Source organism: Anabrus simplex, chromosome 1 (assembly GCF_040414725.1).
Source record: "Anabrus simplex isolate iqAnaSimp1 chromosome 1, ASM4041472v1, whole genome shotgun sequence".
NCBI classification, from domain to species: domain Eukaryota; kingdom Metazoa; phylum Arthropoda; class Insecta; order Orthoptera; family Tettigoniidae; genus Anabrus; species Anabrus simplex.
The window spans coordinates 448,752,834-448,824,922 of NC_090265.1; positions in this window are offsets into that span (position 1 = coordinate 448,752,834).

Consider the following 72,089-nt stretch of genomic DNA (forward strand, 5'->3'; position numbering starts at 1 on the left):
TCTGCTAAGGAAAAAGAAGGTTCACGACGGGCGTGAAAATAAAGACTCCCAAGGCTCTCGGAGATACGAACAGCCTCTGAACTGAGGACCAAACATACGTGCATAACTGTTTATACAACTGAATGGTGGCTTTCACAAAAGGTAGTTCGCAGCCACAGAGTTGAACACGGAAGAGAGCAGGTGCTGTACCTCTCTTGATATGTCTGTTTTATGCGAAGGAGTGCACTAGTCTTAACAGAAGGAACCAACAGAAAAAACTACACCTATATTTATGGCACTTAGAAAGAGAGAGAGCTTAAAGGTAAGACAGAAAGAAAGACTAAAAAGAAGAGAATGTGGAACTTGAATAAGAGTCAGGGTTACCGTGAAATTGATCTTCATCTGTCCTGACAGCTCTGTGCACGTCATCAGGGTTGATTGTGGAGTCCCTGCCTTCTGTTCGCTCCAGGGATGGCCAGAATAGAGCTTCGTTAATCTTCTCCCACCATTACCAAGACTAGATGAGCAGAAAAGTAGGTGGACAATCAAAATTTTCTGGCTTAGCTTTGTGCATTTAATGCCAGTTTCTCTTCTAGTTGTGGAGATCTATCCTTCCTACGACTTAACCATCTGTTGCTATTTCTTTATGGATACAGTATTCTTTTATCTGTCTCTTGATACAGACCACTGAAAAATGTACCTTCCATTTATGTTCCTATCTGATTAGTGGCCGTGAAAATACGGATGTTGCTGAGGTAAGGATATTTGGAGCAAATCTAAAGCATCTGAGACGGTAAATCGCTTTGCAACAGCAATTTCTGGCCCAGTTATGAAAGCAAAGGCTAACTACATCACTCTTCACCATGCCTAGTAGGTCTCATTTTGGCACCGCAGTCACTTTCTAGCAGCTTCCCTATAACCACATAACCTTTGGAGTGCTATTTGATGACCGAACCAGCCTCTGTATTGAACCTTCCCGTAACGAAGTAAAAACAGAAATTAACGTACAGTGTCTGTCCAGACAAAAAGGATTTCCCTGCGGGTCCAGAAAACTCTCCAAATAACAAATAGAAAATTACAACATGATGATAGCATACTAGGTCTTTAACCCTGGAACCGGCAAGCAGTTCACCTTCACGCGGCAAGCATTTAGGCGAGTTTTGCAAGCAACTTTTAAAAAATTCATAAAAATGTTGTTTTTCAATTTATTTTTAAGTACAACATGTCATTTTATTCAGAAAAGGACGAAGAATACTATAGTAGGAAATTAAACTTACCAATTTTGTATCCTGAAGCAGTATGGACGAAGTATCCAACACACACTAAATATTCCAAAATAATCCGAAAGTTATGGGCAACGTGTACGTAAAAAGTAATATTATGTGATAATTTTACTATATACAAAATTTGCACAATTTTATGCTGATTAAAAATATGTGCAAAAGGTTTCACTACATTGAAGTATTGTAAAGTAAAATAGAACTGAAGTAACACAGGCACATCGCACCAAGACGTGAGTCTACTTAGATTCATCCTCGCTACCTTCGAAGTGGCTCATCTTTCTTCCTGCTTTCATAGGCCTCCAAAAATGTTCTAATTTATGGTAGTACTGTTGATGGACATTACAATTACATCCTGGGCACAAGAAGTGGGTGCTTGACTGTTTTTCTGCAGTCGAACAGACAGGGCACAACCGCAGTTTCTTTCCTGGGAGGCGTACCAGCTGATGTCCCTTTTCTCCTGAAGGTCCAGGTGGAAGGTTTTGAAGAGTTTCTTCATCTACAAGACCTTCGACAATACTAACCATAAATTCCTCCTGTTCAAGGGGTTTGTCGGTGTTCGAACTATAGAGTTTATAGGCATCAAAAATTACCATTACCAACAGGTTATAGAATATTTCTTTCCAGTCGAAACGTTTTAGTGACATGACGTTAGAAAAAAATAGAAATAAGTTATTTGCGATTTTGAAGTGTACCACTGTTTTTCAATGTTGTTATTAGGGTTCAGACCCATATTTATAACTAGAGAAATGATTTCTTTTTTCATTTCTTATACTGTAACGTCAATCCATCTTTGCAGACGTGAATACGGACCCTATTTCCGGAATTCGTTTCATTTCGTATAATTTCCTGTGCGTATGCATTTATTAGTTTCAGTCACTAAAAGATTCCGGATAGCATTGAAGAAAACAAATAGAAATATGTTAGAGGAGGACTGCTCCTGGGAGGGCAATTTCATATACCTGCGTTTCTAACCTTGAACTTCTCTTCCACTTTTATTTCTGGCTCTGGAGGATAAACTCTTGTCCACTTCGGTTCTGTTTTGTCAACTGCATTACCGTCATTATCATTATTATCATCAGTGGCTGGTTCATTGTGTTCCACATCATCGTCAATAACAGTGTCGAAATCACTTAGCCCAGGCTCATATAACTTGCCACTACCTGACGAATTATTGTCAACATCATCCTCAATTCCTTCTAAATGTACGTCACTATCACCTTCGCCGTCCAGATCAAACAAACAATTACGAATTTCACTACTTCCCTGAAAATTCATTCATTTTGCGCCACGAAAGCTAATGCACATCGGACAATCACAGCAAGCACAACAGAATGACCGTCTGCAAAGCGTTCTCGTTTTTCCACGTGTATACCGCACACTCTGTCACACTAAACTACTTTAGAGTGTGGTGTATTTATAGAGTAGAGTTTCCTCTTCAATATTATGCAAGATATGTCATAAAGATGTTGAGTTTCAAGGCGCTATCTCAAAATTAGTCAGTGCTGGCGTAATGCATCTCGATAGCGACTCTGCCGGTTGAGTAACAGGGAAATGAGTCGCGATCGCGACGATTGCCGGTTCCAGGGTTAAACAGCCCTCTTGGTTTCAGATGTCAACATCTACATCTGAATATTTAATAGACTAAGAGGATTAAAATATGTCTTTATACAGTTCAATTGTACATATGTGATATCAGAACCAAGATGTACATGGAATTTTCAACCTAAGGGACGGGTCTTTTCATTTTGAAAATTCATGCATTATTCAAGATTCCAACCAGCCGCTGATTTAGTTAGAAGCTAGTGACGATGTCATCCATGTAACATACCCCAGCCCAGGTGTGGATACTATCACAACATTCGACTGGATCTGAAATTGGTAGAGCCCTCACCATAGACTCGCAGTAAATACTTTATTTGCGTCCGGCTGGTCCTCTTTCGGTTGTCAGCTCCATAACAGAGAATTCAAATCCTAGTGTTAGGGTTGGAGCAAGGTGCAATGAGTGTAGCGATGACAGATGAGAAGTTGTTCTGAAACACACAGCTGACCATTCCAGAGATGGATTATCGTGATTTAACAATTCATCCCCAAGGGATGCCGAGAAGGTACGTAACACGGGCTCCAGGCCACTTCCTTTCCAATGATAAAGAGTCAACATCATCTCTGAACTGGCACAGGGGCCGTTGGTGGAGTAGAAGGTAAAGGCTATGCGTGACATCGGTAGTAAGTGGGGTAGAATGGTAGCTCTATTGCCAACCTGCCTTTGCCTTTAGAAATAAATCCGGTACTTTTTCTTTTGAAGGCTGAGCAAAGCTCATGGCTGCATGCCTTTCTGGTGTGGAATTCATATTTCTAAACTTCTCACCGTTATAATAGAAAATGGAGCGCAATTTTTTAACATTCTTACCGTCTCTATTAGTCAGTCTCCTAATTGTTGGTATGTCATTGCAGCGGTGGTGGAGGAAGTACACAAGGACAACGATCCTTTCTTAACGCTGGAGGAAGTCTCAACATCTGCAGAATAGCGATATCGGCAAAAGAAAGAGAAGGAACACGAAGGGCATGTAAATTACAGACTCAGTGGGCCCCCGGAACTTAATATTGGGAGCTTCGGAAGAGGACAAGAATTTACCAAGGAAGGGCGGATAGGAACGATGGTGAGGAGTTTAGCACAAGTAGAAACAATGCTAGGGGACTCATGGTCGTCAGAATGGAATAAAGAATTTGAAAAATGTCTGCAAAGAACAAAGTGTAGTGAAATTAATTTTTTTTTCTCGAGAACCAAGTGATTTGAGCTGCCCTACATTTTAAATTAATAAATGATTTCTTTATCAAATACTAATTTCCCAAGCAATATTAGGTCTGTTATTTAGATCACTCAATTTGTTCCAGTTTTGTAAAGCGATAGTAATAGGCTAATTTTATTTTTGCAGAAAGACGATCAGTTTTTAAACACCCAAAATTTAGATCCAGATTTATGTCATATTAATCTATATTAAGAAGTCCGTCTACTGCCATTTCTTGATGTATGCAGTATTTTTGTATCTGCCTTTGGCACAGATCAGAGCAGACCGAATCCCAGTGTTATCCATGGCTGTGACAGTAAAGCTACTGGGGTATGGGTGGTGCTGAGAGATGACACTCGGAGTATGACCAGTGCGTCTGTTTGTTACGAAAGATATTGCTCATAGGGTCAGTCGTGTTGCAATAGCACGTTATGGCCCTGTGATGGAAGCAATGGGAAACTACCTCACTCGTCGCCTTGTCTAGTAAGCCTCATTTTGGCGCCCCCATCGACTTTTGCGTTTTCCCTATGACCACATAACCTTTGGTAGTGCTATTTGAGGATCCAACCAGCCTCTGGGCTGATGGGCAGACATTATGAAGAATTAAGTGAAAGAGCATGTTACGAGTGAATACAGTTTTGGTTACTGATTCTGTCAAGGTACCTAAAACTTCCAGCAGTGGCATTTACTTTTACGCGAATTACGCTACACCGAAGAAGAAAGCAGTAACAGAATCTCTGTGACTTATTCATTGTTGTTGGTGTTGTCGTCGCTTCTCATTCTGCGGGCGTTGGTTCACCATATTCACTTATCCTCGACTGGCTACTTAGTGTTGTTGGATTGGCGCTCACCAAGTATGTCCGAGACTGAGAGATGAATCGGTTGACATTTTTGTTCAAGAGACCAAAGACTGGGTCCTGCATCTCTGGTACAATACTAATGTAAAAAAGAAGGAGAAGAGTAAGAAGACGAATATTGTAGTCTTCCGTGGTTTACGACGGCAAGATGGTAAACTTGCTGGATATTTCCGAGCCAATTTTTAAATAATATAAATGAATATGAATAAATAAATAGCCTTCTAAATCCCCTAAGGTCTACGGACTCCTGCAATGCAGGGACAATGCTCAGTTTAACCCATCAGGTGATAGATCCTGAGGAGCATTATTATATAGGTTATTTCCAAGTTTGTTTCGTGAGAACCTATTACTGCACGTTGTATACTTTTGTAGTCTCACCTCCGAGTGATAATATTAGAACAGCTCATTTTTTTATACCATTAGTCCGGAAATGTGAGCCGGTTCCTGCAACTAGTTGGTTTTCTAATCAAGGTCGAAGAGTGAAAACCAGATCTCTGATCCCAGGTAACGAACGTCTGGAGAGGAGGAGAAGAAGAATAAGAAGAAAATGAAACTGACACTAATATCATTAATTATAGTGGTTCATTACAGACACTCTTTCCAGGGCAAAAATTTATTATTATTATTATTATTATTATTATTATTATTATTATTATTATTATTATTATTATCATCATCATCATCATCATCATCTGCTTTCCCTCCAGGGTCGGTTTTTCCCTCGCACTGAGCGAGGGATCCCACCTCTACCGCATCAAGGGCAGTGTCCTGGAGCTTCAGACTCTTGGTCGGGGGATACAACTGGGGAGTATGACCAGTACCTCGCCCAGGCGGCCTCACCTGCTATGCTGAACAGGGGCCTTGTGAAGGGATGGGAAGATTGGAAGGGATAGGCAAGGAAGAGGGAAGGAAGCGGCCGTGGCCTTAAGTTAGGTACCATCCCGGCATTCGCCTGGAGGAGAAGTGGGCAACCACGGAAAACCACTTCCAGGATGGCTGAGGTGGGAATCGAACCCACCTCTACTCAGTTGACCTCCCGAGGCTGAGTGGACCCTGTTCCAGCCCTCGTACCACTTTTCAAATTTTCGTGGCAGAGCCGGGAATCGAACCCGGGCCTTCGGGGGTGGCAGCTAATCACGCTAACCACTACACCACAGAGGCGGACTATTATTATTATTATTATTATTATTATTATTATTATTATTATTATTATTATTATTATTATTATTATTATTATTATTATTATTATTATTATTATTATTATTATTATTATTGTGTGAAGGGTTCCCTCTTCCTTGAATATCTCTTCCAAACTTCCCATTTCCCTACAAGGCCAATATTCAGCATAGCACGTGAGGCCGTCTGGGCGAGGTAGAGGTCCTCCTTCCAAGTTGTATTTCCCCGACCCAAAGTCTCAAGCTCCAGGATACTGCCCTTGAGGCGGTAGAGGTGGGATCCCTCACTGAGTCGGAGGGAAAAAGCAACCCTGGATGGTAACCGGATTGAGAAAGAAAGAAAAATTATTTTGTGAAGGGTATGATTATTTAAATGTACTTCAAAGCTATAAGAAACCATCCCATTTCCCATTTTGCCCGTAACTTATTCTGTGTATACTTCTTGGTTAATGCCTTCGTAAAAACAAAAAACAAAAAAACAAAAAACAAAAAACGCGGCACTATAGCTGTCATGAGCTCATTACCCCACTGACTGATAGCTATCTTACATGGGACCAAGCTGGATGTCGTGTGGTCAGCACGGTGGATTTTACCACATACAGTGGTGGTTAGGCTAGCTAGGTCTCGCAGACCTAATACCGGGTGGGTCGGAAGGAAACAAGAGCTGACTAAGGCAGCTAGGATAGAGAAGATAAAAGCGAAGAGCCTGGAACAAGACTTAGCTAGGGGACCCGTGGTCACTAAGCTACACTCCCGAGTTGATAATCTCTGGAAGGCATCTCTTTCAGTCATCTCTTACGACAGCCAGGGGATAAGGTGGATATATTCTACCGCCCTGAGTACCTTTCCAGATTGTTATTAATTTTATGTTACACTTTAGCGAGGATCGAGGATCCAACCTAAGACTTCTGGACAGCAACTAGTGCACAGAGTTAGACTCGCACTCACTCCTTGTTCACCCCTGTGCTGAGCGAAGGAGAAGCAGAAGACGTGTACAGCTGTTCCAATATTAAGGTCATGAGGGCGCGGTGCAGACTGGTCACCTGTTCCAGTGTCAACAAGAAACAATAACAGTAACAAATGACAAGATTATCATCAGTGATTAACATTCCTTATTAATAACTGCGCTCCGTCCCCCGCCTCTTCCTGGGGCGTGTAATGACCATTGCTTCGTTCCGGCCACTCTTCATATCTAGATGAAGAACTTTCTGCAGGTGCGAGTCTCAGTTGATGCCACCTCACCATGACCCACCTGCCATTCTTTCTACTTCCTGTATCGCTCCATACCCCCAGCGAAAAGATTATTTGTAAAAATTACATCATTCTGGTAGACGCGAACCCCATCTGCTTTCAAGGCGTTCACAATCACTAAGGTACGCACGCCAGTATATTTTTAAACAATTGTTCTACGTAACACCTACACACACAGGTCTTATGGCAGAGATGGGATAGGAAAGGGCTAGAATTGAGAAGAAAGGGACCATGGCTTTATTTAAGGTACAGCCCCAACATTTTCCTAGTGTCAAAATAGGAAATTACAGAAATCCATATTGAGGCCTTTCGATTGTGGGGTTAGAACCCACCATCTCCCGAATGCAAACTTACAGCAACTTTACCCTAACTCTCTAGGCACTCGCTCGATTACCAGTGTTCAACCATTATCTCAGTATCTACGACTGTTTGACATCTAGCGCATATAAAAGTCGTGACGTGCATCAATACTCATATCTAATACCTGCGTTTCTTCAGCCAGAAGACTGGTTGGATCCTCAAGTAGATTCCAGTACGATGAAACCGCAAAAACCGGTGGAGGTGCCATAATGCGGAGCATAACGAGGAATGTATAGCTTGCCATTCCTTTCCTCCCTGGACTAGTAAGTGTTATTGCAGCACAACCTACCCTTTGAAAAGCACCTTCCATAAAATTCAGGCTCACTAGCTTTTCTCCAAATGCCATTATTCAGTGCTACCCTTACCTCAGCAGGGTCTATGTCACTTCGGTGGAAGCTCCATTTGGCCTAAGAGCCGACGTTACCGTCTAGGAGGCCCGCCGTCCCCTTCAAGGACGGAATGATAACTTGTATAGTAGTAGTACACTCAGTAAGCACATGAGGCTACCGATCACCATGACCTCGACTGTCAAATAAAATAATGAGATACAATTAACGTAAATAAATAAATTAATACTGGATTAAAGCCGCCATATTTATTTAATGAAGCCGAGCTTTCAGCCAAATTGCATTGACCTTCATCAGGGCATGTTAAGTTCTGCTTCCGACGGTGAGGAAAGTAATTGGTCTACGGGAGCGGAACCTGGGTGGACTCAGGAGTTATCATTGGTAGGTGGTGGTAGTGGTGGTGGGGGTGATGGTCGTGTGTATTGTTTTAAGAGGAAGTTCAATTGGGCAACCATCATCTCTTAACATTAATCAGAAACGAAAATGGAAGAGGCGTGAGCCTTCAAAGAATGAAGGTATCGGCAGAGGAAAGGGGCGGGCTACGAAGAGCTTGCAAATGAAAGACTTTACACCTCACACACCCAGTACCGTCGGGATTGGAAAGGAACAAGAGTTATAAAAGATGAAAGAGAGGAGCTTGGCACAATTAGGTCACCAATCCACACTCCCAAGCTGAAAGCCCCTTGGGCTAACATTTTAGTCGCCTTTTATGATAGGCAGGGGATAATGTTGTACCAAACCCACCCACAGGGATAAATTATGATAGATTACATGTGACAGACATGCAAGTAGTGGTACAAATAAAAGGAAACAACGCCGGGAAGGAAAGAACAAACCGAGTGGGTTGGCCGTGCGGTTAGGGTCGCGTATCGGGAGATAGTGGGTTCGAATCCGACCGTCGGCAGCCGGGAATATGGTTTTCCGTGGTTTCCCCATTTTCACACCGGGCTGTACCTTAATTAAGGCCACGGCCGCTTCCTTCACAATCCTAGTCCTTTTATGTCCTTGCGTCGCTGAAATCTTGAAAGCGTTAGTGCGACGTTAAACCACTAGAAAAAGGATAAGCATAACATAGATATGTGGACTAAGATGGTACCGTAATTAGCTCATAAAATGAAGTCTGCGACTTCAGAAGTAGGGTAATGTTAGGTGAATGTCTCTAATAGATTCAGCATGGAAATCAATAGAAGCCTTTCGATATTTGCTAGAATGTGATTAGATAGTAATTTTAAATGTTATCAACGTAAGAGATGAAGAATCAGATTAGGTGGCATTACTACTCATAAAGTCCGGCTCCATGGCTAAATTTTTAGCGTGCTGGCCTTTGGTCACAGGGGTCCCGGGTTCGATTCCCGGCAGGGTAAGGAATTTTAACTATTCATGGTTAATTTTGCTGGCACGGAGGCTGGTTGTGTGTGTGTGTTGTCTTCATCATCATTTCATCCTCATCACAACCTGCAGGTCGCCTACGGGAGTCAAATCGAAAGACCTGCATCTGGCGAGCCAAACATGCCCTCGGAAATCCCGGCACTAAAAGCCATACACCATTTCATCATCATCATCATCATCATCATCATCTGTTTACCCTCCAGGGTCGGCTTTTCCCTCTGACAAAGCGAGGGATCCCACCTCTACCGCCTCAAGGGCAGTGTCCTGGAGCTTCAGACTCTTGGTCGGGGATACAACTGGGGAGAATGACCAGTACCTCGCCCAGGCGGTCTCACCTGCTATGCTGAACAGGGGCCTTGTGGAGGGATAGGAAGATTGGAAGGGATAGGCAAGGAAGAGGGAAGGAAGCGGCCGTGGCCTTATGTTAGGTACCATCCCGGCATTCGCCTGGAGGAGAAGTGGGAAACCACGGAAAACCACTTCAGGATGGATGAGGTGGGAATCGAACCCACCTCTACTCAGTTGACCTCCTGAGGCTGAGTGGACCCCGTTCCAGCCCTCATACCACTTTTCAAATTTCGTGGCAGAGCCGGGAATCGAACCCGGGCCTCCGGGGGTGGCAGCTAATCACGCTAACCACTACACCACAGAGGCGGACTACACCATTTCATACTACTCACAAACTGAAAAATATGGAGGCACGTAGTTCACTCACAGAGGCCCGTAAACTAAACGCTAATAGGCGTAACAGTTCGCATGACAACATGAGTATGTTACTGTATTTCCTCGACAAATTGTTCGTGTTGAAACAATTAGTGAATCACCTGGAACTGATCTAGGGATTGCTAGGTTTTAGTTGGAACCATTGAGGAAATGAAAGCAAGCTAGTCATGTTTCAAAGAGTCGGACCGAGTCTCCAGCTGAATGGTGAACAGTATTAGCTCTCAGTTTTCAAGTGGTGCTGATGGTGATGGTGTTGAAGATTATTCGTTTAAGAAGCAGATGACGCATGGATTCTGGTTTTGAACACTCGGAGAATGAAGGCATCGGTTGAGAAAATGTCTCTTTGTTTCTGCTAGTAATTTAACTTCGTACTAAAAAATTGAAGAATTTTGGCAACGCTAGAATGGGAAAGGACGTCCGACTCCTTGGTAGGATGCTCAGCTTTGAGGCCTTCGGTTCAGAGAGTTTCGGGTCGGGGTTTATAATCGAGTCTGATTAATTCTTCTGTCCGACTCGTTGGATGAACGGTCAGCGTACTGGCCTTCGGTTCAGAGGGTCCCGGGTTCGATTCCCGGCCGGGTCGGGGATTTTAACCTTAATTGGTTAATTTCAATGGCACGGGGGCTGGGTGTATGTTGTTGTCTTCATCATCATTTCATCCTCATCACAACGTGCAGGTCGCCTACGGGCCTCAAATCGTAAGACCTGCACCTGGCGAGGCGAACCCGTCCTGGGATATCCCCGCACTAAAAGCCATACGACATTTCATTTCAATTCTTCTGACTCGCGGACTGAGTATTTGTGCTTGTCCTAAAACTCTCTTCTTCGTATTCAGACAACACGCTACACAACCAACCACCACAGAAACACACAATAGTGATTAAATCACTCCACGTAGTGTTGGGGTCATGAAGGGCTTCTGGCCGTAAAACAGGGTCATATTACACAGAAAAGTTGTAAAAAAGATTCAAGTTTTTGTGTTTTCTGAGATTGTTCATTTAACTTCTAAAGGTGATATGTGAAATTTGAGTTAATGTTCTTACCAGAAAAGTGCGAATAAATAGACATTTGTTTCATAAAACAGAACAGCTGACTTGTATGCATATTCCAGCTGTACGAACGAAACTGTTACTGACTGTGTGTGAAAGTGTGAAAACAAACAACACGTAGTTTTCACATTTTAAACACCTCTAAAACCACCTTCCAAACCAGGACCAAATCCACAATCTTGGGAACGGAAGGGCAACGAGCACCCGACTACGCCAATGGGATCGGCACTTCCACAGTAAATAAATGGAATCAAGCTATGGAGACTCCAATCCAAGTGTCCTATTGCCGGGAAATCCATCCTAGACGCCCCATCTTAATGTGAAAACTTCAGCCCGACGTCTGGTTCAATCTTCAATGGAACCACCATCAGCAGCTATAGATAGCCTAGGTCACTGAGAAACATCTCAGGGGGAAATAACAAGTGAGGTAGTTTCCCGCTGCTTTCCTCGCCGAGCCATAAGGTTCTCTTATACATTAGCCTGCCAAGCTCACTGAAATGTATACACCAACCAACACTATGAGCAACATTTTCACACCATTTATCACAGGGACTGACTGTATTGTGAATCGTATTACTAACATGGTTCATACTTCAGTCACTCCCATATTTTCTAAAGCAAGGTAAATGAAATGGCGTATGGCTTTTAGTGCCGGGAGTGTCCGAGGACATGTTCGGCTCGCCAGGTGAAGGTGTTCTGATTTGACTCCCGTAGGCGACCTGCGTGTCGTGACGAGGATGAAATGATGATGAAGACGACACATACACCCAGTCCCCATGCCCGAGAAATTAACCAATGATGGTTAAAATTCCCGACCCTGCCAGGAATCGAACCCGGGACCCCTGTGACCAAAGGCCAGTACGCTAACCATATAGCCAGAGAGCCGGACGAAAGCAAGGTGAGACCTAGATGTAAAACTGGAAGTAACATGCCCATGCCAGAAGACGTAGTTGCATTGTGAACACAGTACTGTATCTGACCAAAGGTGGGATTTGGGCAGACTGTCTCAGTGGGCATTGTAAATTCTGCAAATGGTTTGATCAGAGACTGGGATCGTACCTGCCTTGACTAAGCATCTTTGGAGCTAACAACTCCCGGTCCAGCGTGCCTTCTTACCTGTCCCCTACACGTCGCTCAAGGGCCTGAGCAGGCAACAAACGATGTGAAGTCGTGGCCCTTTTAACTAAAACCAACGCACAACCTAAAAACTCCATTCCACTGAGTTAAATGTTTAGAAGGTAGAGGCTGGGGGCACCCTTCTGAGATGGGAGCCATTCTTCAGCGACTCCCCTTCTTACCTGGCCACCTAACCTCCTCCTCCGAGCGGCGTTGCCACTTTTAATATGTTCTTTTTTCTTTCTCTAAAACCTGGCTAAGGAATTCATACCCACACAAAAACACGTGTTTTCTAGTGTCTTATGGAAGCCGCATAATATACAGAGGCCTATTAAAGTTGCAAATAAGCACGTGCTGTGGCTCTTGCGTCAGTAAGGTAACAGGGGGATGTGTTTGAAGGTTGATTAAAAAATTTACGGCGATTCTAGATTGCGAGAGTTAAGACACGATATGTCTATATTACTTACCTCGGTTAATGTAAATGGAATTTTTCAGTTTTATACGAATGATAATGTTGTGATAACAGCCTATCAAATTGATAACCAAACACGAAATCAAAACGACAGAGATTCGATTACACATTTCGAACGCTTTACATGAATTGACCGAGATATTAACCGCAGACGACTAGAAGGGAACGAAGGTGTGCTAACTACGGTAATAATGTGCTATCATGCTTTTTAATTTGAGAAAATTAAATTCGCATATGGAAGCTATTTGTGACTACCTGTTATTCCATACTGAATACCTCGGGATTTTCCTTTGCAGAGCATTAACTTTCAACAACTTCAACGTTCTTCCTTCGTTGCTAGCGGTATTCAGTGATAATGTGATGAGAAGAGTGCATGGACTGGAATGGTAGTGGTCAGGTTATTAATAAAATTGCAGCCCTGTTATTTGCTTGGTGTATAATGGAAAACGACGGTAAACAGCCTACAAACAGAGCTGCTGAAGATGCGGTTCGAACCAATGATCTTCCGCACGCAATATTACAGCTACGCGACCCGTAGCGTATAGCCAAGTCACTAATTAGAGTTTAATAAGGAACGCTACTTTAATCTTCTTGTAATCGCACACCACTGATAAGCATTCTTAGTTTGGTGAATCGGATTCTCGACAGCGAAGCAGTATAATAATAATAATAATAATAATAATAATAATAATAATAATAATAATAATAATAATAATAATAATAATAATAATAATAATCAGTAGCAGCTTCGTCATCATACATACATACTTGCATACATCTTCACTATAGACTTATGCCTTTCAGCGTTCAGTCTGGAAGCCTCTGTGAACTTACTAAATGCCCCCTCCCCCCAATCCTCTACTTGTAACTAGCTCTGTGGCATCGTTTAGCTCAATACCTCATTAGAACAGTCTAAACATCGTCGTATTTCTCTTGCACTCCACGACCGAGTCCAATACTCGCCTAAATAACATATCCTTCTCCTTTCGCCTCACATGATCCGATCATCGAAGCCGGTTAATGCATACAGCTTCATCAAACAAGTTCATTCCTTAATCTTTATTTTCTCATTCGGAGAACCCTCCTACCATACTTCCCACCTGTTTTACCAGCGATCACACTAGCTATTACTTCTAACTTGTGAATAAGATAATCTGAGTCCACCCAGATTTCCTTCACGTAGAGCAAAATTGGTCTGACAACAGACCAATGTAAAGATAGTTTCGTTCAGGTGTTGACTTATTTCTTCCAGAATGCTGTACTGTCGGTCGCAACTGCGATCTCAGTACATTAGCTATGCCGCACTTTGATTCAGTCTCGCTTATTATACTACCATCCTAAGAGAATACACATCCTAAGTACTTGAAATGATCTACCTGTTTCAGTTTTGTATTCCCAACATGGCATTCATTTCTCTTAGGTAGCAGACCAACAGCCATCACTTTAGTCCTGGAAAGATTAATTTTCATATCATAGTCATCGCACTATTTTCAAGTTCTAATATATTAGACTGCAGGTTTTCAGAACAGTCTGCTATTAAGACCAAGTCGTCGGAATAATAATAATAATAATAATAATAATAATAATAATAATAATAATAATAATAATAATAATAATAATTTTGTGTGGCTATTTCTAGCCGAGTTCAGCCCTTGTAAGGCAGACCCTCTGATGAGGGTGGGCGGCATCTGTCATGTGCAGAACATTGCGTGTTATTGTGGTGGAGGATAGTGTTATGTGTGGTGTGTGAGTTGCAGCGATGTTGGGGACAACACAAACACCCAGCCCCCGGGCCATTGAAATTAACCAATGAAGGTTAAAATCCCCGACCCGGCCGGGAATCGAACCCGGGTCCCTCTGAACCTACGGCCAGTACGCTGACCATTCAGCCAACGAGTCGGAAATAATAATAATAATAATAATAATAATAATAATAATAATAATAATAATAATAATAATAATAATAATAATAATAATAATGTTATTAGTTTTTTTGTCCAACTAACTGCCTTTTCAGTTTTCATAGACGCCACAGTACCAAAATTTTAGTCTCAAGGGAGTTCTTTACGTTGCGGTAAATTTACCGACACGAGGCTGGCGAATATGAACACCTTCGAATTACACCGAACTGAGCTAGGGTCGAACTAGGGCTCAGAAGGCTAGCGCTTTCACTCTGGGCTACTCAGCCCGGCAGTTCACTCGTAGAAGTTATTTGAGACTATTTGTTAATCAGTGTTGTGCATTATTATTCCTGTTACTACCGAGCTCGATAGCTGCAGTCGCTTAAGTGCGGCCAGTATCCAGTAATCGGGAGATAGTGGGTTCGAGTCCCACTGGCGGCAGCCCTGAAGATGGTTTTCCGTGGTTTCCCATTTTCACACCAGGCAAATGCTGGGGCTGTACCTTAATTAAGGCCACGGTCCCTTCCTTCCAATTCCTAGGCCTTTCCTCTACCATCGTCGCCGTAAGACATATCTGTGTCGTGCGATGTAAAGCAAATAGCAATATTCCGGTACTTTCCTCTGTAGAAAGCATAATCTCTTAACTGTTTTATTTATTTATTTAAAATGTTCTGTTGTCTTGCCTTTCCTAGCAGAGTAACGTCACACTAACACTTACATGGTGGAATAAGAAAGTGCTAGTACTGGGAAGGTAGCACACGTCTCCTAAATGAGAGTTCCGCTCCAAAATGTTTCTCTTCTGATAATGGGAAACCATGGATAGTTATCCTCAGGGCTGCTGATGCTGAGCCCACCATCCCCCTAAAATAATCTTACAGCTATATGAGCCAAGTTGCTACGAAACGTTTCGTAAAATGCCGTACTTTCATGTCTATCGTCTTCTAATCACTCGACACTGGCAAGCGTTCTAATGCACCCACTCGAGAATGAGGTTGGACGTCCAGGTCGGAAAACGGATTTAGGTCACTGACACAAACAAAAAGGACTTAACGTGACTGTTGAAATCGTAATCACAGCCGTGGGACTTCCAGTTTAACGTGGAATCTCAAAGCACAGGGACAAAACTTTTGATTTCAAAACTCCCACTTGCATCATTGGTCGGGGTTCGAACCGCGGCTGCCTTGTGGAGCCAGTGATGAATTCACCCGGTTATTGTTCTGGGCAGGTGATCAAATTAACCTAAATAAATAACGTATAAATAAAAGCAAGGAAAAAGAGATTAATGAATGTGATATGCATTACAAGTATGTGTAAGACTTACCTCTATCATGGAAAACAACACAGACGAGTACACACGATATGGAAAATACTGTTGATGACCCTTACTTATCCATATTTCACCTTAGTAAACACAGATTACAATTCCAATGTCTCAGTGGCTATCTGATTAACGTCTTGACCCTCGGACTTCGGAGTCCTGTGGTCGGTTTTCGACCATGGATTGGGATTCAATTGTAGATGGCTTATTTCCTAGTCTCAGAGACTGGGTGTCTGTGCTATCCTCAACATAACTTTAACTCACATACCACCTTGCCCTCCAGCACACTAACATAGTTCAGGCGTTCACGGCAGACATCAACCTCCCTAATCGAACGATCTGCGTTACAAGGATTGTGCCAGGCTAGTATTAGCCACACGAAATTGTTTCTATTACAATTTCAAAACATACATATCAACATTTTCTAAGTATTTTATTTTGTGTATAATATTAAGAAACAAGGTGATAAAGGCGTGCTTGGTTCATCCGGAAAGATGAGGACTCCATTTCCCGTCCGGACTTCGAAACATTCCTGGAGAAGCACATGAACTTGAGGTCCAATCAGCCTGTACCTAACACGAGTAGCACGTTAAATCCTGGGAGCCTAGAGCTAACTACTCTTGGGATAGTGGGTTCGAATCCTACTGTCGGCAGCCCTCAAGATGGTTTCTCGTGGTTTCCCCATTTTCACACCAGGCAAATGCTGGGGTTGTACCTTAATTATGGCCACGGCCGCTTCCTTCCAACTCCTAGGTCTTTCCTATCCCATCGTTGCCATGAGACTTATCTGTGTCGGTGCGACGTAAAGCAATTAGCAGAAAAAGAAAAACTCTTCGGATAGCGCAAGCCTGGAGTATTGCTTGGCTACGTGACCACGCCATAGCTTTCCTTTTCGAACACCGCCTTAATTTATTAGCAGCAGTTATAGATTCAGCAGATGCGTAAGGTCATGGGTTCAGTATGCTGTCATCAATTAATTCCACTTCATGATATATACGGAGATGGCTTTGTTTTCTTTCTTTCTTTCTTTCTTTCTTTCTTTCTTTCTTTCTTTTCTTTTCTTTTAGTATATCTCGTCCTGAATGAGAGTTACCGAGATATTAGGGTTGAGTAAAACACACAACATCGTGGCCTCTGTTTGTTGAATGCAGGAACAACATAGATTTTCACTTTCTATACGCTTCTAAAATATTCAGATTCGTTAAGATAAACCTACGCTCCTTGTTAAAAATATATTTTAAAATATCACTCACAACCATGAGTACTGGGTCCGGAAGAGATTAGTTGATGCGTTGCATACCGAAATAAATCTATATAAATAAAATCGTAACGACCGTGTACCTCTACACTGACTATTTTGGCGAAATATTCATGCAGCTAACCGTTTAAGGGGTAATTATTACCATATGCATATTTTTTGGTTTAGTTTCCTGAAAGTACTAATTTTTACCTTCCTCTCCCAAAACCCAGATTGCGGCATAACCTGCCAGGCGAACAAGAAAATTGAAATTTGGCAGAATTATACGTTTTAGCCTGTAACCGACGGAAAACTTCCAGGATATTTAAATTTTTAACTTTTTATCCGCGAAGAATATCTAAATATCGAGACAATTCTAATGACGGTGCAGACCTTTCTTCCGAGATACTTCGTGGCTAAAAGTTAAGTCATATCACAAAACGGATGGCACAATCTCCGTTCAAATTGGAGTGATCTACAACTTTGATCCTGTGACATTTTTTCGTATCTCTATCCCTTATAAGTTAGACTTGTCTCTATTTCTCAATTGTAAGTACATTTTGCACTTTTTACGCACATAATTCATACTTTGAATTACTTATAGAAAAGGTAAAATCATCAAATTCTACAGGATCATTGGCCCACACAGTAGCCATATGTGAGCCAAATGCTATGTTTGTAGCTGTCACATAATTATCCGTAAAGTAATACACTGTGAGACAATCTTACCCAAATTTCAACCTATTCACCGTATCTTACTCAGTCTGACCCATGAATAGATGAGATACTAGAAAATATCATGGGGCCAGCCATTTAGACCACTAAATACGGTGTCTTATGGTACAATCCATTTGTCGATATGACGCACCGTTTAGCAGCAGTTAATCTGTAAATGATGGTCTGCAATATTTTCAACATGCATATACTTTTGTATGTCGATATATATATATATATTTATGTCGATTTGTGGCGATCAAGAAAGGGTGTGTCTGCTATTGTAATCAGTACTTCCCACATCGTCTTTGACTGGCAGTAGGAATGGAGTCCTTTTCCAACTCCTGTGTAAGTGGCATTGGTAAGGAGGGCCCACAATTATAAAGATCAATTCCCTTCTGCAGAGGGCAAGGGAGCGTGCAATTTTGTTCAAAACTCCTCTACCCGATTGTGTTTGGCTGTGTGCGAAGGTACCTGCCATTATGAACGAATGTACCCATCTAAAATGTGGCTGGTATTAGGCAAAGTAGCTTGTTATTTTAATGAAAACTCACCAACTCGGTGTGACTGGCAGGAAGGTGGCTGGCATTAGGAACAGGGGCCTGTCATTATAATGATAACAGCACAACTCAATTTTGACTGGCAGTAGGGAAGTTGTCCGTCATTAAAAACTCCTCAACTGTAATCTGTCTAGAAGTAGGAAAGGGGACCCGCGATTGTAACGAAAACTTTCCAAACCGATTGTGACCCCGCATTAGGCAATGGGGCCTGCCATTATAATGCAAACTTCCCAACTCCATCGTGAATGGCAGTAGACAAGTGAGCCTGCCGTTATCATCACAAATCCGCAATTCACACTTTACATTGGAAACAATCTATGGGAACCTCCCCATGCTGTTTCTCGGAAACGCTAAAAGACATTCAATTTTAAAAATATCTTATTTACTGCATGTGCAGTAATTTACTTCGATATCTGTATACAATGTAGAATACCGTTGCGAAGCACGGGTACATTTGCTGGTAAAGAAAGAAAGAAAGAAAGAAAGAAAGAAAGAAAGAAAGAAAGAAAGAAAGAAAGAAATCAATAAAGTAGTAGGCCTTTATGTGAGATAGTAATATTACATTTGCCATGTATGCGGCGTATTGAAAAGGAAACGTGAAAATCTCTCCTTATTCTGGGGCATTACAAAACGCCTCTTTTGTTGAATATTGTGATGTACTTCCTCCAAGTGACTTCACTACTCGTCATCGGTGCCCATTGCATTAAAGTAGCTCATAGTAAGGAATGCCTTGGAACGCGCATTAGACACGCAAGTGTTTTGTAAATCACGTCGAAATTGTTAGTTCCAGGATTTTATTTTACTGGTAGTGAAGTTGATAGTGAGCCAGCTCTGTGCTGTACGGACAGTAGGCCTGCTTCTTGCCCAGAGGTCTCCGATTCGAACTCTTGGCCATTCCAAAGATATTTATTCTGGGCTGAGGATTGTAACGGGGTTCATTCAGTCTCGTGAGAACAACGCAGTCCGTGTGCCACTTTTGACTGAATAGGCCCTCCGATAAAACATATTATTAGATAAAAAGCAAGTTTATATTTATTTCAGAATATAATTAAACTAAGCTAACTATAACTTAATTGTACAAATAGTAATAGGCTATGTCATACAACCTGTGTCTGAAGAGTTCGGTGAATGGTCGTCTAATTTGTACACCGTGCTAGTTCGGACGATGCGCTCGTGACATGACGCCAAGTGCCCCCTATCGGTCAAGTCAACACAGTTATAAACGGAACTGAACGCTGCAACACATCGCAAGGAGTCATTGTGAGGACTCGTGTCATTGCACAATGGAGTGCAACACGGGGCAACACGTTAACATTAAGTTTTGCTTCCACCTAGGTAAAACTGCAACGGAAACGCACGCAGTGTTCGTGCAAGTTTACCACGCTCAAGCAGTGCGTTTTTGACTGGTTTAAACGCTTTCGAGATTGAAAAGAAAGTGTTGATGACGGGGCTCGTTCGGGCCGACCAACCACAAGCACATCTCCAGACAGCATCGAACGAGTGCGACAGATGCTTGCAAATGATCGGCGACTGTCCTTACGAATGGTAGACCTGAAAAGCCACCGGTTCGACAGTGTAGCTGGTATCCAACAACAGGTGACAAGGGTTCTCCGGGAGATTCCAAAAGAAGCGTTTGCTACCAGCTTCTAGCAGCTTTACAATCGATGTCAAAAGTGTGTTGTAGCTAACGGAGATTACTTTGAAGGCCAGTAAAGGAATTTTGTGTGTAACTTACGTTGTCTTTATTTCATGAGATCATTCACCGAACTTTACAGACACAGGTTGTATATTCACCAATTTCTGCTAGTGCAATTCTTAAAACTTGATCAAATATGTGTTATTTTTGGGTAACTTGTTTATATATTGATTGCTTAGGACTAATAAGGAAAATGTAATTCAAAGACATTTTTGAACCCTCTTACGGTATACCGTACTGTATATGATACCATCCCATCTCTGGCAAATTGATGAAAGTGCAAATTGTCAGTTTATGAGGAGAAGTGAAACAAGTGGTGATTTTTAATATGTATTCCATTCTAATATTATTCTGGTTGTTTTTATGCGTTAGCCACACAGAACGAGCTTTGCAAGAGGGTAAATCTTATGGTCTATAAATATACAAATATTAAAACCTAGATCTTAACTACATATTCAATAGTTTGCCACTTTCGCTAGTTTGCCAGAGGGGGGCGATACATGCAGCTCATATTTTAATTTTTACGATTCAGTTATTTAATTTAAACAATAGGTCATTAGTCCCTCCGTAACGGATCTTTTCTCTTTATGGCCCAGATAAAAGAAATGCTTAAGGAACTATTGTGTTATAGAAATGCATAGTTACGATTAAAGCTGTGGGGGCAGGTAGCCGTGTTTGTTTGCGGCTCGCTTACGCCTGCCAGCAGGCTCAATGAACGAGTGTCTCTGTTGTTATTGTGGAGCTGGAAGCTCGAGATAATTGCCTCTTAAGGAGGGTTCATTTGCCACGTGAGACGTCTCGAATGACCCCTTTAATCGGGCAGGCCCGCCTCTCTTGACAGCGATTGAATTCCTTCCTCAACTCAGTTGTATTGATGGCGTATTACTATTGTTCCTTACAAGGGCTCCTCGTTCATTGATAGAGTGGAGTTTCCCTAAAAGATGTCCGTCCCTTCTCTAATAAATGGTCTATAATCATAGTGTGTAATTTTTAACTGTCAGTCAGGTCTTCATGTAATACATAACTTGTTTGACTCCTTAACCCTCGAACGTCTCGCGATCTTCTTCACCGGCGAGGCAGAGCCATTCCTCCAACGTGCAATAAGGCATGAAGGCAAATGTGTTACATCCATTATGAGCATTCTGATATTATCATCGCTGTTTATTTCTTGGTATTCCTTTCCAACTCTTGCTATGACTAGAGCAATATTGCGTTTTTCATCGTCATTATGCCCCTTATCGAGTGATCCAAGTTTCTAGGACTGGGAAGTTCTTTTCTGCTACGTATTTACCGTCGTTCTAACCCAGATAGGTTTTCGGCGACGACAGGAATAGTAAAGACTAATCATAATGAAGGCACATCCCCGGATTTTACCCGGTGTGAAACTAGGAGACGACTAATATCCATCTTCAGATCTGCCGGCAGTCGAGTTCGAAAACGCCATTTCCAGAAATGAAATGAAATGAAATGAAATGAAATGAAATGGTGTATGGCTTTTAGTGCCGGGAGTGTCCGAGGACAAGTTCGGCTCGCCAGGTGCAGGTCTTTTGATTTGACACCAGTAGACGACCTGCATGTCGTGATGAAGATGAAATGATGATGAAGACGAAACATACACCCAGCCCTTGTGTCAGCGAAATTAACCAATTGTGGTTAAAATTCCCGACCCTAGCGGGAATCGACCCCGGGACTCCTGTGGCCAAAGGCCAGCACGCTAACCATTTAGCCATGGAGCCGGACTGCCATTTCCAGAATAGAATGGGTATTCTGGAGATGTGGTAAAGGCTTGCTCGGGCAACAGCTCTTTATGTTGAACCAGTTCGATTTAATGAAACGTGGTGGGGTGATCAATTAAATAAAATCAATAGTAATTCTAGCATAAAATAATATTTAGGTACTTAAACATAGATTCTTTTTCTTTATGCAATTTGAACATTAAACGTGGTATCGAAGGTACCGCAATGAAACTTGGTATGGTGATCGATTATCAGAGTATCGGTGCTCACCCACCTTTGTTAGGCCCGCCTGGTGGGCATCATGATCTTTAAGGTATCTGGTGTTTATGGTCTGACACCATGGTTAGTCCGTTCGAGTCCGGCTGGTAGAAAATATTTTCACCATTAAAATGCTGGCGGAGGAGTAGGAGAGGTGGTGGTATATCATTTCTAATCACTAGATTGCGTGCCAAAATCCTGAATTTAATTTCAAAGCCCTCCTCATTGTTCACATGGAGTGAGTAAGGATGACGCCGTATATGGTGATTTATCCATCAAATGGAGACGTAAAGCACTAATACCATTCCAATTTTCACACCAGACAAATTCTGGGGCTATACCTTAGTTAAGACCACGGCCGCTTTCTTCCCGCTCCTAGCCCTTTCGTATCCCACCGTCTCCATAAGACCTATGTGTGTCGGTGCGACGTGAGGAAAATAAGAAAAGCGTAGCCAACTTGGGCGGTTCAAATAAGTGACTCCAAACAGAGCAGAGTAGTTTCAGCTAACAGAGGCCAAGGCTTTACTGTGGCTTCACATGTTCGCATTCGGGAGGCGGTGGGTTGGTCCTGCGAATCGTTTTCCATTCTTCTCACTAAGGCGAATGCTGGGGCAGTTCCACGACCGCTCTCTTCTCACCTTCTCTTCGCCTCAATCACCGCACTACGTCTCCTGCACTGAGCAACGAGGCCTGCCGTATCCCATCAAGCTACGAAATGAAAACATTTTAGCAAGAAGTTACGCCAACGTCTGAGAGAAGAAGTTTTAGCTAACAGTGGCCATGGCTTTACCGTGCTTCTGCAGCTGAATATTCGGGAGATGGAGAGCTGATCCCACCGTCGGTTGTCCGTGGTGTTTCATTCTCCTTGCCTTCTAAGCAACTCAAATCACTGCAACCAATTTCCTGGCCTGAGAGAGAGCGTCACTCTAGGACACCCGCCGTACCCCATCAGGGTACGGAATTGAAACATTTTAGAAGTTGTAGGCCTAGTAGTGACTTCAAAAATGACATTAATGCGTATAATAAATTATTCCAGCAATTGTTTACCGACCAATCAGAGTACCGAACACAAACATAATCCAACTTATAAATCTGAAGTTCCAAATTGAAATATTTCAAATATTTTAACTTTCAAATGGGTGCAAATAGTTCGCTGTTCTGTGCCACCACTGTCTGGATGGTACGCATAACTATCACTTGTGTCCGTCTCCATGGCTAAATGGTAAACATGTTGGCCCTTGGTTCAAGGGGTCCTGGGTTCATTCCCGGTTGATTCGGGGATTTTACTTTCATTAGTTCCTACGGCTCGGGGATTTGAAATTTGTGTCGTCTTCAGCATTAGATTTCATCTTAGGTAGGACACCATTCTCACAGACGTGCAGGTCGTCTATATGGCGTCAACTCGGAGGACCTACATTAGGCCTCTCCGGAGGCCACACGCCCTTTTTATTACTATCACTTATAATCCTGTGGGGACGGAGGTAGAAATACTGCTCCACTGCCGGTGTCAGAGAGATTAACTCTACTGGAAGATGTCCACCATGTGCATTGGGTCTGGTAACCTATTCCTCCCTTCAGAGGCGTAGCGTAGAACAAAGGTTTTCGGCAACAATGGGATAGGAAAGGGCTTGTAAGGAAGTGACCGTGGCCTTAACTAAGGTACATACTCAGATTTACCTGGTGTGGAAATGGGAAACCACGGCAAACGATATTCAGGACTGCTCAATAAATTCATCTTCTCACGAATGCATGCTAATAGCTACAACTGATAATCTACAGTAAGACATCATATATTTCGAAAACCGATCTGACCAGTGGTAGTGGTGTTTTTAAGTGGTAAAACAACGTGATTAACAGCCCTTCAGGCCTGAGTTAATCATAGGTTTGTATTACAAAATGATAATACTGTACCTCCCTGTCTGTTTCCTTGCAGAACCTGGACGAAGAACTGTTTGCCAGCAGCGAGCAGTCTCCATTGCGGTTACTGTGAGTAATGGATGATACAATTCAAAACACTGCCATTGTTTTATAAAAGCCTGACGTTACTAGGTGCCGCTAATATATTCACGTTGAAATGTCGAAAAGTCCATAGCCAATTTAGCCCTAATTTGAATAGTGTAATAAAACTGGTTTTTGGTAATGTGTAATATTTCATCAACACTATCAACTGTATCATTATGAAAGGTTTGTTTCCGAATTGCAGAACACCGTGATGAATGACACTATTAATCTGGGGAAGGATAGCCAATTGTTTTTATACGAGTGACAAAAGTTGAAAATATTGCCAATACTGGGCCTGATAATAAATCAATTTGACTTCCATTTAAAAACCACTGCCAATAAATCACATGATTCTGCGTCGAGCATACGGCTTCATTTTAATTATAAGATAAACAATTTATTGCAATAATTTTAAAATATCGTTTTCAGCATATTTTTCTACCTGAAAATTTGTATTTTAGAGCAGATACGAGTCAAACAGAGCTTAAATAAGTAAATATGGGATTTATTTCTTTTTCATTGATTTAACATGTTTGAACAGGTGAATATTTATAAATCTCACTATGCCTATCTACCGTACATGGGTACAAAAATGGAGATATCCTCGATGTGTGCTATGTTGTTGGGATTTTGTCGAGTTTTGGCTGTTGTTAACACAGTAGGAGCGAATTTAGGAAAGGGGATTATTTCTTAACAGATGATGCATAATGACATCAAGTCCTCTAGGAGGAGCTTTGCAGTGGTGTATAGTATAAATTGTTCGAAAATAATATATAGCCTTTAAAATTCACAGACATTTGGAAAGGAACCCGCAGAATATATTTCTTGAACATAAAGCAAATTAAAACATATTTAGTTAGTGATCCCTAAGCACTGCTCAGTAAATATATATACCTAACTCTGGGGAATTCTTTTCATCGGTCACCACTGATCTGCATCTAGCACTGTCTACAATGTGGCAGATTCCCTCTGTCTTGTTCATCTACTCTTCTCTTAAATTATTTCAAAGAAATGAAAACATTCGCTTGGTATATTATTCCAGTCCCAAATTCCTCATCCTATAAATGAACATTTGCCATAACGCGTGTTGCTGAATTCGAACTTTACCTTTATATTATCGTGCTGCTTTCCTTCTAGGTACACTAGGAACCAGTTATTTCTCCAAAAATAATTTTAGAAATAAGAAATACATTTTTCAAAATGAAACATATAATTTTCTGTATATTCAATATTCATGTAATATCACAATTTCAAACAAACCTTACGATGCGATATACGGATTATTGATCAGAGCAATATAAACGATTTTAATTGTATTTGTATTAAGGAAAATGAGTTTGTCTAGCTGAGAGACTGAGATGTGAAATATGGAATGATAATCGTGCAGTTGCAATCGGGTTAGCTGTTCGATTCCAACCGTGTAGTTGTGAGTTAATATTCGAGAGATAGTGAGCTAGAACCCCAATATCGGTATCCCTGAAGTTGTATTGCCGTGGTTTCCTGCTTATATACGAGGGAAATGACGAGTTTGTACCTTCATTAAAGTCTCAGCGGAACCTTCCCAGGACTAGCACTTCCCCTGCCACTCTGAGGCACTAGAAAAATAAAGTGACGTATTTAGGTGTTCGAATGCATGTTGGCATTTATTATTTACATTTATCATATGCCTTAAAGTACCGGGAGTGTAGAAGATGTTCTGCACGCCTGGTGCCCAGAGGCGATCTGTGTGTCTGGGTGTACGATGATGATCCCGACGATTATAATGAGCTAGTAAGAAGGTGAAACCCAGTGTTGGCACAGAGTCTCCCTCTGTCGAATAGCACTTAACGTTACCAGCCGACGGACGAATCAACATCGGCGTCATATGCCCTAACTCCAGCCTATTGACACGCAGTCTAGCGATTAGAAATTGTATACCACCACCTCCCCTATACTGACAAGCAACACTCTGATGGTGAACATTTTTCCACCCACGGGACTCGAGCCAACTAAGCACGGTGCCAGTCCGGCCCCGCAGTGTAGGCGGCAACGCGTCCGCCTGTCACCCGGCGGCCCCGGGTTCGATTCCCGGTTGGGTCAGGGGTTTTTAATTGTAATTGGGGACTGGGTGTTTGGTGTCGTCCTTAACGTTCCTTTCCTCACATTCAACACTCTACACTTCCTCAATTCCAATCACACGCAGGTTCACATCAGATGTGCAAGTAGGGGCAAAAGATCTTTATAGGTCGACGCCCCGAACAAATCGAATTTTATTTTTTGAAAAACCACGATGCCAAACCGTAATGACTTGACACCTTGACGATTATGACCACCAAGTGGGTTAGTTGGACATTAGATGACAGAAAAAGAAGGAAAACTGAATCGGTTCAAATGCATGGCTCACGGCGTAGTATAAGAACTGCCACCCCCCCCCCCCCCCACGAATCCACTTAGCAACGAGTTGGTAAGAGCAGAGATGGATGTTAAGGAACGTACTGACCAAGAAAACTGATACTCCAGCACCAAGTTAGTATGGATATATTAGACGGGTAGAGGAATAATGCGCTGATAGTACATGCTTAACCCCTGAGTGCCAGCCAAACTTGCGCATTTCCCTTCAAAAATACTGTCAACTTACTTTGCCTGAAACTGTATACAATTATTTAATATCTCGTGAAATGTTTGATGTGTCTGCCTATTTATTTTCTTACAAAATTTTAGGTTTACATTAAAAAGAAATGTACTCTTTCGAACATTTTAAATGTTGTGAGCCATCTGAAATCACACGTAAATATTTTAAAAATTGAAGTTAATTTTTAGTTTTTTCAGCACAAGAATGTATTATGTATATTTTCGTTAGATTCAGTATTTCTTCCTCACTTTGCTTATTAGCGGATGATATTACCGGTTTACATTCGTCATTCAGAAAATATTCATTTGTCCAATATCATGGTCTAAAAACACTCATACAGCCAAAAAACGTGCTTGAACTTGCTAGTTGGTCATGACACAGTTACCACGTCGTCTGAATTGTAACAAGAGAGCAATATTAAAGAAACAAATAATAGAGTAGGATGAATTAAGTTCTTGTGGCTAAGATGTCACCACATGGAGAATATATAAAGGGAGATCTACATCAGCCTCGAGAAGTGCCATTCATAACGCCATAGAAACACGTGGTACCGGTGAGATAAAAACGGTGGAATCTGAAAATATGCTACAAACTGACGAGTGAGGCGTTGTCAAAAGTAAAGTAAGTATTTAGAAATAGCCTGTTAAGTTCAGTCGTTATTCAGAATTACATGGGAAACAGTAGTTTGCTAGTTTGAATGAATGAGTAATTAATTGGTTATCCGATGGGGGTCTTTCTGGTCATTAAGATTTGTCTTACCAGTTTCTGAACGAAGAAGAATACAGTGATTTGGCTGCACGGTTTGGGTTACGGAGCTCTGAGCTTGAATTCAGAAGATAGTGATTTCGAACTCAACAGTCGGCAGTCCTGAAAATAGTTTTCCATGGCTTCCTATTTTCACAACAGACAAATGCTGGGTTTGTAAAGACCACGGTCGCTTCCTTCCCAGGCCTTTTCTGGTCCTGGGGATGGACCCTATTCTATTCCCTTGTTGTTCAATGATCTGCCTGAGCCAGTGTGACGAAAATCCAACAAGAAAAGAAGAGGAGGGCACATGTTTTTAACCAACTCTCTTAACCAGATGTTAGCCAAGAAATAAAATACATTAACAGCTCTGAACATACGAAAAGTCCAGTTAGGAAAGTGTTGGTTAATGAGGGATGCGAAATTAAGGAGAAGTTAATATGAAACCAGTGATGAGATTACGCTTATCTATGTCACGGTCGATTTCATTTACTTAAGCTACTCAGGTCAGGAGCGTAAACCTTAATACGTATCTTACTGTCCGCCTCTGTGGTGTAGTGGTTAGTGCGATTAGCTGCAACCCCCGGAGGCCCGGGTTCGATTCCGGCTCTGCCACGAAATTTGAAAAGTGGTACGAGGGCTGGAACGGGGTCCACTCAGCCTCGGGAGGTCAAATGAGTAGAGGTGGGTTCGATTCCCACCTCAGCAAACCTCGAAGAGGTTTTCCGTGGTTTCCCACTTCTCCTCCAGGCAAATGCCGGGATGGTACCTAACTGAAGGCCACAGCCGCTTCCTTCCCTCTTCCTTGTCTATCCCTTCCAAACTTCCCATCTCCCAACAAGGCCACTGTTCAGCATAGCAGGTGAGGCCACCTGGGCGAGGTACTGGTCATTCTCTCCAGTTGTATCCCCCGACCCAATGTCTCACGCTCCAGGACACTGCCCTTGAGACGGTAGAGGTGGGATTCCTCGCTGAGTCCGAGGGAAAAACCAACCCTGGAGGGTAAACAGATTAATAATAATAAGAAGAAGACATATCTTACTGCACTCGTGAGAGGTTTGTTGCTCTTTGTAGGTACCCAAACAAGAAAAGCCTGTATACGAAATTCCAAACAGCTATTTCAAAACGCTCGTGTGTGTGTGTATGTGTATGTGTATGTGTATGTGTGTGTGCGTGTGTGTGTATGTGTGTGTGTGTGTGTGTGTGTGTGTGTGTGTGATTTTCCCTTAGGCGTCTTAAGCGACACTGGAGTTTTATGCACGATAATATCCCCAAGCCCAGAGAAGGAAGTCACTCCATTGATCCGTGTACCAAGCTATTGCGATTTATCCCAGTTTAATTAAAGTTTAGCTTAGTTCGATTACTCACATTTATTTTTATCTGCCTTCTTCAATTCAAAGTTCAAGTCCTGATTAAAAGAAGTTAAAAAAGACAAAAGAAATGGAGGAAAGTCGTAAGAAGGGTGGAGTGGCTCGAGGAGGGGTCAAAATCGCTTCTCCTTATGCTCCAGGGTGATCACCATCATTCGACTGCCTTGGGAGTGTTTATATAAATCACGCACGGCTTTGAGACTGGTGCTCCTATAAGCATGCATGTGAAGCTAAGCAGGGTGGTGGATGTTAAGGGGTGAGATTATTGCGTATGGCCGTAGGGGATGGTGTGGGTGGAGGGACGCAGATTCGAAAGGAGATAAGATATAAATCTTGTTGGAATGTGCATTGTTCGCAGGTGAGTCAACGGGAACCATTGTTCCTTCGGGAGGCGGTGAAATTCGATATCGCTGGTACGCTTCCAAAATGAAGGGGGAGAACTAAGTAGTTAATACAGTAGATATCGTGAGTTTCTCATACAATAAAACTCTTGTGAAATAACTTAAGAAAGACTAACATTCGTAAAGCAGTTCTCTTCTCGGCACAGCAATCGTCGGTTAGTAGGCAGAGAGAGCATGATGTACTGTAGGCCTATGTGGTGACAGTCTTCTCCTTCTTCTTCTTTATTATTATTATTATTATTATTGCCTAGCTGGGTAGCTCAGATGACAAAGCGGGTTAGATCTCGACTCAGTCCAGTGGTATTTGACGAAGCTCAGATACGCTAGTCTCCTGCTGGTACATTTCCCAGCACGTAAAATAAATCGTAGGGACAACATTTCGACACCATAACGACTCTGAAAACCGTAAATGTAGTTAGTCGCACGTAAACTGACAAAATTCTATTTGCTGTTGGTTTTATGTCACACTGATCAAACATGTCTTGTGGAAACGATGGGATAGGATATGTCTAGGAACTGGAAGGAAAGCAACAACCGCGCTATCTGCGCGGTGTTAAATAGGAAAACATGGAAACCACCCTCAGGGCTGCAGATAGTGAGATTCGAACCCATCGTCTTCCGGATTCAAGCTTGCAGCTACGCGGCCCATACCAAGTAGCTAGTCCGCACGGTATTATTCTTATTCTTATTCTTATTCTTATTCTTATTCTTATTCTTATTCTTATTCTTATTCTTATTCTTATTCTTATTCTTATTCTTATTCTTATTCTTATTCTTATTCTTATTCTTATTCTTATATCTTTTCAGTAATTCACATGGTTAGATAGACGTCGATCATGCACTGCTGCATCCAGGGATGACATATCGGTCGATGCATGAGAATTTTATCCTAGACAACGTGGAAATGGGACGGGTCTTTGGAATCTTAGGCTTTATATGTCTAACACATTCCAGCAACATTCCATAATAATTTATCATCGCACGGGAGATGTGCGACTGAGTTTCGTAACCGACACACTTCTTTAGGTTTACATAAGTTTACGTCATACATTCATTCCTCATTATAGACTGTTCGTACATATCAGCATTCAGTCTGCAAGCCTCTGGGACCCCTTTTAGTCGCTTCTTACGACAGGCATGTGATATCGTTGATGTTATTCTACTGCTCCCACCCACAGGGGAGGGGGGCACGATGCGTACGAAGACCACGGGAGAGCAAGGGAAATACGAAATGAGGATGGAACAAGTCACTAGGCAAAATTCTTGCCAGGAAGAACAAGAAAATAAAATAATTCAAAATTATAATATTTCAAATCAAATTTACTTCCTATTAAATACAAGCTTTTACCAGCAAACTCTACTATTGACTCAAAAGCTAATCAACTGGAAACTGCGAAGTCCCCGAGCACAACGAAGACCGTATGAAAGGAGAACTCCAGAATGTATCTCGAGAGAGTCTCGTGATCGAGTAGTGGTATTGACTATTTATCAAATTATTACAAAATAAAACAAGTCATGAAAATAAAAGTGAAAAATATAACACAAATCAAATGCATAGGTATTTAAAACCCATTCAGAAAACAAAATTATGCAATGAAATAAACTGTTTTATTTTTCTATTGAAGCTCATTGAGCCGCAGTCTGGCAACTTGTTCGCTTTCGGCTTCATCGTAATAACAGTGTTACGTCCTGTTGATTGAACGCTCTGTGGTAAAATGTAGCCTATCTTATAAGGGTATTTCACTGCGCTATTCCGATAAATTACACCCACCGGGCGAGTTGGCCGTGCGCATGGAGGCGCGCGGCTGTGAGCTTGCATCCGGGGGATAGTAGGTTCGAATCCCACTATCGGCAGCCCTGAAGATGGTTTTCCGTGGTTTCCCATTTTCACACCAGGCAAAGGTTGGGGCTGTACCTTAATTAAGGCCACGGCCGCTTCCTTCCAACTCCTAGACCTTTCCTATCCCATCGTCGCCATAAGACTTATCTGTGTCGGTGCGACTAAAGCCCCTAGCAAAAGAAATTACACCCACGCGGAAATGCACGTGGTTGCGATAAAATAAAAATAATGAAAAGAAACATATACAATTATGGCAATAGGCAGCTGTGATTGGTTGATATTCCCGATATGTTTACACCTGATTGGTCACTGATACATGATAAAAATGCTGTCATAGAGATTTCTCGGCTAGTTAATACACAGTAGTTTATCTACGCTTTTCCATTTTTTGAAAGTAAGAACATAGTTTTATGTTTGATATGATCATAGCCATGCAACCTCCAGTTTTACGTCGAATCAAACCAAAAAGAATATGAACTTTTATTACAAAAATGTCCTGTGTATAGAAGGGAATTCAGACATGAGTCACTTTGGTGAGAAGCCACTCGCAATGTCACTTCTGGTTTGCCAATACAAGGGTGCACTTTATGTTTTTAGGACGAGTTTAAACGTTAACATTCCCTAGAAACTGACCTAAAAGCTGCTTTGCACTTTCCGACCAAAACAGCATCACAAAAACTATTGGCAATTAAGTATTGCACAAATGGATATTAAAGAATACGACAAGAAATAATTATGAAATTCCTTTCTCTGTATGATATAAACTAAGAAAACTGATACATGAGATTTTAGCAAGAAGAGGTAATTACTACGTAGGTCGTTAAATAATAGTTTGAGGAAGGGGATTTGTAAATTGTTACGTCCGGAGTGTGCAGATTCTTCGAATGAATATTTAAAAACGCTTGAAGCAGTAGAGATATCGGTATGGAGGAGAATGTCAACAGTGAAAAGGGAAGACAGGTTAAAGAATGTATGTGAAGAGTTGAGGAAAAATGGCACATAATTATCAGAAAGAGAAAAATTAATTGATTCGACACCGTTTGAGAAGGGGATGTTCGCTGGAGGATGGAATAGAAAACATGATAAATGGTATCAACTGCTGGACAACACCAGGCAAAAATTCTGCACTGAAATGAAAACCACTGCGATCGATTGACAACAATGGAGAAGGAAGCTTGTTCCATGGCTAGATCTGCCTTCGGGCAGGAAAGTCTGGATGATGATGATGATGATAGTGATTAACACGAACGAGATATATGCTTATTCCACGCAGTTCTTGGCTCAGGAGGTGGACTTTCTTCTCCTCTTACAGGATGTTAATGTGAGCAGCCGTTCTCTAGTACTGTGCGACTTAAAACGCGTAACATTGTGCGAGACGAGAAACTTTTCCCTTTACCACCCACAGCGCCTGTAGAGGAGGCGGTACGTGTGAGTGCGTGCGTGTATGCGTGGGAGAGGGTTCGTGACATGAGAACAGGAAGAGGGGAAAGAAAATAATACTAATATAAAAAGGTTCAAGAATGATTGAACGCATTGTAATTGCAGAAAGCTAAAAATTATTGCAATATTTTATTGCTATTTTTGTCGGTTTGTAAGGGAGGAAGGTTGAAGGCGGGGAAGGAAGGGCGCCGCCAATGCACGTGACCCAAGTATAGCCCAAATTGACTTTTAACTCTGCCCTTAATGTGACATATTAGGCAGTTAAATTCCTGCCTCATTCAATCGTTGTGGAGTCATGCTGCGGTGAGAGACATTTTCAAAAGCCCCATGAAAGAGTCTCTTTCCGTAGTGTATCTTATCTGGAGATCTCAGGTTCGAAGCTAAGATTTTAATTACGGTTTGAGGGTTAGAACTACTGTATCAGAAACTGCTGTACCCTACTCATGACCACTGATACTCCACCAACTCTAGTGCCCCCACACAATCACCAGGGCGTTACTTGCCAAAAGGGAAATAATAATAATAATAATAATAATAATAATAATAATAATAATAATAATAATAATAATAATAATAATAATAATAATAATAATAATAATATGCCTTTGCTGGCAGGATGTAGTGTTTACAGTGCACTATGTCTTCTGGTATGGGCTAGAATAAATTTGTTACTTTCATTGATCTGTTTCAGTCTCATCCTTGGCTTTGACAATATGAAAGTGACTGAGGTATGAGCGATGCCAGTAATGCCATTCCTTATGCAGCCAGTCCCTGTTATGAATGCTCTGAAAATATCGCTCGTAGGGTCGGTTGGTGCATGCATTTGAGTGGGCTTGGAAGACTGATATGTAATAGCAACTTTTAGCTCCGTGAGGAAACCAACAGGGAATTACCTCACTCCTCACTTTCCTAGTATGCCTCTTCAGTGACACCTAGGATATCTATGGCAGCTATTAGTGGAACTGTAGAGGATCAAACCAGCCTTCGGACTGAATACCCAACATACAACACAATAATAATAATAATAATAATAATAATAATAATAATAATAATAATAATAATAATAATAATAATAATAATAATAATAATAATAATAATAATAACTAGAGGACCCGTACAGCTCCCCAGCATTCGTTATAATAGGTCAAGTAACGCGTCTTGATACGCCTGTCGTGGTCGCATTGTTTTGCCTGCCCTTTACATTGGTTTTATGAAAGTTTAATAAGAAGTGTGTTATGGAATGCCGCAGTTCGTAATCAGAATTCAACCATTCTGACGTCGTCATGCCATCTGTTTGGTAAAAATCTATCCGTATATTCGCTGTTTTATCCTGCAGTTCTTAATGTAAAGCTTGGTATTGTGTCGTAGAAGGCAATGGTATTTTTAATCACAGTTCTTCTGTATAGGTATATAACGGTTGTCTTGTGAGCTCATGGGTTAGTGTGGAAGGTGCGTTTTTTTCCAGACGGAGAACTTTTTAAGATATATTATTTCTAATGCAGCAAGTTTATCCTTCGATAGGTGTTTCCAAATAATGTCTAAGGCGTATGTCATGATGGGGTCTGTTTGTACGTAGACTTTTTTCTCTTAGCAGCATGTTATTAATTAGGAACGCTCTGCCATCTCTTGAAAATATTTGGAAGCTAGGAAAATTTAGAGAATCAAAGAGTATCTAACAGAGAATAGTGTTCTTCCATAATCAGATGAAGTGTATACTCTCTGGCTTGACAGATAGTAATCAAACATGGCTGCATGCAATGACATTATTAAGGATGAAAATCACATATCAGAATATTAATGAAAGTGTTCCGTCGCTTAGCAACCTGCTAAGTACAGAATGTATTGCGGGTTAGGGTAAGCCTTCTCCTGCAATTACTGGAGTGATCATTTAATGATTTGATTTTATGTTTGCTCAAAGTTGACTGAACTTAGAGACCTATCAATGTCTCATGATTCACCAGCAGGTAATTCCGGAGAGAATAAAACAGAAATGAAGTAAATCGGTCTAGTAGAACGGAAGGGCGGATTTGCCAAAACTGTTTTAGTAAACTCTTTTAATATAATAATAATAATAATAATAATAATAATAATAATAATAATAATAATAATAATAATAATAATAATAATAATAATAGATATAATAATAATAATAATAATAATAGTAATAATAATAATAATAATAATAATAATAATAATAATAATAATAATAATAATAATAGCTGCCTTTGTGGATCAATGTTAGAGTGTCGGCTTCTGGATCCATGATAGCGGGTTCAAACCCGGCAGAGGTAGTCGGATTTTTGAGGGATGGTCAAAAGTCCATTCGACGCTCCATGTCGTAAGATGTCGGCATGTAAAAGATCTCTGGTGAAACATTTGGTGTTTACCAGAAAAAAAATCATTAAATGCCAGCCATAGACACCCAAGAGTGTTTCAGTTTACTCGGTCTCCCATCTAGTGGGCCTAGAGTAAAACGGAACGTCGAAATTGACGAGCAGACAGTCAGATAGCGTCAAATTGAAATGTCTGCACACGGTAGCTCACGTCATACGATTATTATTATTTTAATAATAAGAAGAAGAATAGTAATAATAATTATAATCCTGTAGGCTCAACTACCGACTTAGAGACCGTCTACAGTTGTGTCACTGAGGCAGCATGCCTACCAATTTTGACATTTCGATTATGCTGCTTTCTAGCAACGAAAGCAGAACCTTCAAGAGCATTTTACTCGTGCGTTACTGCTTCTACCACTTCTTGTACTCACTATTATTTTCGAAAACCTGAACTTTCCGAAAGAAATCTCAAATTCGTAAATGATGCTTTGTTTAGAAGCCGCGATTTTCAATGTTGTCGAGTTGCTATTAAAATAACAACTTATGTTCTTCAGTCGGTCATCACGTATTTATAGTGTGAATTTGGAGTTGGAATAATACAAATGGAAAATGTTGATATTTGTAGTCTTTCACTCCACAAAGAAATTCAAGTTATCTGATTAAATTGATATACTTTTTATTGAGAAATTTCATTCTAGAAACACTCTTCTGATGATTATTAACCTATGGTTAAAATTTATTTTCACGTGTTTTTTCCGAACCCTCTGAATTTTCAAAACCAAGTGACAGGGAAACATTTTAGAAACATGTTTCGTAATTTACATTGGTACCGACCAGACTGCCTAAATTACCAATAAAACATGTTTCCCTAGAGGGAGAAACTTGGGTTGTAATTCATAAATACCGTTGTTTTGATAGCAATTTTTCACCAATTGACATTATTAAAGAAATATTTACTTACTAGTACACAAGCCTGTCTTTGATAGTCGGAATTACTATACGAAAAGTAATTTGAAATTAACATGTTAGTGTCTCGTAACAATAACATTTACACTTTCCATGTTAGATAAATACCATTTGAATGCAATCAGAACAGGTATTATAACATTTTATCGAGAGAAAAGCAAACATATGAAATTATTTCCCGTCACCTTTATCATCTCTCTATCATAGAAATTCCCAAAACGAATCATTCACGACCAAAACTCAGTGGTAAGAGTTCTATCTCGTACTTTTAGATGGAGGTAACGTCGCTGCATAAGCTACGCTAGAGTGGTGAAGATGATTAATTCGATATATTGAAAAGAGTTATGTTTACCAAACAGTTCAAATGTGATCATCGTTGTCATATAAACCATATCTGGTGCCAATTTAAGTGTTCTAAACGTTCTTCCTTTCCCAGTGTCGCTGTGAGTGGTGACAGAACTCAGGAATGGAACAAATTCGAACAAATGCCGCTTGAAGAAGCTGTGCGCATCCACATGGTGAAGACGTCACAATCACTTCGTTGAAGGAAACGCAAATTTCTTTTAAAAGGTACATATGTCCTCGTAGTGAAAGGTTCATTACATCCTTTTCTTTCTTGATCTGCTTACCCTCCAGGGTTGGTTTTTCCCTCGGACTCAGCGAGGGATCCCACCTCTACCGCCTCAAGGGTAGTGTTTTGGAGAGTGAGACATTGAGTCGGGGGATACAACTGGGGAAAATGATCAGTACCTCGCCCAGGTGGCCTCACCTGCTGTGCTGAACAGGGGCCTTACGGGGGGGATGGGAAGATTGGAAGTGATAGACAAGGAAGAGGGAAGGAAACGGCCGTGGCCTTAAATTAGTTACCATCCCGGCATTTGCCTGGAGGAGAAGTGGGAAACCACGGAAAACCACTTCCAGGATGGCTGAGGTGGGTACATTTTTCTTGCTAAGGGGAAATGACAATGTACATCTGGTTCGAATTTCAGCTGTTCACGTCTTCTCAAAGTCGCTGTGATAGACGTAGGGATTATATACATATAATAATAATAATAATAATAATAATAATAATAATAATAATAATAATAATAATAATAATAATAATAATAATAATAGCGTGTGGCCTTCGGAGAGGCCTGGTGCAGCTCTTTCATTTGACTCCGTATAGGCGACCTTCGCGTCCGTGAGGATGAGGCCCTGTGTAAGATGAAATGTAATGCTGAAAACGTCCCAAACTTCCGGTCCCCGAGCTATAGGAATTAACTAATAAAAATTAAAATACCCAACCCGAACGGTAATCGAACCCGCGACCCCTTGAACCAAAAGCCAGTATTCTAACACCTTAGCCATGGTGCCGTACACATACATATCTAGATATAAAATGAGTTGTGTCTGTACATTGCTCAGAATTTAAAAAGAATGGTATTTCTGTATCAGTCGTGTCCACACTAACAAGGAAATGCACATTTTTATATTCCGTAATTTCTGTCTGTCTGTCTGCATGTATTCTATGTATGTATGTACGTACGCGCATCACGAGAAAACGGCTGAAGATAATTTAATGAAAATCAGTATTTGAAGTCGGAGAACAAGTCACTACAATCTAGGCTATAAATCATTTTATTAACACTACACCACCTACTTATCTATTTATTCTGGATCGGTCGAAACTGGCTATAAACTGCTAGGAGCTGAATCCGGACCTCTTAGACTAGAGAAACAAAGTGTCTGCTTTGAGACAATTATATTCAATCATTACCAGACGGCGATAATTAAAACGTGATCCAAAGTATTTCTTTCTTAGAGACCAGATGCCATAAAGAGGTGAAAGTAGCAGCTTTCACGCAAGAAAAATATTATCACGGCTTCCCAGATAAAGTCAAGGCTTTTATAAAAAGAAACATGGCTCCCAACAATCTCCATAGAGACTGTATCCCTAGAAATCAAAAACGCCAGTGATGAAATGCTGGCAGAAAAATAACGAATATGGAACCCAAGGAGGTTAAAAAGTAGTTGCCATAGTTACGGAAACAAATAAACATGGGTCAAATGAAACAAGTAAAATAAGTGTAAAATCCCGAAATAAACATGCAAATAAGCTGAGCAAGCCGAAACAAAGGCGAAATAAATAAGATAATGATAAATGTAAACATTCATAAAATTCTGAAAAATAATACAGGTCCGATAACCATACTACATCCACAAACACACACTCAGAGACGAAATATGCGAAGCAGAATAAATAAATAAAACAATATCAATACATGTTACGTTAAGAATCGTAAGAGCATGACAAGAATCAGTCGATGGCTAATGAGCGTGATCTGAGAACACAGATCAGATATCTGGGTCACCGCAAATAGGCCTGGCTCATCCAGTCGACACTATAACCAGAATAACTTACACGCCGCATAACACGCATTCATATCACACATCAAGGCGAACATGAATCGTACAGCATCAGCGTTAAACCATATTGCAGAACATAAGCTCAGGCCAGACGTCGAAGCCGAAGAGAACTAAAAGGTCCACAATCAAAAACCACACACACGAAACAATCGGATCGGTGCTACCTTTCGCTCAACGTAGGAACGATAACATGATAATCAGACATGAAGAAAAAGGAAGGACACTGAAATAAGTCTGCAGCGAATAAATAAAAGGATAACACAGAGAACAGGGATCTCTCAGTAAACAAAACTAGCAGAACTATGGCAAGCCAAGAAAGGATAAATACCTGAAGATTGAAGAAATCAATTGCATTGATTCTAAGTAATCATATTCACTGCCGCTGAACTGAGAGAGCCATACAAGGTAAAGTATGAATCTTTTTGGAATACCATTTATATGAGATGAAAATCATCTCGTAGATTAACGTCTCCATCTTTTTTTGCCCAAGCCATGATTGTCCCCAGATCAGAGATCACAAGAATCAAAGATAAGCTAGACAGACATGCTTTGGCAATCCTCCGTTACATGAGGTGCCATCTGTCTAATCGGGATGAACTACACGTTAAGTTAAGCATAGAGAATACTAACCAGTCACAACTGACTGATCTATGACATCGTAAAGAATGGGATATCAGTAGTTTAAATACCTATGTTATTGGTCCTGTCGAAAAGTACTACATCACAAAAGTTGTAGAGAATGCAATTTCCGATCATTTATGTTTTATTCAGTTTTACCATAGCGACTATGATATGAGTGGTATTTCAGAGTCGGACAGAAACTAAATCTGAAGGCCTACAGTACAGAAAGCTCATAAAATTGATCAACAATAACAATGCGTTGATCATCGTTTGTAGTAATGTTCTTTGTCTCTTCTGCTTGCACTCATCTCCTATAGATGGGGTTACTGCTGCGTACCGAGTATAACAGCTTGCCTGAACATTGGCGAGAAGTGGCTGAGGAGTTAGATAACTCTCTTCCTTAACATGCCATTCCTCTGGTTCATATATTTTCTGATACTGCTGGTACGTAACACACTGGTTCACCGTAGTATTCCAGCTATTCGATCCCTACGCTGAGGCGCTGATTGGAATGAGCAGTATGCACAGTTAACGGAATAATAGCACAGATTGGCAGCGTAGTAGTATTCGTTAAAAATGAGAAAATGTGTGATTTCTTCATTCAATCGCAATATGAATATTCCTAATGACGTTGTTATAATGACCTGTGTTGATTTCAGTTGAGAGAACGAGTATTTCTGAGGCTGTACAAAAGGCAGGTGGACAGTGACTGTCTGCCATTATAATGAAAATTCTCTAACTTGATTGTGACTGCAGGCAAGAGGTCCTACTATTACAATGAAAAAACCCAGTCTTCACATGAGAAAAGACGTATGGTGACTTCCCCGTCGCGTTTCTGGGTAACGTTAAGAGCTATGCAATTTAATAGAATCTTACAATGTGTACACTACCTAACTTAGAATTCCGTAGCGAAGCACGGGTACATCAGATAGTCAAACTATACAGCGCAAAGTGTAATATAGTTGCATTCTGGAGGATTTTGGTTAAATTGATGGACACTCCAAGGACATCGAGCAACAGACGGAGTGGTTCCGTGCCCAGCCACGCACCAGACAGTATCGTGTGCGCTTGGAAGGTTGAATGTTCTTTACGTGCGTAGCAGGCAAGATATAACCATGCCACGGAGACGATTGCATGCCCATGTTGTGCAGTTACAGCCGTTTGAGATGGGTCACATCGTGGGACTTGGCGAGGTGGAATGGACATACAGACGGACTGCTGAACAAGTTGGTCACATAAAACCGTCGTGTGGCGATATTTTCAACAGTGGTTAGTTGGAAAGGCCTATAGTCGTAGATCATGTAGTACAGATGTTCATCAAGAACGGCGTTCTGTTAGGGCACCAGTGGCAGACCGTAACTCACCCGCACCAGAGATCCAAGAGAATGTGATACCAAGTACATGCACACGTAGTACTATTGAGAACCGTCTGTTTGTGTGTAATGTGCCTTTTACCCAGCTTCCTCTACCGTCACAACATAGTACTGCACATCTCCTGTTATGTCGGACAACGGATCTCCTGGAGAATGGAATGGTGTGCGCCTGGAAGGTTTAAACTCTATATGTGTGTAGCAGTCAAGCAGTAGCCATGCCTCGAAGACGGTTACATGCCTGTGTTGTGCAATTACAGCCGTTTGAGATGGATACCGTTGTGTTTAGCGATGATAGCAGGTTCCGTCTTCATTCGTGTGATGGCCGTTCACGTGTGTGACGTCGACTTGGTGAATGTCATCTTCCAGAATGCATTCGCCCCCGACATATAGGCCCAACTCCTGGCATCATGGACCGGGGTGCAATCAGCCACAATACCCGTTCACCTTTTGTGTTTGAGAAGAGGTTGTTATAGTGCCTGCTACATCCAGATCATTGTTCTACATGTCCTCCTGTCATTTCTGCAACTGGAAGGCAATGTACTGTTTCAGCAGGATAATGCTCGTCCACAAACTGCACCGGACATGCTTGGGACATGTGAGGATAACATCTGACCCAATATGTACAGCTAGCTATTAATCTTCAGCAATTGCGACAACAGGCTTGAAACACTATATCTCAGAATGATGTTCGTCACATGTACGATCATCTACAAGTGAGAACACAAACCTGTGTGAGTATCCGATGGGGTACTCTGTATACTGATGTGACGCTAAGTATCTTCAGTACATGGCATCTATTGCTTGGTTTGCTTTGTATTGTTGACTGAATGGTCAGCGTTGAGGTCTTCAGTGCAGAGGGTACCGGGTTCAATTCCCGGCCGGGCTGGGGATTTCAGTCGCGTTTGATTAATTCTTCTGGCTTGTGAACTGGCTGTTTGTATTTGTTCCAACACTTTCCTCTTCATATTCAGACAACGCACTACACTACCAACCAACTCAGAAACACGCAATAGTGATTACTTCCTCACATATAAGGTTGGCGTCAGGAAGGGCATCCGGCCGTAAAACAGGACCAAATCCACATGTGCGATACGATTCGCATCCATCGACCCCACAAGTGTGGGAAGAGCGGTAGAAGAAGAAGATGAAGAAAATGTCACGAGGCTATTGCCTGTAGGTTGAATAGTGAATAGCGTAACATGCTCAGCCACGGTGTTGTTTTCTTCCAGCCAGTCTACTTTTCCTCTCAAAAATGTTTTTAATTAAGAATCATAAATCATATTGGAATCAGAAAGTTCACTTACAGGAGACACCAAAAAAATCTAAATATTTCAAAATTATAGTCGAAGAGATTTCCACATATACAAGTATACAGACACAAATTTGATAATGAAATGACAATGAAAGATGGAGTATTCCAACTCTCCTAGTAACTTCATTAGTATGCAAATACCATACACTTTTCCTCATAAATCCATAAATACAGTACAAAGTCTAGTGAAAATGGTAGTGACTGTAATTATTTTTTAAGCCGAGTTTTACCCTTAACTCCCTGGTTATTGGGCTACACAGTATTTTATTTCATATTTTATAAACTGGTTTACTCAATGTACTCGGGTTTTGTGACTTTTCGAGATGGCTGACCCTAAAACTCTCCTAAAATTGAGAGGATAGTGTTTTTTTTTCGGAACAGCCCCATTGTAGATCATGGTTTACGAGTGAAGCAAATAAAAACTTATAAGATGACGCCAAATCCACCATACACTACACTACTACAGTACTACTACCGCTGTTTACACCCTATTGGGGTCGTGAGTGTGAACTGTGTCACACATGTTATACGGCCGGATTCCCTTCCTGACCCCAACGCTCCTTTAAGGGAAGTATATTCACTTTTGTGTGTTTTTTCTGTGTTGTACACAACCTTGCTGCAAGCAAGATCTCGTTGCAAGTCCTCTGTGTATTTCTTGGATGAAATATCAAATTAGTCTCTTATCTCAGTTACTCTGGTTTAACCATCTCACTCTCAGCATTATTCCTAAAGTATTATTTCCAGCGCTACAACACTATTTCTTACCACACAAGTATCAGCACAGTGGAGTAGACAGACATGCTAAGAAACCGTATGTTTATGGGGAAGAGGAGTTTGTATAAGTCTCTACTGTGTGAAAATGAGGCATACATTGGAAATGATTTAAACTTTTTCTTGAAAGGTACAACATTATACACAATCTGTTACATATTGGCTAAAATACATACAATTATATACCACGCATTTCTTATACACTTTTCTTAAAAGAAGAGCAATAAATCAGTGGCATGTGCCTCTTAGATATTTAATAGATCATTTGTAAAAGGGAAGTGTTAGAGAATACGGTACCATTTTAAATAAGACACCGGGTATTTGGAGCAGGAATTAGTTCCAGTTTTATAGACGAATTGTGGATTATATACTTATAAGAAGATGTGATCAATAAATAATCTGACAGAGTTACCAGGATAGGCAGGAAAGTGAACATCCCTACACGCTTTCTTGAGTTCTACAATATATCATCCACTTCCTCATTATGATGTTGTCTTCCTGTTGTTATGAAAGTCTTCCTGTTATCACATCTCAATGAGTGACAAAAGGAAGAACAAATGGGACAAATAAAATGCAGTAGACGCAACAATCCCTCAATTTTGCCTCTATTTCAATCATATTGGGGAATTGCTGACTCTTAAAGGAAGTCTCTTTTGCACTACGAATTTCCGAAGATCATAAAGAAGACTGTTCATCATATTTATAGGGAACTGATAACAGCTGTATGGTTGCAGTTCGTAATTATAACAGACGATGGCACTGACTGCGTGATCATAAAATATCTCAAAATCCCCAGCTATGTGGCATGTAAACTCAACTGCACAAAAATTGGCCTTTAAAGAAGACGACTTCTTTTCAAAATCCTTTTGCTTGAAATAAGATGAACACATTCAATAGGCGGTAGGATTCGAAATATCTCTTTGGGCACCGGCTATCCGCAGTTTATGAATATACTCGCGTTTCGAGAATATATTATAAAATTAAATATTTCTTTGCCGGCCATTTTATGTGTGGCTGAGTGTACATCTTTCACATCGTGCTCTTCTATTCCCGACTCTTAAATGCCTTCAAACAGGAGTAGCTAATAAAGAGGTGAGACTTATGGTAACAGGAGAAGAGGGCGACAACGGATGAGGTGGATTGATGGCATCAAGGAAGCCACGGTTCTCAATTTAGAAAGACTTCGGAAAATAGTACACGACAGGAAGAGATGGCGCACTTTGGTCTATGGGGTCACGGAGAATCGAAAGCGACTAAATGACTAACAACAACAACTTTCTTTTTTGCTAGTGGCTCTACGTCGCACAGACACAGATAGGTCTTATGGCGACGATGGACTAGGAAAGGTCTAGGAGTGGGAAGGAAGCGGCCGTGGCCTTAATTAAGGTACAACTCCAGCATTTGCCTGGTGCGAAAATGGGAAATCACGGAAAACCGTCTTCAGGTCAGCCGACAGTGGGGTTCGAACTTGGTATCTCCCGGATGCAGGCTCACGGCAGCGCACCCCTAACTGCACGGCCAACTCGCCCGGTTTTTCCTATACCATCGCTTTGGCTAAGTTCACCTGGCTTCTGTCATCCCGTACTACTTTGGCTCCCAAGTAGAAAATTCACTTCTATTCTTTTGAATTTAGTAATCTGAAATTATGTTATATTTCACTTTTTCTGCTTCTTGCACGGTAAGAAACTATTGTCAATGTCTCCGCACGTTTGTAGCCTATTTATTCGTGAAATATATTGTTGGCAATGTTTGCATACAGTAGTGCACCAAATATGATCCTGTAGTTTTAAATTACAATCTGTACTTAATACAAAATATAACTTAATATATTCACAAGACAGTATGATAAAAATTATTTTAAGTTTATTGTATTCGGTGGAGGCCGAACTTTGAGCCTCAGAACATTCACAGAACTCCTATACCGAGAGCATGTGAACAGTTTTAATACCGATAATCATTGTAGTCTTCAGTACTATGTCGTCCATAAGTTGAATCTAGGAGGAGACTGGATGGAGGAAATGGACGCTTCTCTCTTCTGTACATGAATTATGTATGACACTTTTAATGTGTCTTGTAAATAGGGGCTTTTCTGGCGCTGTCAGCGCACCGCCTGCAAGCTCACCGTAGGATTGTCGCCATTAATTTTAAAATATCACCATGTTATAGACACGAGGCTCAGAAATATTCTCCGTTCCATGAGGTTTCCACTCCATATATCTCCCTCTAAGTTTTTCGTCTCTCGCTGTTTTCTAATCTTATATCCCCACGAAGCGACTGTAACACTTTGTCAGTCTTGAGTCCTACCTTCATTAGAACCTCTATACATCCGTGTAAACAAGACACGAATACAGATGGAAATTAACTGTAGCCATGGAGGAAATCTTTGTTTGTTTTTAAATAAGGATAGAACTCGTCATATGCTATCACTTGCTAGAATGTCCGGCTCCATGGCTAAATGATTATCGTGCTGGCCTTTGGTCACAGGAGTCCCGGGTTCGATTCCCGGCGGGGTCGGGAATTTTAACCATGATTGGTCAATTTCGCTGACACGGGGGCTGGGTGTATGTGTCGTCTCCATCATAATTTCATCCTCATCACGACGCGCAGGTCGCCTACGGGTGTCAAATCAAAAGACTTGCATCTGGCGAGCCGAACTTGTCCTCGGACACTCCCGGCACTAAAAGCCATACGCCATTTCTACTTGCTAGAATAGTTTCAGGGAAAATCTCTCTTTTCACATTAAATAATAACCACGTGATATGTACTTTCCCTGCAGGTGAATTATTACATTATTACTTTATTATGCCTTTCAGCACTCAGTCTGCTAGCGTTGATGAATGAAAGTGTTTCTATATGGCTCTATTCCGACAATCACTGAGACATTTTCTACAACTCTTATAGTTAAATAATTTAATTTCGTGTGGCTATTTCAGCCGAGTGCAGCCCTTGTAAGGCAGACCATCCAATGAGGATGGGCGGCATCTGCCATGTGTAGGTAACTGCGTGTTATTGTGGTGGAGGATAGTGTTATGTGTGGTGTGTGAGTTGCAGGGATGTTGGGGACAGCACTAACACCCAGCCCCCGAGCCACTAGAATTAATCAATTACGGTTAAAAATCCCCGACCCGGCCAGGAATCGAACCCGGGGACCCTCTGGACAAAAGCCAGCACACTAACCATTTAGCCATGGAGCCGGATACTCTTATAGTGAAATCATAAGAATTATGAGTTTAACAATAATCTCTTAGGCCTCCCTCTGAGGCTTTCGTACTCTATCAACAATGTGAGCAGGCAAAGTAGCATTTGTAGCTACAAAAATGGCATTTTACTAAATACTAGCAAATGTACCTGTGCTTCGCTACGGTATTCTACATAGTATTCGAATATCGAAGTAAATACTGTACATACAGTAAACAAGATTGTTTTAAAATGACCTATCTCTTAGCGTTATCCGAGAAACAGCATAGGGAGGTTCCCAATACGGTGTTTCCAATGTAAAGTGCGTGTTACGGATTTGTGATGATAACGGCAGGCTCACTTGCCTACTGCCATTCACAATCGAGTGTGGAAGTTTTCATTATAATTGAAGGCCCCATCGCCTACTGCGCTGTCACAATCGATTTGGGAGTTTTCGTTACAATGGCAGACCCCCTTACCTACTTCCAGACAGATTACAGTTTTCATTAGAATGTTTGGCAACTTCCCTACTACCAGTCGAATTTGAGTTGTGCAGTTATAATTATAATGACAGGCCCCTTTTTCCTACAGCCAGCCAGCCAGCTTACTACCAGTCACACCAAGCTGGTGAGTTTCCATCAAAATAGCAGGCCACTATGCCTAATACCAGTCACATTTTAGATGGATACATTTGTTTATAAGGGCGGGTACCCTTGCCTACAGCCAAACACAATCGGGTAGCGGACTTTTAAACAACAAGGCATGCTCCCTTGCCTTCTGCAAGTCAAATCGAGAAGTGAATTATTCACTACAATGGTAGGCCTTCCTTACTAATGCCAGTTACACAAGTGTTGGAGAAGGACCCCATTCCTACTGCCAGTCAAAGTCGGTGTCGGGAGTACTGATTACAATAGCAGCCGTTTTGCCGTGATGGTGGAACAAACAAACAAACAAACAGACACGAAAAGTAAAAACCACCGATTCGGTCTTGAGTTGACATAAAACGGATAAATATCTGAAAAATTGGCAAAACAAACGAAATTACAGACAGCGGACCCCTTACAACTTTATTTATAAGATAAGCAAGGGAAAGGAGTCTAGTAGGATTACCCTGAGTTTTCTTGTGACTACAGGTGTACTCCAGCATTGTCTCCTCTCCTTTTCGCCTTAGTTATGGACACCATCGTCCAAGGCCCACCAGCAAGCGCATGGACTTCGTTGTACGCTGACGATGTGATGCTTCCTACAACTTCGGGGGAAGATCCCCAAGAAAAAATATAAGGATGCCATGATCGTCTTCACCAATCTGGCCGAGTCTTAAAATTCATAAGATAGAGAACCTACACACTGTCTCAACCACTGGCTCCATCCAAGGTAATGGAGTTTTCTTGAAGAACGTAGACACCTTCCATTATATGTGGTATCCCTTATATAGCGATGGATCCTTGAATGACGAAGTGCGTGCAAGAATGACCGCAAAATGGATGCGATGGTGGAAGGTCGCAGGCGTTCTTCGTGCCAATAAATGTCAACCTGTATGAAGTCAAAGATTTGCCGGACAATGGTAAGACTGGTTGCACTTTACAGAACCGAGTGCTGGGCCACTTTGAAAAGAGCTGAATGTCTCCGTACTATGGATGAATGTCACGCAGGATAACGGAAATTTCCCTACACGATCATGTCTGCAACACAACCATCAGGTCGGGGTGGCACCAGTTCATGAAAAAATGCGTGAGTGCAGTTCGTTGGTATGGACTGCCGTTAACACTGAATACTACCTTCATGTTCATAGACTACGTGGACGCCCAAAGTTGCGGTGATTGGACACTGTCGTTAGTGACCTGAAGCTCCAAAACATACACCAAGAAGTTTACACAGAGGACCCCGTACCAATGGAATAACGCTTGGAAGAGGACGAAAGAGAAGAAGAAGAAAAAGAGTAAGCAAGCGAAGGGAGTGTCACTCGCCTTGAAAGAACATCTTGCTTAATTTCAAATCCCGTTCTAAAATATCCACTGCCTACAGATTGCACGGATGATTGAAATTAATCTGGCTTTTAATCTCTGTACTTCTCATATTATTTTCCATCGACATCGCACCTTTTTAAACATTCCAACTGAGCGAGTTGGCCGTGCGGTTAGGGGAGCGCGGCTGTGAGCTTGCATTTTGGAAATACTGGATTCGAACCCCACTGTCGGCAGCCCTGAAGATGGTTTTCCGTGGTTTACCTTTTTTACACCAGGTAAATGCTGGGGCTGCACCTCATGTAGGCCACGGTCTCTTCCATCCCAGTCCTAGCCCTATCCTATCGTCGCCATAAGACTTATCTGTGTCGGTGTAACGTAAAGCAACTTGTAACAGAAATCCATTCCATTTCAGAGCCGTTTAATATCTCCCTGTGTGCTCTACAGTCCCCTCCAGACGTACTCCCACGAAGAATGTTTATCTAACGGTAGAATTCATGTGTTATAGCGACCCCTTCTCAAGGAACATTTCACAAGCCGTAAAAATTCCCATGCTCTATAATTTATCGAATCAAATTAAAAGAAGTGTAGGGATTCCTAATCTTGATCCTGTGTATATTGAGAGACTGGCTATTAAAGGGAATGGTATTGCCAATCGAAGCCTCGCCAACAGCCTTCTCTGCTCGAGAACTCCTCGTCTGGCAGACAGTGGGAATTTGGAACTCAAAGATCTACGTTGTTGGAATGTAATGTAAGTTAGTCAGTAGGTGCAGCCAAAGTTTGAGGCTGGGTAAAATAAGGAGACGTCTGCCATTGGCTGAGTCCGACCACGGGCACAGGGATCTTTGCTTTGTGTCTTTCTTTATGAACATTATCATTTTTAATTAGCTCACGGACTGAGAGGCTCAGTAGGCAGAAGCTCCGGTCTTCAGTGTCTAAGTTGACGGAATCGATCCTTTCTAATTTCGGTGCTATTTGAAGATTATCATACAAGCTTCCTGTTGGTGTCTTTACCACCACATAACATGACTGTTATGGGACACAACTATGGTAGCTGGGCCAGAAGGTTGGTCGGATTCTTAAGAGCTCCACCATCAGCTTTCATAGATGGCCTAGACATCACCAAATATGTGTACAAGGGAAATGAGGACTGACGTATTTTCCCGTTGCTTTCCTCGCCGAACCAGACATTCTATTACAGTACATATTAGCCTGCCAAGCCCACAGAAATGCACTCACCAAATGATCCTATGAACGACATTTTCACACCATTCATAACAGGGACTGTTTGCATAAGGAATGGTCCTACTAGTAGGCCTATCACTCATACCTCAGTCACTTTCATATCGTCAAAGTGAGAGATGAGACCGAGACAGGTCAATGAAAGTAAAACAAAAAAACCCACAATATTTAGTGCACTATAAACACTAGGTCTCGTCAGCAAATTCAGAAAAGTAGTTAGTGGCACGTAAAACCAATAAAATTAGTAATAATAATAATAATAATAATAATAATAATTTTTTTTTCTTACTCCGTTTACCCTCCAGGGTTGGCTTTTCCCTCGGACTCAGCGAGCGATCCCACCTCTACCGCCTCAAAGGCAGTGTCCTGGAGCCTCAGACTTTGGTTCGCGGGATACAACTGGAGAGGACGATCAGTACCTCACCTAGGCGGCCTCACCTGCTATGCTGAACAGGGGCCTTGTGGGGGGATAGAACGATCAGAAGGTATAGATTAGGAAGAGGGAAAGAAGAGGAAGGAAGCAGCCTTGCCTTAAGTTAGGTGCCATTCCGGCATTTCCCTGGAAGAGAAGTGGAAAAACCACAGATAGCCACTTCGAGGATGGCTGATGTGGGAATCGAATCCCCCTTTACTCAGTTGCCCTCCCGAGGCTGAGCGGACCCCGTCCCAGACCTCGTACCACTTTTCTAATTTCATGACAGAGCCGGCAATCGAATCCCGGCCTCCAGGGGTGGCAGCTAATCACACTAACCGCCACATAACAGAGGCGGAAATAATAATACTAATAATAATAATAATAATAATAATAATAATAATAATAATAATAATAATAATAATAATAATAATAATATCATTATATTATTGTTATTTAAGAGGTCTAGATTTTCTCTCAAGTTTTGAGCTTTATCATTATTTTTTGGATACACTCATTTTTCTTTTTATATATCTTCGTTGTGTCCGGCTCCATGGCTAAATGGTTAGCGTGCTGGCCTTTGGTTACAGGGGTCCAGTTTTCGATTCCCAGCAGGGTAGGGAATTTTAGCCATAATTGGTTAATTCCGTTGGCACGAGGGCTGCGTGTATAAGTTATGTCGTCTTGATCATGATCATTTCATCCTCATCACGACGCGCAGTTCGCCTACGGGCATCAAAACAACAGACCTGCACGTGACGAACTGAACTTGTCCTCGGACACTTCCGGCTCTAAAAGCCGTTTTCTCATCTCCCTTGTGGGTGGGGGAACAGCCAAAGAATATGTACCCACTCTCTCGTCAACTAAGCCCAAAACATATACATGATTCTATAGCGAAGCGAAGAAAATGTAAGAGTGAAGTTTTTTATGCAAGGCTCCTTCTTATCTTATGCTCAACAGTACCTACCTTAACTTTTCATTTTCTGTAAAATAATATGTATTTTAACCCTGATTGACACAAATAAATAGAAATCAGAATAAATATGCTGCAAATGACAGTTTATTTAATTATGCTACTGTTAAGAGTGTGACGTACTCACTCGGCCCACAGTTGTGTGACAAATTTATGACGTGGCAGGTCACCTTAATATTAGTATAAATAAACGATTTCTCATTGTTTCTCCATAAACAATATCCTATGGGCGCCAGCCTTCAAGCTTATGGCTTGAAAACGATAGTTGATAATTAATAATATTAATAATAATAATAATAATAATAATAATAATAATAATAATAATACGTAATGAGACTCAAAAAACTCCCAGGGGTGGGGTGACGGAACACAAATCATTAAGTACACTAACTTGGAATTTAAGGATCATTAATAATAATTTCAGAAAATACAAATTAGAACAGCTATTCATTAGGATGAAAAACGTGACATAACGGCGTATTAACGGAATCTGAACTTACGGAAGCAAAAGAAAAATTGAATGTAAGAAAATGAACTGTTGCGCGAAGACTTGCAGTAACTTATGCCATAAGCTCACCATTTGTAGACTCTGTTATGTAGAAGCTGATGATTGATGGATCTCTCGTACATGCGTCGTCATCTCTAGTTGTGGGTTCCAGTCCTACTTCTGCTTTTCCTGCCTTTAACACTTCCTACTGTACTCCTTACATAAACTCGTAATGAGTCCTAATTTTAAAGGCAAAACCTCCATGGGTTATGTTCATGGAGAGAATACACTTGTATTCTTCCGTATTACGGAACAGTAGCGTAACTAAATTCATAATAAAAGCTCTCCTCCCCTATACTAGTCAAAACCGGTGTCCCGTTGTCTTTACCTCTCGTCATTGAGATAGCAGGTCCCAATGAGAGTAACTTTTGAGTAGTATATACTCAGGGTGTCCGGACATTTCGTACCACGGACATTCCGTACCACTTGATTTTTGAGGACATTTCGTACCACCTAGGTCGTTATCTACCTGCCAACGGTTTTCCCGTAATCTCCAAATATTTGCGCCCGGACAATCCGTACCACTCGATGTCAAATTGGAATTCCATTTCCACACCAGCGGGAATAATGACCTTGTCAGGCACACTTAAGAAATCAGAAACAAAACTAATTTACAACATTTGCTGAAGAAAACATCTATATAATTTTAATAATTGCCTTTTCAACTATACTTATCAGTCATGTTTACGTAAATATTATTATAAGAAAGTCGATTTTTTAAAGAAATCCTCAACAAAACACTACATAGAAATATACATCCAGGAGCGCGCGGCTGTGAGCTTGCATCCGGGAGACAGTGGCTTCGAATCCCTCTGTCGGCAGCCCTGAAGATGGTTTTCCATGGTTTCCCATTTTCACACCAGGCAAATGCTGGGGCTGTACCTTAATTAAGGCCACGGCCGCTTCTTTCCAACTCCTAGGCCTTTACTCTCCCATCGTCGCCATAAGACCTATCTGTGTCGGTGCGACATAAAGCCACTAGCAAAGAAATATAGTCTACATCGTGTTCGGGCGCAATGTGCCTGGTGAGCATAAGGATGGATAATATTACTATTATTGTGAATATTTATAAACTACTGCATTGTTTCAGTATCAAGTATGTAAAATAAAATATTCTGATGAACTGGCCGATATGGGCTTGAAGGTCGCGCGGAAACAGGACATTACTGAAAGGTCGAAGTAGTTAGGTCCCCGCGAATGACGAATACGAGATAAGAATTAACACGTGTGCCAATCAGATCAGTTGCGCCCGACATCAGTAGTGGTCACACCGTGCGGAGGGTTCTGCGCCACTAGTGGACAATGGATATACAAATGAAAATTTTAATTAGGATACCGTTTTTACTTCGAAATACTTCTCACTCTCTCAAGTGGTACGAAATGTCCTCTCCTAAATATATTTAAGTCATTACTGACACTTCGCAGGTAATCAGCCGGTCAAGTGGTACGAAATGTCCGGTGGTACGAAATGTCCGTGGTACGAAATGTCCTAGAACCTATACTCAGATGCGAAGTGAACTAAGTTAAAATCTTCTCCGATGTGCAGACGTAGAATCGTCGTAAGAGTGTCTTCCAGGAGTACGAGTACGAGTGTGAATCTGAATACGACTAGGAATGTCCTCTCCAGCTCTTGTCGGCGGGTATATAGCCGTCAAAATCTCCCTCCATCAACCATATCACATGGTCCAGTAAGATGTGAGGCCTCATCCCTTCTCCTATGTATTGCTATAAATCCATCACGTTGCTTCATTACGTCCATTCACTTAGGCTGAACTTTCCCGCGAAATCAAAGCGTCAGGTAGCGAACTTCGAAAAGTAGGCGCTATTAATGTTTCAACTGTCTCTTCATAAGGTGGAGAGGGTAAGGTCTCTCGTAACCTTGATGACGTACTTTTCCTGGAAATGGGCTGAAATTAGCCTGCTGACTCCAATCACCTCACAACGGCTATTGGAAAATTTACTGCAAGCTATTATTACGAATGATATTGAAATACTTTACACAATTATTTGTTCGTTCAGAATACGTTATAGCCGCGATACAAAGAAATGAAATGATGTGAAATGGATAATTAAACCCTATATATACTGTATATATATAAATTAATTTAAAAATGACCTATCAGTGATTAAATATATACATCTTATCAATTAATTATATAGTTCAATAATTGAATACATGCAGTGATGTCCCAAACATCACAAGAGAACCATTTCATGTCAGAATGAAATATTCTTTTTGCTCTCCCAAAAAGTTCCATAAAGTTTCTTACGGCCCATTCTAATATTAGGATGTTCAGTTATCAGTATTTCTGGGGACAGTTAAACGTCGAATTGACAGAAACAGGTTTTCGGCGACACTGCAGTGGGAAGTGGATAGGACTTATTTGAGGCAAACTCCTAGCTTTCGCCAAGGTAAACCATCTTCAGGACTGCCGGTGCTCGAAGCTTCTATCTCCGGAATGCAACATAACCCGTACTATGTTAATAACTTGGTCAGCATTGTTTGTAATATTTTATAAGCAGGGTATTTTCTTCGCTGGTTTAAACTGGTTTCAGTCCTCCTCTGTGGTGTAGTGGTTAGTGTGATTAGCTGATACTCCCGGAGGCCCAGGTTCGATTACCGGCTCTGCACGAAATTTGAAAAAAATACGAGGTCTGGAACGTTTTTCCACTCAGTCTCAGAAGGTCAACTGTCTTGAGAGGGGGTTAGATTCCCACGAAGTGATTTTCTGTAGTTTCCCACTTCTCCTCCAGGCAAATGCCGGTATGGTACCTAACTTAAGCCCACAGCTGATTCCTTCACACTCCTAACCCTTTCCTATCCCATCGTTTTCATAAGACCTATCTGTGTCGGTTCGACGTAACAAAAACTAGTTTCAAACGCCTCCTGCAGGATCTTTGGGGCTGAATGTGTCGATTTACGGCAGTCAAATTTGAAGCCCTTGCTAATTTGACGTAGAGTCCGAGCATTATCTTGAAGCATGAACTTCGAGCAAGTTTTTAAACCCTCTAGTACGAAGCTCCCGGCGGACAAGTTGGCATGACTGCAAGCTGCAGATCATTCAGCTGTTGTGTCGGTTTATAGCGGGGTAATATTGAGCTCCTCGCAATGAGGAATGAGGACAAGAAGTAGTGGATTATTGATGCCGCAAGGCATATGGAACCAGCGCCACTGGCTGCATTATTTATCCAGGATGGCCGACAAGGGAACTGTAGTGTAGGGGGACAATACCGATAGCAGACCGTAACTCAACCTTGCTCACTTTTCTTCCCAGCCAGCTGAGGGCCTCTGTCCTCGATCGATTTCAGTGCACTCTTTTAACATTCACAGCAGCTTTCAAGGCTTCTCTTTCCGAAGAAGAGTTGTAAACTCGGCGGTTACTGATACCTTTTAACTAAATAGTATCCAGAATATCATTATATATATTTCATAAGGAGCTTCTTACAAGAAATGAAAACATTTTGCATGAAAACATCGTGCTTAGAATATGTTTTCTTATAACGATGAAAGTACACGGACATGTAAATGAAAAATGTTACTGTAACATTTTAATATTCGACGTCATTCACTCCATTTTAGAGGAAGTTTCTCTTATTCCAAGTATCAATTGCCAAGGAATTAAGCGCGTACGTTATTGTTTTATAAATATTGTATTTTCATACGTGTTCATAATTATTACTACAAATATTAGCTGCAAGCCTGTCTACGACATTCCCCAGAATAAGGGTGTAACCAACAAATATTTTAAAAGTGAGATTTCGGTGGAAATAGGGTGTATCATCACGCCTCTACACTATGCTGCAGTGTCATCTTATGTCTTACATTTTAACTTCAAGCTGTATTACAACCAGCAAAACTTTGTCCTCCGTGGTATGAGGATGGAACATCAGTAAAGATGATGGGCAGTCCTTTTGTTGGTTTATTACGAGGTGTCCGGCTTCATGGCTAAATGGTTACAGTGCTGGTCCCGAGTTCGATTCCCAGCAGGGTCGGGAATTTTAACCATACTTGGATAATTCCGCTGGCACGGGGGCTGGGTGTATATGTCGTCTTCATCATCATTTCATCCTCATCACGACGCACAGGTCACCTACGGGCGTCAAATCTTAAGACCTGCATCTGGCGAGCCGAACTTATCCTCGGATACCCCCGGCACTAAAATCCATACATCATTTCATACCAGGTGTTATGGTTCATTTAGAAAAGGCCATAGACTAAATCACATGTACATTTTGAAATATATCCTTGGCATTTTTATTGCTGTTGTTATTTTTTTTATTACACTAATATTATTTCCTATCGTTTTTGTTTTAATGCAAGCACAGGATTTCTCCTCTGTTATATACTAATGTAAGACATACTTGCAGATTCCTTTCCATTACATCACTTCCAATTCATGCATCACTTTTTTAAAACCTAAGTTATGGCAATACAATTTTGTTTTGAATAGATGAACTCATATGCACACTTGCATGTGCAATTGGCTCACGTAGTGTGTACTGTATACCCCGAAAATAATTTTCCTCCCTCCTGATTTTTTGGTTGCATTCTTATTCCGAGGAGGTCTTCAATTACTACGTGAAAAGTAAGTGGGAATTTCAAATGAGCATAACCTCTTAAGTGATCACCGGAATTTAATTCACACGGTAAATCGGTCGTTGGTATAGGAATGATTACGTGCATAATCGGTCACTGGGTTCTGATTTGCACATTAAATCTGTCATTGTCAGAGGAATAAATACTGTAGGTGGATAAGTAGGTACATCGTCTAATAAGCAACCACGTACAACGAAGCTCTACGTATATGCAAAATCTTCAAAGCAGTCAGTAGTACTTATTATGCCAGTAGATGTTGACAGTGTTGCTATGTGAAATTACAATTATTTCACCTTGCTGAATGGGAGGCACTTTATCGAGAAAAATAATCATTCGAAATTCTACCTCCCCGAATCATATCTCTACCATGGAAATACCTGCAACGATTACAAATTGCTAGGTGCCGCTCCCTGAACTCAGTGCTAAGATATCGCGATTATAGATGGAGGTAATGTAGTTGTATGCGTCAACATGGTGAAGAGTTCAATATTCTCCTCACTGCAAAGTTATTTTTGCATTAAACACTTCAAATATAGTGGTTGCCAGAGCATTATTTTTGCGAAACTTATCTGATGTCAATTAAACGCTCGCGTTTGCTCAGAAAGTCTGTGGAAGGAGAGGAATTTAGTAATGGATGTATCCATGCTGGTAGATGAAGCTGTGCGCGTAAACATGGCGAGTAAGGCACAATCACTTCAAGAAAGAACCACTCTTTTCTTTCAAAAATTAGAAAATCGCTGTCGTGAAAGGTTCACTGCATGTTTCTTGTAAAGGGGAAATAGACTAATATTCTGTATCTGGTGTCAGTTTTATCTCAAAATCGCCATGAAAGACACAACAGGCTTTTTGACGATTATTATTTTATTCTAATAGACACATTTTATTTGCCCTAACAGTCGTAATGTCCATAAGCAGATAAACGAAACATGTACTGCAGTATATAAAGAGGTTTATTTTTAACAATATAACGTTATGCTTAAGAATGGTTTCTGTTAACCATGAGCATGGCGGAGTACACACCTGCTTTATACGGGTGTTGATATCAATGTTCCTTGTGCCCTCTTATGACCAAGTAGTTCCTGGGTGAAAACCTATTCCACATTATAAAGCAAGGAAAGCAAGGTTGTAGTCTTACGCGACTGTTGATGTTGTGATCATAGTCCTGGAACCTCCAGTTTCACGTGGAATCTGAACCAAACAATATGCCCATTTCCAAAATTTCCGCATGGAATGGCCGACCGTGACAGCCTTGGCGAGAAGCCGGAGATATGGCGCTCGGGTATCGTACTGTCAGATCTTTTCTCCATTGATATAAAAATTACCAGCGATTGTCGTACATTTCAATAAAAAATTCTTCAAGAGTCACGGATGAAAATCGTACACATATTAATCATGTTATTATGCAAAGTAAACAGTTTACTCTGCTATCTTAAAGTTAAAACTTTATTCCAAACTATTCAGAAATATTAATTGATTAATTATTGACCATATAAACTTTTGAGAAAATAAGGAGATTGATATTATTATTATTATTATTATTATTATTATAATTATTATTATTATTATTATTATTATTATTATTATTATTATTATTATTAATTGTTATTTAACGAGCAAGTGGTTGCGCGATTTGTGGCAGAGTGGGGAGGTACTGGGTTCGAAGCCCACTGTCGGCAGCCCTGAAGATGGTTTCCCGTGGTTTTCCATTTTAACACTAGGCAAATGATGGGACTGTACCTTAAATAAGGCCGCAGTCGCTTCCTTCCCACGTCTAGCTCTTTCTATCCCATCGTCGCCGTAAGACCTGTCCGCGTCGGTGCGGCGTAAAGAAAATTGTAATTCTTCGTCTTCTCTTATCATTATGATTACAGAAGTACACCTCCTGACTCAAAGAGCAAGGATTTGAATTATAATCCAATAGAGATTCTTGACTAGGAAGTAGTGGACACTTTGCCAAAACAGGGTTAATTTCTATGATTCTAGACCGATTTTCCGTCGCCGTGACACTAGAACCAGGCGAAATTAGGCATTAAACAGTCGGCAACAGTGTGTTGTATTACCCTCCCTTCCTTGATGTTTGTTTTGAGTTTATTTGTTTATGATATTTCTTATGTATCATTATCAAATCATTACAAAGTGTGTGAGAGACCTATTCCTTCTTATACGTTCCGCTTTTCCTTGGACAAAACAGTGTAGTTTTAGGTTAAATACGTGTGCAAATTCTAAAATAGACAAGAAATATTTCATTAGTATGAACATTAGCACTAGGCGAAGCATACAAGGTTTGTCGCGAATTCTTCTGTGCAAGAATATGCCCAGTACTTGTGATAGGCCTATAATTAATTAATCAATTTATTTATTTATTTTGCGAAGATTTGGCACAAGTACGAAAAGTGAAGAAACAGGTGCCCTATTGATCCATTTGTGTCTTCATCTCAGTGAATAAACTATGCACCAAGAAAGATTAATTTATTTATACGTACACACTATTTGTGACTTTGCTGGTGAGTCGTAGTGTTTACAGTGCACTATGTCTTCTGGTATGGGCTAGATCGTCTTTTAAATACCTTTATTAACCTGTTACAGTCTCATTCATGGCTCTGACAATATGACGGTGAATGAGGTATGAGCGATGGTAGTAACACAGCCTTGAGCAGCTAATCCCTGTTATGAATGGTGTAAAAATTTCGCTCATAGGGTCAATTGGTGAGTAGGCTACATTTCAGTGAGCTTGGCAGACTGATAAGTAATAGCAACTTCTGGCACAGTGAGGAAACCAACGGGAAACAACCTCAACCCCTCATTTCTCTACCACGCATATTCAGTGACGCCTAGTACATCTATGGTTGATGGTTGAGCTCCTGAGGATCAAATTAGCCTTCGGGCTGAATAATCAACATACATACATACATACATACATACATACATACTACACTATTTACATAGTTATTAATATTAACCAACAAGCACAATGAATTAATTTCAGGCGTGCATTTTCTTACCCCTGTAGAATATTGTAGAATAATCATGTTAGGAGAACGGCCACTGACGCAGTCCCGTTCTGCTGTAACTCTATCTTTTTTTTTTTTTTTTTTTTTTTTTTGCTATTTGCTTTACGTCGCACCGACACAGATGGGTCTTATGGCGACAATGGGACAGGAAGGGCCTAGGAATGGGAAGGAAGCGGCCGTGGCCTTAATTAAGGTACAGCCCCAGCATTTGCCTGGTGTGAAAATGGAAAACCACGGAAAACCATCTTCAGGGCTGCCGACAGTGGCATTCGAACCCAATATCCCACTGTCGGCAGCCCTAAGGATGGTTTTCCGTGGTTTCCCATTTTCTTCACACCAGGAAAATGCTGGGGCTGTAACTCTATCTTATTACAATGTCCGAATACTGAATCATTGAAAGCAATCAAAATATTTACAATCATACAGTAGGTGCTGTGAGATTCATATATTGTCCACGCCCTGTAGACTATTTTTGTTTGGGCATAAGTTAAAGCAATAAAGTCGACAGAATGTTTCTTGGAAAATAGTAGAAGATCGTTGAGCAAATATTTAGTTGAAATAATTCTCAGAAAGAGTAGAAGGAGTGTAAATTAGCTCTATGCTGTTGTTTCGACGTGTCTTATGACTATGAGTGAAGAAAGAATATAAACTTTTCTTTATTGTTTAAAAGGTACGGTCTTAATGACTGTGACAGACAGGTCTGGTCTTCTGAGTAGTTGGGCCATTACCTGAACGCTGACCCACAGTTCCGTCTCTACCTGGCATTGACTACATCAAATTCGAAACAACAACCACTTCATTTATTATGAATTGATGATACTGTTAATGATTACTTTGTGTATCGGCCCTTTGAATCTTATCTGTCAGCCTCAAGAGACAGTATCGAGCAAACTGGACGCGTGGCACGGGCCTTGTATAATGAAAGCTTATATTTAGGAGATAGTGGGTTCGAATACCTCCATTGGCAGCCCTGAATATAGTTTCCAATTTCAATTTTCACATAAGGCAAATACTATCACTGTACCTTCATTAGGACCACAGTCGTTTCTATTTCAGTCCCAGTCCTTCTCTATCCCGTTAGCGCCGAAAATATCAAGATTTTTAACTTCTTCCTGGTCTCTTTCCAATTACCTGGCGTCGGAATTGATGTTGAATACGCTCAGTTTTATGGCCGGATGCCTTTCCTGACACCAACCCTATGTGGAGGGATGTATCCACTATTGCGGGTTTCTGTGATGGTTGTTAGTGTGAGATGTTGTATCTATAGGAAGATGTATTAAGATTAAAAACAAATACCCATCCTCACAGCAAGATGAATTTACCTGACATGGCTCCCCTCACGCAGCCAGGAATCGAACAGATGACCCCCTGAACCAAAGGCCACTATGCTGACCATTTATCAAAGGATTCGGGCTTACGGCCACGTTGAACAAAAAAGAAATGCAACAGGAAGTGGAATTTTGCACTTAAGTTGTGTTTCCAATCGTGCTACTAGGTTTCCGGACTCAAGTCTCTCACTTCTAAACGTAAGCTCTCTACGTTGGGATTTGATTCGGAGATGCTGAGTATAATTAGCGAGTGAGTGCCTAACAAAATCCACTATGCAGCCAGTGTCATGCGCCATCCTCATGACTGAGCTTCCTCTAAATACTACTGTACTTAAATCGAAGCTGAAAATAATGCCCTAAGAAGTGCTTTGAACAGACTGGCGATACCCGCAATAGTGGATACATCGTTCCACATAGGGTTGGTGTCAGAAAAGGCATCCTTCGATGATTTTACGAGCCATGCAAAAACCAGTGTGAGCGTCACCATTTTTACTAAATGTATCAAGAGAACTAAATCTTAATTGGAATATATTGCGAATAATGGACATTTGTGCGTGGTTAATCTATTTTCTTTTTTTGCTAGTTGTTTTACGTCGCACCGACAGAGATAGGTCTTATGGCGACGATGGGACAGGGAAGGGCTGGGAGTGGGAAGGAAGCGGCCGTGGCCTTAATTAAGGTACAGCCCCAACATTTCCTGGTGTGAAAATGGAAAACCACGGAAAACCATTTTCAGGGCTGCCGACAGTGGGGTTCGAACCTACTATCTCCCGAATACTGGACACTGGCCGCACTTAAGCGACTGCAGTTATCGAGCTCGGTTGGTTAATCTATAATAATTAACTTAAATGGTTAAATATCTTGTCTGGGACTGAAAAATGAAACTTTGTCTAGCGCACACCAAGAAACACAGTACGCTCTATACACGGTTCTTCACCAGAGATGGAACTAGGCAGTGCCAATTTCACTCGGCATTATTAAAACGACTTCTCGTGAACATAACCGCGGTTCCAATTCTACTCTTTGCACGTGTAAATTTAGAAATGAACGAATACGTCTTTGTGGTTCATGTTCCATTTAAAATTGAAGGTCCTATGACTATGAACACGATATTAGCAGTCTCGTAATACTACAAACTACCTTTTACTTTAATATTTAAAAACATCGATCTATAGCTAACACAAAATATACCTTAAAATATTCACTGGAGAGTAAGACTACGGTTAAATCATTCTGACAGAGTGATATGGTGATAGTGATGTTAGTTAGCATTCCGAAGTTAATGGGCTCAAGCTTCAGTGTCGGTAGCTCAGAATATGGTTTACATTATTTTCTCCTATCTTCACACCAAGGATATTCTGGGACTTAATTATGCCCACGGTCGCTTCCTTCCTAGTCCTGCCCTATCCCATGGTCGCCGTATGGCTTCTCTGAGACAGTACGATGTAAAACAAATTACAAAAATAAAAGTTTAATGAACAACACCTAAGTGTAGACTACAACGGTTACGATAGTAAACTATATTAATTATTAACTACTACCACATTTATTATTATTATTATTATTATTATTATTTTTTTTTTTTTTTTTGCTAGTTGCTCTACGTCGCACCGACACAGATAGGTCTTATGGCGACGATGGGACAGGGGAGGGCTAGGAGGGGGAAGGAAGCGGTCGTGGCCTTAATTAAGGTACAGCCCCAGCATTTTCCTGGTGTGAAAATGGGAAACCACGGAAAACCATTTTCAGGGCTACCGACAGTGGGGTTCGAACCTACTATCTCCCGAATACTGGATACTGGCCGCACTTAAGCGACTGCAGCTATCGAGCTCGGTACACATTTCTTATAAAATATGACTTATTTATAGTACCATAAGCAACACAATGACACACAACTAGACTGGAAATGATTATAACATTCAAAAAATTTACACAATATCTGAAGAATTCTACATGCATGGAAACGGTTCCTAGCGTTCAGGAGGTAATGCATTTTAATCTTCAGCTTCTCGTTATGCCATATTTTCTCTGGTCTTATTGACACTTAACATTAAATAATATGAAACATGTACTATTATTATTTCGTACTTACGAAACAAGATCTTTCTGGTCGAATGTTCATGGTACACAGCCCGGCGTTTTACCTGCTAGCCAGTATCTTCTCCAACATTTATAAAAAGCTACAGACGTGACGGAGTTCCACAACCGATTGGTGAAGCAGTGAAACGAAACGGCGTATGCCGGGAGTGTCCGAGGACACGTGCAGGTCTTTTGAATTGACGCCCGTAGGCGATCTGCGCATCGTGATGAGGATTAAATGATGATGAAGACGGCGCATATACCCAGTCCCCGTGCCAGCGGAATTGACAAATTATGGTTAAAATTCCCGACCCTGCGGGGAATCGAACCCGGGACCCCTCTGACCAAAGGCTAGCACGTTAACCATTTAGCCATGGAGCCGGACGGTGAAGCAGTGATTGCGTGAAAACATCTCGTCAAACGAATTGACATTCGACGGGATACTCCCAATATAAATGGAAAGAGGAAAGAGGAGTAAGCAAGTGTGAGAAACTAATAAGGTATCCTTAGCGGGTGTCCACAGGGAAAGAACAATATTTAGAACGGGGTTGTTCCTCATAAAACCCACAGTACACAGGATAGTTTCTGGTACACATGAAAGTGAATGAGTATTTGGAAATACTCATTGGACCGGTTAAAATATTAAAATATTCTGAAAATGGCAGTAGAAGGAATTTCTACTATTCATCATCATCATCATCATCATCATCATCATCTGTTTACCCTCCAGGGTCGGCTTTTCCCTCGGACACAGCGAGGGATCCCACCTCTACCACCTCAAGGGCAGTGTCCTGGAGCTTCAGACTCTTGGTCGGGATACAACTGGGGAGAATGACCAGTACCTCGCCCAGGCGGCCTCACCTGCTATGCTGAACAGGAGCCTTGTGGAGGGATGGGAAGATTGGAAGGGATAGGCAAGGAAGAGGGAAGGAAGCGGCCGTGGCCTTATGTTAGGTAACATCCCGGCATTCGCCTGGAGGAGAAGTGGGAAACCACAAAAAACCACTTCCAGGATGGCTGAGGTGGGAATCGAACCCATCTCTACTCAGTTGACCTCCCGAGGCTGCGTGGACCCCGTTCCAGCCCTCATACCACTTTTCAAATTTCGTGGCAGAGCCGGGAATCGAACCCGGGCCTCCAGGGGTGGCAGCTAATCACGCTAACCACTACACCACAGAGGCGGCTATTTCTACTATTACGATACAAGTTAACAGCTATTTACAGAAGCGTTTGAAAAGAAGGTGATTGCGATCATTAGGTCTAGAAACAGTCTTGGTGTGTTCATTATGTGACGGATGAATTAGGAGGCACTGAAAAATGCAGTGGCCACAGTCAACTACAGAGATGATGTACTGGTGGATTTCAATGCAAGAAGCTCAGTTTGAACAGGATGACAGTGGACGGTATTGGAGAAATTTGAGGAACATTTTGAAACTATCAGAAACTAGAAACGTTTGCTAAATTTCTGTGGAGGTATGAGATCATTTGTCTTAAATCGAGCTATTCATCTTTTTACTTGTGAGAGTAAGGGTTGAAGATCGTCAGAAATATATACTGATTAATGTAATATGAATTGGAAACGCGTGAGTATAAACATGATGTTTTGCTTTTACTCCCCCATATAGATTGTGTGTACACTGTATTCACATTTCACTCAGATCGCACTCATGAAGGGGCTCTTCAGAATTAATGATGTAAATAATCAATACATTCAATAAAACATATAAATCTATTATTAATAGACGTCAAATGAGACGTGTTTCGAGAGGGATATCGATGAAAGGTTTAGAATAAGAAAATATAGGCAGGAAGTCGGAGTTCCAAAGATAAATGGGAACTACGACGTTTAAATGGATGGCATCCAAGTATGTATACTTATAAGGAATCTTGATGCAACATGCGTGTAAAGACGAAAAATGTACACATACCAGTGGATTGAAAGCATGTGAAAAAAAGAAATTGTGTAAAAAACCGGCCTGGGACGAGAAATACTGTCAATAGACAGCATTGCTTGAACTATTTGCAATGGATTACAACACAGGTACCTATCAAAACACTTGCATAGACAGTACCACATGGCAATACAATATTGCATTCACTATTCTAATGTAAATCATGCCGGGCTGAGTGGCTCAGACGGTTAAGGCGCTGGCCTTTTGACCCCAACTTGGCAGGTTCGATCCTGGCTCAGTCCGGTGGTATTTGCAGGTGCTCAAATACGTCAGCCTCGTGTCGGTAGATTTATTGGCACGTAAAAGAACTCCTGCAAGACTAAATTCCGGCACCTCGGCGTCTCCGAAAACCGTAAAAAAGTAGTTAGTGGGACGTAAAACAAAAAATATTATTATTATTATTATTATGTAAATCATGAAGGCTGTCCTTGAATCCAGTAACATTTACAGAACTATGAATAATAGATCAAACCAAACCCCATGGCACTACAGCCCTTGAAGGGCCTTGGCCTACCAAGCGACCACTGCTCAACCCAAAGGCCTGCAGATTACGAGGTGTCGTGTGGTCAGCACGACGAATCCTCTCGGCTGTTATTCTTGGCTTTCTAGACCGGGGCCGCTATCTCACCGTCAGATAGCTCCTCAATTCTAATCATGTAGGCTGAGTGGACCTCGAACCAGCCCTCAGGTACAGGTAAAAATCCCTGACCTGGCCACGAATCGAACCCGGGGCCTTCGGGTAAGAGGCAGGCACGCTAGCCCTATACCACGGGGCCGGCATGAAAAATAGATAGTGTACACAAATGAAAGGATAGTAATGATTTATTTATAGTTTTGAACAAAAATTGTCAATCATGTTATCTACTGATATTTTTGTTTAACCTTACAGTATATACAGACCACAGGAGTCCAATTTTATAGCGTATTTGTCAGGCATTTTGGTGTTCCTTAAAATGAAAGTACGGTTTATATCGTCCTTATGATCTCAGATAGGCTGATAGTGAATACAGCTAACAAAACAGGCAGCATATCATATTAAAGTAGTTTTTGAAGCTTTTGGTTGTTAGTGAAAACTAAGCGCGGTGGCTTATCTCCTGACTTTTGACTCAGACGGCCAAGTTTCGAATACCAATCGATTTCAAGTGTAAAACTTCACCTGAAAAATCAGACGGCGTCAAGAAAGGCATCCGTCCATAAATTGCATGCCAAAACCTACGAGCCACGATAGCTTCAGCGACGCTGAAAATAACTGAGATACACTGAAGAAAGAAATGACTGCACTTTACAGTAGTTCCTGGTCTATGAGGGGTCGGCGGAGCACAGGTTCGAATTAGCATTTGGCTAAGAATTTTTTTTTTTGCTAGTTGCTTTACGTCGCACCGACACAGATAGGTCTTATAGCGACAATGGGACAGGAAAGGCCTAGGAATGGGAAGGAAGAGGCCGTGGCCTTTATTAAGGTACAGCCCCAGCATTTGCCTGGCTAAGAATTTAAGACGCCGCCAAACGCTGGATGAAAATACCACTTCAGGTCACTGGGATTCGAAATCGTAACACTTGGGTTAGTAGCCGAATACCACCACGTATTTTTCCTAAGAAACGAAAACAAGTAGTACTTTTTTCGTGGATTAAAGGAATAATTATGCTTTCCGAAGGCAGATGTAAATGACAACTCTATGTGTTGTCAGCTTTTCCATTATTTTTTTCTAAACAAAGGGACGAAATGTCCGAGACGGTAAAGACTTCGTTTGCTCACCAGGAAGGGCCTGAGTTCGATTTCTCGCAAGGAAATAGAAACGAGATTTTTCACTTCTGCAGAGAAACATGGCTCTGAGGTTAATGATAAAGGCGATTACCAGGTAATTCCTGGGATAAATGTGGCTTACCACTCCGTCTACACGATTGTATGAATAGTGGTAACACTTTTACCTTCAACTCCTCCAAGGGCCTTCGTGGCCTGTGTGGGGATAGCTCTGCTTTGTTTACTCTTTTCTTAGGAGGTAACTAGGACCACTACCTCGTTCGTAATTAGGGAAGAAGGAATAAAATTGTATGAGATGATCTTGATGGTTAAGTCTTTGGGAGAGTAAATGTTTAAGTAGACGGCAGATCTCCAATAACTGCCAGATGGTGGCTAGTAATGTCAGTCTAAAAGAACACGAGGGAGACGAGGGTGTTTGCGGGAGAGAATGAGAGATTTAAAGTAAGGGGCTAAGGGTTGAAGTCTTTGGCAGTCTCTTGGCTTGACATCTCATGGCCTCTCTGGCTTATGGTTGGGGTTGTAGCGCTGGCAAGGGGCAGTTTGAATGCCTTAGATTGTCGGTCCAGAGGGAGGAACAGGGAGACAAGAGGTCGCGCAGTCGGAAGATTGCTGTGGAGACACTTCCTAAAACCGTGTCATCAAATTGATCTTGCGCTGGCTTTAGCCTGCAGGGATATATGGGGATCGGTACTCTCTGGGCGTGAATAAAATGAACTCTCTTCGACACAGGAGGGGGAGTTCCAACACTACTTCTCATGTCCTACTTTCGTTTTATAGGAATCGCTTTCAAAGTACTTTCGCATTAAAAAGGGAAACTAACCACTTCACGAGACATTTCGAACACTATAATTTATCGATTAAAAACGTATATGCACGACAAACTACGATATTGGCTCGGTGATTTGTAGTCGACGTGATAAGTATCTCAGAAGTTAATAACGTTGATAAGGTTGCTAGAAGGAACACAAGGACATCGCCGAACAGGTTATGAAGTCCCTTCGAGGGCTGGAATGTAAAGGCTTCCGCTACTCGTAAACTGGGTACTACCGGGCGAGTTGGCCGTACGCGTAGAGGCGCGCGGCTGTGAGCTTGCATCCGGGAGATAGTAGGTTCGAATCGCACTATCGGCAGCCCTGAAGATGGTTTTCCGTGGTTTCCCATTTTCACACCAGGCAAATGCTGGGGCTGTACCTTAATTAAGGCCACGGTAGCTTCCTTCCAACTCCTAGGCCTTTCCTATCCCATCGTCGCCATAAGACCTATCTGTGTCGGTGCGACGTAAAGCCCCTAGCAAAAAAAAAAAAAAAAAAAAACTGGGTACTGAATGGGGACAGAGTGTTTAGAAATATGCTTGGCCATTTTTGCCACCAGGAATCAATCTGGTATTCAGCTTTGTTGTAGGCCGAGTGTACCTCTCCTGAAGTTGAAATTTAGTTTGTAAATTTACCTCCTTTTTGACGGGAATTCGAACTCATGACCTTCTGAATGAAGCGAGCACGCATTTTAAATCCAAGTAGTATCTGGGCTGATGACTTGAAAGTTAGTTGTGAGAAAACAAATCAATCCAAACTGATACCTTATGAAACGAATTGAATTAATTATGTTTCCTTTGTCTCCTGTCCGACTCCTTGGCTGAATGGTCAGCGCGGAGGCCTTCGGTTCAGAGGGTCCCAGATTCGATTCTCGGCCAGGTCGGGGATTATAATCACGTCTGATTAATTCTTCTGGATCGGGCACTGGGTGTTTGTGTTTTTTCCAACACTTTCCTCTTCATATTCAGACAACATACCACACTACCCACCATCACAGAAACACGCAATAGTGATTACATACCTCCATATAGGGTTGGCGTCAGGAAGGGCATCCAGCCGCAAAACAGGACCAAATCGAAATGTGGTAAACAGTTCATGCTCTTAACGTCATTACTCAGCACCATACCTACCTCAGTCGCTTCTACTGTCACAGACATAAATGAGACAGATTTCAGTGGTAGCTACACATTGCTCTGGTTTGTGTCGAGAGAGTGATGCAAAAATACTGCACCCATCAAGAAATAGCCAAAGGCAGTTTCACTACTATAGTAGCTCAATAATGAATGGGACCTTATCTCTTACGTGTGCGCATTCAGAAGTGTGTATTAATCACGCTTAAAATATTGTTGTTGATTTATTTATTTATAGGTTTTAAGCATTGACCAACATTCTCTTATGTATGGTGGTGAAAACAGTTTTAAGAGGAAATACAATTGGGCAGCATCCTTTATTCGCATACTTGTGAGAGTAGTAATTGTCTCAGATTCTGTATTATTTCAGCAAGTGTGGTAGAGTGCGTAGCTGAACTTGCGGTCTAGAATTAGGATAGGTACCGCGGAATTATAAACTTACTATCCCAGCCATTACAGGAAAGAGGCTAGGAACATTTATGCCAGTAACCCTTGTTTGATTTGAGTATCCAATACTGAATCTCCACCGGGCGAGTTGGCGGTGCGGTTAGGAGCGCGCAGCTGTGAGCTCGCATCCGGGAGATAGTGGGTTCGAACCCCACTGTCGGCAGCCCTGAAGATGGTTTTCCGTGGCTTCCCATTTTCACACCAGGCAAATGCTGGGGCTGTATCTTAATTAAAGCCACGGCCGCTTCTTTCCCATTCCTAGGCCTTTCCTGTCCCATCGTCTCCGTAAGACCTATCTGTGTCAGTGCGACGTAAAGCAATTAGAAAAATAAAGTACTGGATATCCGAACAGCGCAGTTCCCAGTTATTTCTTGGAGTGTGATTTAATTGCATAGATTAAAAAAAAATGTTGTGTTGATTCTTAATACTGATAATAAGCATTTGTTGCTCATTGCTACTCCTATATCTATAACGACGTAAATAATATTGGCTAGTATTAACTGGCATTAACTTGCTTTCCTTGAATACAAGAAAAATAGCCTTCGGCGCAATCGACAGTTTTGACGGACTACTGGTTATTTAGAATGTCAGATATTTTAAACTAGAGCTACACTTATTGGGTGATTTAATATAGACACCATTAGACACATCCCAGAAAGCAGTGAAAGGTATAGCCTATTCATTTCTCATGTAGGCCCTACTGTAGGGTAAACTTGGCAAATATAGACACCATAAGATATTCTTTTATTTTGCACAGTACTTTTGCTATGAGATGACGATGACGATGGTTATGATTATTGCTCGGATTGGTTTTACGGCCATAATCTTCGGAATTCTTCCGCTACAGTGTGATGGGGATGTCGTTTTTTTCCTCCAGTCTCATCTCAGATATTATGAAACGCGCAATTTCTTGTGCCATCCACACATACAGCAGTACAACACTCAATTAAACAATTTGCCGAATATATTAGGAATATTAAATAGCTGACCTGTGTACACAACATGTAAGTATAATATAGCTGACTTGTTCAAGGTCGTTACAAGTGCTTTGTCTAGCCGAGGCAGTAAATGTGTACTTGATATTATTTTTTTGCCATTTGCTTTACGTCGCACCGACACAGATAGGTCTTATGGCGACGATTGGATGGGAAAGGCCTAGAAGTGGGAAGGAAGCGGCCGTGGCCTTAATTAAGGTACAGCCCCAGCATTTGCCTGGTGTGAAAACCATTTTCAGGGCTGCCGACAGTGGGATTCGAACCTACTATCTCCCGATTACTGGATACTGGCCACACTTAGCGACTGCAGCTATCGAGCTTGGTTGTACTTGATTTACCCGAAAGGACGTGCATTCTCTTTGCTCTAATGACATGGAAAAATTTATGAAATCCCATTTCTGGAAATGTCTTGGTTCACTTTGCCTGTAAAATAAATGAGTACTAGAGTAATTCTTGAGGTGAAGGGTGGCTGAGTCTATCTCATTAAGTACCTGAAGTTATGGATATCGGAGACCTGTATCTATGATAAAGATGTTGATGCCCCTAGGGAACCTGAAGTATTTGTTCCGAATGAGTAAATTCATAATACCAATATAGTTGGTCTGTAATTGGACATTATACATATTCCAGCTAAGTCATTCTTGGTTGGCAGCGTTTCGCCCCAGTGTGATAAGCTGGACTCATCAGCTGGTAAATAACATCTTATATATAAAAGTGTGATTGTCAAAGACATGAAGATGTGATGTCTGCTCTTACCCGTTGATTTTATTTTAGGACGGCTCATACACTCTCAGTTTTAGTAGATTGCATATTTGATTAGGTGAACATCTAGGTTCATTTCTTAACAATCTTGTCAACACATTTACCCCTTCATCATATTCTGAAAACTGATCATATTTGGAGAAGTAATATCGTTGATCATGGGACAAGAAGAAGTACACTATCCTGCTGTTCTCTTGCAGTACAATACGTGCAGGGAAAGCATACTCTTGGTGACCACCGTACACGCTGAACGTTAGCGCTCTAGTTCATGTCAGTTCTTAGTCTGAGGTAACCTTTTATTTTGGTAGGGTGGACAATTCTCTTCTGCTCTTGTTCCGTGTAGCAGAACACGGCATACACCATATCAACAAAGGTGGAAGTTCTCTCGGGAACAGGTGTTTTAACATGACTGTGCCATTGGCTAATTTATACATTTACCCATTGTACTGTAATCGTATTTTAGGTGGCCTGAGCTCACATATATATATATATATCTTTGTCGGAGAACTCTATTTCGAAAATCATTACAGACGTGAATTGCAAATGTGAAAGTTATAAAGTAAGTTATAAATAGTAATTTTGGTATAAAGATACATCACCGGGCGAGTTGGCCGTGCGGTCAGGGGCACACGGCTGTGAGCTTGCATCCGGGAGATAGTGGGTTCGAATCCCGCTGTCGGCAGCCCTGAAGATGGTTTTCCGTGGTTTCCCATTTTCACACCAGGCAAATGCTGGGGCTGTACCTTAATTAAGGCCACGGCCGCTTCCTTTTAACTCCTAGGCCTTTCCTATCCCATTGTCGCCATAAGACCTACCTGTGTCGGTGCGACGTCAAGTAACTAGAAAAAAAAGTCAATAATAGATTTCGGAGGATAGCTTTTACTTAAAGCCTGCTCATATTAATGGTTGTGAATCTTTGGGACTTGTTCAGGAAGACACACAAGAACTGTAGGCAGCTCAAGTTAGATTCCCAAGATCATTGCGTAGATTTTTTAAGATTTACAGGAACTGACACAAAATGAAAACATACGTAGAATGAATGTAAATGTATAAAAAGAGGATAGGTCATGACAGAAGTATTTTAAGAGACAAGAGGAAAATAGGCACCGAATATTAAGGTACAAAGACTTGGGTCATCGAAACCTCCATCCGGTATCCGACAGTATAACTGGGGTAATACCATACAAGGTGTCGACACCAGGAAATTGGGGAAAGACCAGGAATATTATATTAATAATTATAATAAATACAATACCATAATAAATGTTATATAGGGAAAAAGAGGAATGCTGTTCAAAGTTGAATGAATTGTTTCGGTTTCGGTCTTGACACAATGTAATAAATCTAACTCAGTCGTGAAGGTTCACCATGAGAGTCTAATACTAGACATGAAGTTACCATTCAAGAATAGCACCGCAAAGAAAAGTGATTGGTATTTTAAGGGCCTAATCTTAATTTGAATTGTTTACTTTGTTTTCAAAATGCGTTGCACGTACACTTCATTTTTATTGGAGGTGACATGATTTTTGTAGTATGTCAAATGTTATCCACATGCTCACATCTGAGTGTTTCTCTACAAAGAGCCTGACTGTACGGACTACGGACCTTGTCTTTCCGCGTGAGATAATAAAACCTGCTCTGCTTCACCCAAGGTCACGAAGAAAACTGCAACTATTACAGTGCTATCCGTCTCGATCGCAAACATTTCACACTGTTATAATCATAACTAAACGCTACCAAAGGAGATAGTTATTACAAGTGACTGTTATTTGTTCACAATTCAAGTCTCTGCGATGGACCACTGAAATGGAATTATTACCCTGTTTAAAATATGACTGAAATCCACAATTTGTACAGTGTAGTGTACTGTAAGAGAAGTTCAGGAGCTTAAGTCTTTTAAAATTTATTATCTGAACTATCCGATCAGTTCCAGAAGGTGGAGATTATAAAACGCAAAGTAAATTCCAAATCTGATTTCAAGTTTTTAGATGTTCATTATCTAGGATTTTGAAAGGGATTTCATTAAAAAGGTGTAGAACTAAATGAAGCCACATAATAGTTTCAAATAGAGAATGGTGGAGGCGTTTAGTGAATTCACGGAGGCTTGCGGACAGAACGCTGGAAAGTATAACAGTCCATAATGAAGATTTATATGTGTATCATTAAAGTTTATAAAAAAATTCAAATGCTAGTTGCTTTACGTCGCACCGACACAGATAGGTCTTATGGCGACGATGGGACGGGAAATTGCTAGGACTGGGAAGGAACGGCCGTGGCTTTAATTAAGGTACAATCCCAGCGTTTGCCTGGTGTGAAAATGGGAAACCACGGAAAACCATTTTCAGGGCTGCCGACAGTGGGGTTCGAACCTACTATCTCCCGAATACTGGATACTGGCCGCACTTGAGCGACTGCAGTTATCGAGCTCGGTAACATTCAAATGATTTAGGCCTGTGTCAAAATTTGTATGAGTGAATTCATACAGATTCCTTCTATG